This window comes from Kogia breviceps, chromosome 5 (genome assembly GCF_026419965.1).
Source record: "Kogia breviceps isolate mKogBre1 chromosome 5, mKogBre1 haplotype 1, whole genome shotgun sequence".
Taxonomy (NCBI): domain Eukaryota; kingdom Metazoa; phylum Chordata; class Mammalia; order Artiodactyla; family Physeteridae; genus Kogia; species Kogia breviceps.
The window spans coordinates 40,625,997-40,697,202 of record NC_081314.1 but is presented as its reverse complement, the minus strand read 5'-3'; the positions used below and the strand labels follow the sequence as shown (position 1 = coordinate 40,697,202).

General features: G+C 47.5%; 4 protein-coding genes across 4 annotated transcripts in view; all 4 read left to right on the top strand.

The window, feature by feature from the left end:
• Positions 1–41,583: 41,583 nt before the first annotated feature.
• On the top strand, positions 41,584–47,191 carry LOC131756795 (double homeobox protein 4-like protein 4). The gene is made up of 4 exons (XM_059063905.1): positions 41,584–41,664; positions 45,299–45,413; positions 45,827–45,981; positions 46,502–47,191. Exons 1-4 carry the CDS (start codon positions 41,584–41,586, stop codon positions 47,189–47,191), a joined length of 1,041 nt encoding a protein of 346 aa, XP_058919888.1.
• Positions 47,192–50,530: 3,339 nt separating this feature from the next.
• On the top strand, positions 50,531–55,773 carry LOC131756794 (double homeobox protein 4-like protein 4). Its single transcript, XM_059063904.1, has 5 exons — positions 50,531–50,573; positions 52,297–52,451; positions 53,875–53,995; positions 54,409–54,563; positions 55,084–55,773. The coding sequence occupies exons 1-5, from the start codon at positions 50,531–50,533 to the stop codon at positions 55,771–55,773; spliced, it is 1,164 nt and encodes a 387-aa protein (XP_058919887.1).
• Positions 55,774–59,112: 3,339 nt separating this feature from the next.
• On the top strand, positions 59,113–64,355 carry LOC131756793 (double homeobox protein 4-like protein 4). Its single transcript, XM_059063903.1, has 5 exons — positions 59,113–59,155; positions 60,879–61,033; positions 62,457–62,577; positions 62,991–63,145; positions 63,666–64,355. Exons 1-5 carry the CDS (start codon positions 59,113–59,115, stop codon positions 64,353–64,355), a joined length of 1,164 nt encoding a protein of 387 aa, XP_058919886.1.
• A 3,327-nt stretch (positions 64,356–67,682) lies between these two features.
• LOC131756792 (double homeobox protein 4-like protein 4) overlaps positions 67,683–71,206 on the top strand; it is a 5,243-nt gene continuing 1,719 nt past the window's right edge. Inside the window, exons 1-3 of the mRNA XM_059063902.1 lie at positions 67,683–67,725; positions 69,449–69,603; positions 71,027–71,147. Of these exons, the coding sequence (XP_058919885.1) occupies positions 67,683–67,725; positions 69,449–69,603; positions 71,027–71,147 (319 nt within the window). The remainder of the gene's footprint in view (positions 67,726–69,448; positions 69,604–71,026; positions 71,148–71,206) is intronic.

Sequence of the window (71,206 nt, the reverse complement as noted above, 5' to 3'; positions counted from 1 at the left end):
TATATCTATAAATACAAAAAAGAGGAATAAAACCTACCTCGAACTAAAAAAGAAAAAAAGCACAGAACCCACCAGTTATACAGAGGAAAACCCTATCAGGACACTTGCTCCAGTTGTAAACAATTCTGAAGTTGGTCAGAGGTGGGGAATCGTCTCCCATGCAGCCAGCAGCGCCCCCCTCAAGGAGCGTCCTCATTGCAAAGCTGGGGGACCGTGCCGAGGCATCCCTGAGTAAATGTGAGCTGACTCCCAAGCCAGCTGCTGCTGAACTGTTCCCACCCTTCCCAGCTAAAACACCTGAATGTGTGCAAGGACTTGAAAGCCTAGAGGAAGGGCCGTGGAGCCACACCAGCCACAGCACGCAGGCCAACTTGGTGCCTGCAGGCCAGCCAGGATGGTCCTGGCCCCAGGAGCGCTTCTGGAAGCTTTCCATTTCCCTGCCTGACGTACCCCTGCTGTCACGGCCCCCAATACTTTTTTCCTTCCTCACCTCTGCCTGGGGAGAAATTCCAGCGGCAGGTATGGGTGACACATCCTCTTCTTTAGCAGGTGGCAGCCCGGCAACTCCTGCAGAAAGTCCAGCAGAGCCCCACTCACACCGGGCCATGCACAGAGCCATGGGCCCTACTCCCTCCCGCCAGCCCAGCCCAGAGACTGCTGACGGGGCAGGGAATATGGCGTCAGGCACAGCTGCAGGGGCTCTTGCTGCCTGGAGCCATGTTTATATTGACCTCAGCCCAGGCACACCTGGGGAGATCTGGCCAGCCATGTCAGGCTGCCAAGGTCAGCCACTCCTCGCCCCTCAGGGGCTCATAGTTGCAGAAAATGGGCCTTGCTGCACTGGTCAGTTCCAAGGAACAGGTGTGCCATCCTGAGGGTCAGGATAGACAAGGGGCTGCAGCCCTGACTTGTTTTCTAATCACTTATTCTGGCCCATGAGTGGGGGACAACTTCAAGAAGACCCTCTCCTAATGAGAGGAATCCAGGAGTCAGGGAGAGGAGGGGTGGTGGGTGAAAACAGAGGCCTGGTGCCCCAGTTGCAGTGGAAGTCTCTGGAAGACCAGGCGGAGGGAGGTCACACAGAGTGATGTCCAGGGTCACAGACCTGTCGGAGCTGCTGTTTGTTAGTTCAAGTCCTGCTCTGAGGTGCTCTGTGTCAGCTCTGAGTGACAGGTGAGATGGGGGTGGTCTGCAATGAGGGCTACATGCACAGTTCCTGTGTGCCCAGCCCTGCCGTGGTACCTGCACAGGGGTGTTCCGTATCCAAGGAGGGGCCTGACCACAAGAGCCCCGTGGGCTGCTTGGTAGCTACACAGGTGAGCTCCATATCCTGGGAGGGGCCTGACCACGAGAGCCCCGTGGGCTGCTGGGTACCTGCCCAGGTGAGCTGTATATTGTGAGAGGGGCCTGACCACGGGAGCCCCGTGGGCTACTGGGTATCTGGTAAAGGACTTCAGGACAGTCACTGAAGCCACCGAGGATATACATCCAGTAGTTCCTAATTCCTACACCCTGCTGGTCATTCTACCATCCACCAGGACATGGTATTCTGTATTAGACTTAGATGATGCCTTTTTCTGTATTACATTAGTCCCAGAGTCACAGAAATTTTGGCTTGTGACTGGCAGGACTCAACATACAAGGAAGACAGTACTGCTGGGGCCGTCCTGCCCCAAGGGTTCAAAACTTCCCGCACCACCTTTGGGGAAACTTAACTAAAACCTAAAAGATCTACCTCTGGAGAAGGGAACCCTCCTTCAATATGCAGACGACATTCTGATCGCCAGCCCTACTAAGGAGGCCTCTGAACTACCTAGCCAATAAAGGATAGAAGGTGTCCAAGACAAAAGCTCAAATATCACAGACTAAGGTGACCTGCCTGGGCTTCATTCTCACAGAAGGTCGGAGAAGCCCAGCCCAGGAAAGGGAAGAAGCCATTTGCAGCCTTACCCCTTCTAAAACTAGAAGACAGCTTAAGGGTTCCTGGGGAGGTCGGGGTTTGCTGCATCTGGATCCCTAACTACAGTGTAATAGCTGGGCCTCTATATGAAACATTGAAAGGAAAAGATGATGATACTTTCGAATAGAATCCAGAAGCAGTCTTTCAAGAATGGAAAGAGCAGTTAATTCAGACCCTTGCCCTGGACCTCCCTAATTTAGCTAAACCCTTTGACCTTTACATCCCCGGTAGAAGGTGAATGGCCCTTGGAGTATTAGTGCAAAAACTGGGACCACTAAAATGGAACAATGCAAGAATGCCCTCCAGGTAGGAGAAAGTACGGTCACCAAGGGATTGGCCCGCCGCCCCATCTGGCCAAGATACTGGGCGTATCTAAAAACTTGGAAATCCGCAGTCCACAAGGCCAGCTCCCTCCTAAGAGAAAAGGACCCCACTTGGTGATCCTAACCACCCACCATGCCCTGAAGTTGCAGGGGTCGCTCCGTGGGCACACTGACCTCGACTGAGGAAACCCTCCAACTCCAACCTCCAGAGGGACAACCAGGGGCAACGGGTCCCCATGATGACTCGTGTGACCATCACTTGACGTGGATCTTCTCTCAGAAAACAACAAGAGCGTGCCCCCAAAGAGCAGACTACTGCTTGCAGGACTTACTGCACCCAGAGCGGAGCTAATAAGCTTGGAGGGGGAACCGTAAATAACGCTGTCACCATAGAAAAGCCTACAGACACCGCGGTGACGGTGGCCGATGAGACCGGCTGGACTCCTGGCTACTTGAAAAGGCCGTTGACTCAGTGGCCGTCATGGGTCTGGATCAACCCTGGCCCTGTACTGTGTGGGAGTTGAGCAGGCAGGGCTCTGACACCTGGTGCTGTTTGTACGTTAATTCAGGGGCCTAATTGAAGAAAGCGCAAACTACTGGTCAGAGCATCTAGGCTGGCAGAAACCACCTTCCTAAGGTGGCCGAACAAATGTGGGCGGGGTAAAACCGCCCCCCCCCCAGCTTCTCTGTGCATCTCTTTCCTGGACCCTTAAATGTCATTAGAATCTATAACACTTCAAATGCTGGGGCTCAGGCGGACGAGCAGTGAGGCAGGAGACCTGGGGACAATCAACCTCACCTGGAGGCTGCTGGGGAGAAGTCCTGCCCCTCCCCCCGGGTATGAGGACTCCCTACTCAGCACGAAGCAGTTACAGAAGAGGGGTCTGCACCCTCAGCGCCCCAACAATGAGGAATGGGACACAAGGCAGAGGAGGGGTTTGTCACCGGCAGAGCCCATGAAAAATTCCTGGGAGATAAAAATAGAATCTGGGCAATAAAATAAAGTCTAACCTTTATTCCTTTGTGCTTTGTCTAATTTCACTTGCTCCTAGGTTTCCACATGCAGAGGTTCCACACCCGGCACTTCAGAACCTATTTCCTGGTGCAAAATGGCTGGGCCGACACCTCAGCTCGTGGGGCCCCATGCAGACTCCGCGACATAGAGCCTGAGCTCCAGCCAACCCGGCCCTCGAGAGCTCCGCCCCTTCCGTCCCGCTGACTGACGCTGCTGGGATCCCTACACAGCAGCCCGGCCCACAGCGTGTGGGGGAGCGCACGCTCTCACCTCTCCCCGTTCTCTGATCAGAATATAAAGTTTCCTTTGCTTCTGAACCAAACTCAGTCTCGTTCTCTTGGCTCTAAGGACACGGGGCAGGGGACCCTTGTTGGGGCCCACTCTGCAGGATCAGTGACAGAAATTGAGAACATTGTAACTTCAATGAACAGATGTGTGAGACAAACTGTAATTAACCTAGAGCAGTGTATAAGGCTCGGGTAAAACAAGATGTTTCCAACACTTCCATTTGATATTTCCATCACTTTAGTATAAGCAAGTTCAGTGAAGGGGTTTGTCTTATTTGTCAGGTCAACATCAGAGAAATGAAGTGATTTCTTTCCAAGGATGTACATCTAATAATCTTGGCTGAAGCTTCGATATTGTTTTGAATGCTTTTCCATTGAAAATGATACCTCTCTTTCAGCTCCCCCATTTCTGAGAAGCATAAAACCTTATAATTTATTATTACCAAAGGGGAAAGGTGCAGGGAGGGATAAATTAACAGTTTGGGATTAACATATACACACTGCTATGTATAAAATAGATCATCAACACAGAACTACTGTATAGCACAGGGAACTACACTCAATATTTTGTAATAACCTATAAGGGGAAATAATCTGAAAATGAATAGATATTTTTATTGACATCATCTATCAATGACAGATACAATGTAACCTAAGGGAGGCCGATGGTCAACGCTTCTGACCCTAAAGACTTTAATCATCTTAAGTTCGGACTCTGCCTACTGCCCAAGGCCCTTAATGAACATACGTGTAGCCATAGCGTAAAATTCCCCAGTTTAGGGTTCAGGGAGACACTGATTTGGAAACATCCCTGGTGTTCTCTTACCATACACAGGACCCTTCCTACAGCTAAAACATGCCTGTGACACCCAGAAGGTGGTACACCGTTTGATCGGGAAGAGTTTGGAAAAGGCATCTCATCTCCTCATCTCCAGGTAGTCGGGTTCACCCCTCCAGCGTCTTTCCTAACAATCTCCCCACTTGGGGATGTCAGCAACTTCAACATCCTGTTGTGCAGAGTTTGGATTTGTCCAGAGGATGAAGCGGAAGGATGAGAAACAATGAGAGAAAAGTCCTAGGTGTTCGGACAGGCACATGTCACTCTAATTTCCAATCAGGAAGAAGAATTGACCAAAGGCTAGGACTGCCCATGGAAAAAGAATACAGCTTGAGGAAACCCCACTGTTTTGTGGTCAGTTCCCCAAAACACAAATTGTAAAATGGAACTCAGGGGCACTAAAATTCACGAAACTGCAGAGTTGAAAATATCTATCGTTGAAAAATGTCTTGAGGTAGGTCACGAAAAAGGACTTGTAAGCAAGGGAGAATGGCAGGAAAGGGATTTGAAGAGGTAGAAAGGACTCGCCATGAAAGCAAAAAACGGGGGCTGAACATCGCCAATGGTGCAGTTAGCCAAAAAGGGCGTATGCTTTTTTCCTGAATATATTCAAGAAAAGGGCATACACCCTTTTTAGCCAACCAAACAGGTGGGCATTGCAAATCAATACGACAAAAGGTATCACTTCGCATCAGTCAGAAGAGCCATCCTCATAAAGTGTAAACACCAGAAATGCAGGACAGGGCGAGGAGAGAAGGGAGCCCTGTGAGGCTGATAGTGGAAATGTAAATTGCCAACGGGCACACTGAAGAAGTGTACTGTGTTTACTAAAACATCTAAAACACAGAGCTACAGAGCATAGGGCACTTGCACTCATGGGCGAATATCTTGGGAAAAACAAATATCGTCAGGATACAGGCACCCCAATGTTTACCGCCTCTCTGTTTAAAAGAGCCTCGACTTGGATACAACCTAAATATACCTGGAAGGGAAAATGGATAAAAGAGATGTGGTACGTATGTAGAGTGGAATATAACTCAGCCAGGAAATCAATAAAATAAGGCCAGTTGCATCAACTCAGGAGGAGTTATGTACGATCATTCTAAGCAACATAAGTCAGAAAGAAAAAGACACATATCATAAGATATAACTTAAAGGTAGAATCAACAAGGGCTACACATGAAATAAATTACAAAACAGAAACAGTCAAATATGTAGAAAACACACATAAGGCTACTAAAGGGGAAAGGTGGGGAGAGGTGAGGCATTATCCAGGAGGTTGAAATTAGCAAAGATACCGTTCCAAATACCAAATTGATAATAGACAAGGCCTACACGGTACCTCAAAGAACTGCACTCAGCACACTCAAGTCACCGGAAAAAATTGTATATGACTGGTAAGAACCTGAAAAAGAATTTATTGATGTCTGTTTTTACGTGAATCAAGTGGATGTAGAACAGCGACAAACAGCATTGAAAAGCAGCTGTAACCAGTATAATAATAATAATAAAAAGACAGTGACAGACATAAAAACCCTTATAACTTTTGCTCAGGGGCTGTGATGCAACATGGATTGAACACATCTAGACACACAGCAGGATGAGACATAAGGCTGGACACTCTTGGGACTGAGAGGATGAGTGAGGTTGAGTGAGCAAATGAGCAAATGCAGACCCTTTAAAGTAATACTGCGTTCTACCCATTCCGTGGGTCTCAACGCTCCGGGTTCAACGGAATCTTCCTGCACCAAAAACACTCATGCGAAACCCATTGGATGGTACACTGTGTAATCTGGAAAGCTTTCTAAAACGCATCTCATTTTTCATCTACTGGTGCTCGTTTTCGCCATTCCAGACGCTTTACTAACATTCTCACCACATGGAGTATCAGCACCTTTAAACTCCTGTTTCGTACAGTCTGCAATTTATCCGGAGGATGAACTGAAGAGGGGGAACCAATGAGAGACTACCTGTAGGTGTTTGGACAGGCACGTGTCACTCTAATTTCCCAACACCAAGAATAATTAACCAAAGGCTCAGCCTGCCCCCCCTCCAACCACAATAGTGCCTGAAGCAATCCTGCGGTTTTTTTGGCCAACTCACAAAATAGTGAGTTGAAAAATGGAGCTCAGGGTCACTGCACTTCACAAACCTGCAGAGTTCTAAATGATGACTATCGTCCAAAAATATATTGAGGTAAGGCAACGAAGAGGATTTGAACGCAAGGCAGAATTGCACGAAACAGATTTCAAGAGATAGATCAGACTGGCCTTTACAGCACATGAAAAGTGGCAGAACTTCGACAATGGTCTTCCCTGCAAAATCTGTCAACCTAGACATAGACTTAATTACCACCCTCTAATTATCTCCTAGGTTACCCAGTTTTTAAAAAAGCCTCAGCAAGCTTTATGGAGTTTATTAAAAACTCTTTAAGATAACCCATGGGAGATAGCAGTACACCCACAGATATCTATTGAATACACCCTCAGAATAATTATTTTCTTTTTTTTATAAAGTCTCTTCTGGCCAATGAAGTCTCTCAGCTCTTCTTCTTCAACATATGCAGTGTCTCACCATTCTGATTACTCTCTGCTCTATCCCAGGTCCACTCCCTTTCCTCATACTACATTCTTTCCCAATTTTGTATGTTGGTAAAATGAATAACATAAAATATAACATGTTAATTATTATAAAGTGCACCGTTCAGTAATATTAAATACATTCATGTTATTGGGCAATCAACATCGCCATTTATCTTTCTATTTCTTTTCTATGTTTTAAAACTGTAACTCTATATCCTTTAAACATAACTTTCCTTTTTGTTCCATAACCACCTGAAAAGCATCATTACCCTCCCATTTTTTTTGGTTTTGACTACACTAAGTACCTCATATAATTGAAATAAGTAGTTGTATTGTTATGACTCACTAAAAGTCACAAAAATGGCATTTTTGGAAGATAAATTTCCTCAAGATTCATCCATGTTGTAGCATATTCCTAGATCTTTTCCTTCTTAACACTGAATAATATTATATTATATGGGTATGCTTATCCAGGAACTAGTGGATGAACACTTAGGTTGCTTTCATATTTTAGCTACTCTGATTATTTCTGCTCTAAACACTGGAGTACAAATATTTAAGACCCTGGTTTCAATTCCTTTTGGCATACCTCAGAGTAAGATTCCTGGATCATGTAGTAATTCTATTTTTCAATATCTGAAAAACTGCCATACTGTTTTGCAAAGCAGCTGTATCATTCTACATTCCCACTGACATAGCACAATGCTTCCTACTCCCTCATATCCTCACCAATACTTGTTTTCTGCTTGTGTATGTGTGTGTGTGTGCTTGTGTGTGTATATGCATGCACACAAATATATAAACATGCATTTAGTGATATGGAGCATCTATTCAAGTGCTTAGTCATTTGTACATCTTTTTGAAGAACCATCTATTCAAGTCTTTTATCCATTTTTAAATCAGGGTGTTTGCTTTTTGTTGAGTTGTAGAAGTTCTTGGTATATTCTGAATAGAAATCTCTTGTCAGATAGATGACTTTCAAATATTTTCTCCCATCTTGTGGGTTGCCATTTTATTCTGTTTACATTTCTTTGATACACATTATTTTTTAATTATGTACTGCCAATTGTTTATCTTTTTGGTGGCTATATCTTTGTTGTTCCTTCATTTCATACTGAGGAAAACACTGCCAAATCCAATGTCAAGAAGCTCTTGTCTTGTGTCTTTTTCTAAGACTTTTTATTTTATTAGGTCTTATACTTACTTTCTTGATACGTTTTCATTAATTTTTGCATATGATGTTAGGTAAGGGTCCATCTTCCTTATTTTGCACGTTGACAACAAGATTTCTCAGCACCATTTGTTGAAAATACTATCCTTTCTACTTTGAAAAGTCTTGGCAACTTGTCAAAAATCATTTGGCCATACATCAGGGTTTATTTGTAGGTGTTCTATTCTATTCTATTGGTCTTGAATAAGGGAGAAAATAGTATAACCTATCCAGTTTGATGAAGAACATAAAGAAAGACCAGAACTGAGAATTAGGAGGGCAATATAAAACAGCAGGGAGTAAAAGACAGTGTGAGAGAAGATCTTCTTTTGCGAGTTCAAGGAAATATGTTCATGCTAAAACCACTAAACGCCTGACTTTGAACAATACGGTAAATGTGCTGGCAAGAAACAACACTTAGCTATCTCTGGGAAATATAGTATGGGTCTAAAGATAAACTACACACAAATATATTTAAAAGGGAAGGGTTTTCATGGTGTGAGAATATTGTGGGATTTGAAATATAATTTACTTCTGTTCTAACGTTGTCTCTAAAATTTATCAAAGTGTATATACAAGCAATTCCAATTCTGGTAATGTGTTTGACAGGTTTATATATGAACTTCAGCAGACCAGTAAACGTACATTCATAGTAGGACTGTTCCCTAAACCAAAAATCAAAACACAAAAACTGGAAAGACTAGAGTTCACTTTGTCAACACACATACAGATGCAGTGATGGTTTACGGTCCAAAAACAGAAGGTGAGCATGGGTGCAAGAGGTTAATCCCCAGGCTGGGCTGGGTGCAGAATTTGAGGGTAACACAGGTAGAAAAGGCTTTTGTTCTATCCTTGATTTTTGAGGTATGGAAATTCACAGGTCACTACCTTCATTTCAAAATGAATGAATGCACTATTCAATTTTTTAAAACAGGTGAAGTAAACATGAGTGATAATAAACTTCAAACTGTAGCTAATCAAATAAGATACTAAGAAAAATTAAATAATATGATTTAAGAATGAAGTGGAGAGATTGTCCAAGATGGTAGCATTCAAAGCCCCAGAGCTTGATGCCTCTCATACGCACACCAAAGTCACAACTGTTTACAGAACAGCAATTGATGAAAAACGCCAGGACCCACCATGAAAGCTGTTTTACAGCTAAACACATAAGGAAGGCCCCTCGGCAAGGAAGGAAGGAAGGGCAACATCTCAAAAGATTCAAGACCCACACCACCAGGGGGTAGCCCACACATGGGAGAATAATTACAATTGCTGAGGTGCTCCCAGGTAGCAAGGGGTATGAACCCAACATCAGGCTCCCAAGCCCAGGGATCCCGTGCTGGAAAGAAGAGTTCCTAGAAAGTTGGGCTTTGAATACCAGTAGTGCTTATTTTCCAGAGAGCCAGAGGGTTGTGGGAAATAGAGATTGCACTCTTAAAAGATGCTCACCAAATTCCATATCATCTGAGAATCATAACAGAAGCAGTCATTTGAAAGGATCCTGGGTCACACCTACCTCCTGATCTTGGAGAGTCTCCTAGAGAGGCTAGAGTCAACTACAGCACAGCCTCAGGGACATGGACACTGGCAGCAGGCATCTGGGGGAGCTGCTTCTACCTTGTGGCCACTGGTACCAGCAAGCAAAATTTCAGAATCCTCCCTCTATCAGTTTAGCCTCAGGACCTAGCCCTACCCATTTCCACCACACTATAGACACAAGCACTAGGGGGTTGCAGGCCAAGCAACTAACTGAGGAGGGGCATAGCCCCATCCACCAGCCAACAGGCTGCCTTCAGACCTTCAGTGCACAGCTGCCCCTGGACATGGGCCCAGCCACAAAAAGCCCCAGGACCAGCCTCCACACCTCAGTGGACAGGCACCAGCCCCAGAGTCCCTGACCCCTCTGACCAGTGAGCCTCCTCTGGCCTTGGAGTCAGCTTCACCATCAGCAGGTGATTACTGCACAGAGAGTGGATGGAGCTTGGACCTACCCAACAGCAAACCTGGTCTAGCCTTGGGATCAGCCTCATATACCAACAGGCACACACCAGCTCTAGGAATACCACAGCCCAGCAGCCTGTGTGACCAGAACACTCCCTTGCAGGCCAAAAGCAGCCATGGTCTCAGCTGGATCATGACCCTGCCCGTCAGAATGCCAACACAAGATTAGGGATACCCCAGACCCTGCAGAGAGCTGTGTCAGGGACAGTGATCCAACACCAACTCTGCGACTCCTGGGGGCTGCAGCCAGAACTCAGGACCTGTGTCTTCCTCCCAGTAGCCAGCCTAGCCCCAGGACCAGTGACTGGGCACTAGCCCTGGTATCACCTGGACTGCAATTCTACCCATAAGTGAACCAGCACTAGATTTGGTGTCCCGCAGAGTGGTGCAGCCAGCTGCCTTATGATGTAGCCTCACCAAGCAGCACAGACAGCCTCCATACAAGGCAGAGTCTGGAAAACAAGCACTCTGGGGATATCCAAGCCTACCAGACCACCCACAGTAGTCAGGCCACCACAACAGAAGAGCCCAAGCAGCCCACATAGGGGATACACCTAGAACATATAGTTCTAGCAACCAGGGGACAGTGGGCTGCTGGGACACATAGGACCTCTCCTACAAAAGACCACTTCTCCAAGGTCAGGAAACATAATGAACCTACTACATACAGAGCAATAAAAACAGCAAGTTAAGAAAAATGAGGTGACACAGAAACATGATCCAAATGAAGGAACAAGATAAGGACCCAGAAGAAGATCTAAGTGAAGTGGAGATAGCCAATCTCCTCAACAAAGAGTTCAAGGTAATGAATGTAAGGATGATCAAAGAACTCAGGAGAAGAATGGACAACCAGAGCAAGAAGTTAGAATTTTTTTTAAAAGAGTTAGACCATTAAAGAACAACAAAACAGAGATGAGGAATACAATAACTGAAATGAAAAATACACTAAAAGGAAACTACTGTAGACTAAATGATAAAGAGGAATGAATCAGAAAACTGAAGGACAGAGTACCGGCAATCAGTGAAGATGAACGGTAAAACAATAGATTAAAATGAAATGAGGAAAGTTGAACAGACGTGTGAAACAACATCAAATGTACTAATATTTGCATTATACTGGTCCCAGAAGCAAAAGGGAAAGAGAAAGCAGTGTAGAACACACCTGAAGACATAAGAGCTGAAAACTTCCATAACCTGGGAAAGAAAACAGACATCGAAGTCCAGTAAACACAGTAAGGCCAAAATAGGATCAACCTAAAGAGGGCCACACCAAGACTCACTGTAATTAAAATGGCAAAAAAATAAAGATAAAACGACACTATTAAAAGGAGCAAAGGAAACGCAACAAGTTACAAACATGGGAACTTGCATAAAGTTATCAGCTGACTTTTCAGGATAACTCCTGAATGCCAGAAGGGAGTGGCATGGTATATTTAAGGTCATGAAAGGGAAAAGCCTATACCAAAAATACTCTACCCAGAAAGGCTCTCCTTCAGATTTGATGGTGAGATCTACAGTTTTACAGAGAAGCCAAACTAAAAGAGCACAGCATCGCCAAACCAGCTTTATGAGAAATCTTAAAGGGGTTTTTCTAAGTGAAAAAGAAAAGGCCACGACTGAAACATAAAAATTAGGAAAGGAAACTTACTAAAGGAAAAACCACATTGGATAACACAAATATTCAACAAAGGTAGTAAATCAACCATGTACACAGCTAATAGGAAGGATGAAAGAAAATACTAATAAAATCATCTATATTCACAATAAGAAGTTAAGGGACACACAAAACAAGTAGATGTAAAATATAAGGTCCAATTCAGTAACTATGGTAGAGCAGAGTAACAATGCAGGGTTGTTAGTGTCCACGTGAAATTAAGAGCTCAGCAACTTAAATAATCACACACACACAGAGAGAAAAAAAAACTGAAAGAAATCCAAACATAATATTAAAGATAGTCCTCACATCACAGATGAAGGGAATAAAAGGTGAAGAAAGGAACACTGAAGAAATTAAAGAGGGATTCTAAAAATACCCAAGACAAATGAAAATGAACACACAATGATCCAAAATCTATGGGACACAGCAAACGCAGTTCACAGGGGGAAGTTACAGTGATACAAGCTTATTGTTAGGAAACAAGAAAAATATCAAATAAACAACCTAACATTACACCTGAAGGATTAGAAAAAGAAGAAAGAACAAAACTCAAAGCTGTCAGAAAGAAAAAGATTAAGAAAACAATACCATATGCAATCACACCAAAAAAGAATAAGATACCTAGGAACAAACACACCTAAGCAGGTAAAAGACATGTACTCAGAAATCTATCAGCCATTGGTGAAAGAAGTTGAAGGCAACAGAAAAAGATGGGAAATTATAACATGTGCATGGACTGGAAGAATTAATACTGTTAAAATAACCATACTACCAAAGACAACCTACAGATTTAATGCAATCCATATCAGAATACCAAAGCATTTTCACAGAACTTGAAAAAGAAATTTTAAAATTTGTGTAGAAACACAAAGACCCCAAATAGCCAAACAATCTTGAGAAAGAACAGAGCTGGAGGCATCACGCACTTTGACTTCAGATTAGACTGCAAAGTGACAGTAATCAAAGAGAATCGTACAGGAGCAAAAATAGACACAAAGATCACTGGAATAGAATAGCTATCCCAGAAATAAGCCCACACACTTATATTTAATCGATTTATGACAAAGCAGGCAAAATGGAAAAAAAACTGTCTCTTCAATAAGTGGTACTGGGAAAACTGGTCAGCTACATGGAAAAGAATAAAATTAGATTATTTTAGCACACCATATATAAAATAAATGCAAAACTGAATAAAGAGCTAAATGTAGGACCAGAAACCATAAAACCCCTAGAGGAAAATATAGGACATTCTTGAACATAAATGATAGCAACAGTTTTAGGTTCAGTCTACTAAGGCAAATGAAACAAAAGCAAAAATAAACAAATGGGACTTCACTAAACGTAAAAGATTTTGCATAGCAAAGGAAACCAAAGACAAAATGAAAAGACAACCTGCTGAAGTAGTGACAATATTTGCACATGATAAGACGTTAACATCAAAAAGATGAGCAAGCAAGGGTTCATATCTAAACTACAGAAACAGCACATACAACTCAATATCAAAAAAACACCCAAAACCTTTTTTTAAAAAATGAGAAGACCTAAATAGACATTTTTCCAAGGAAAAAATACAGATAGACAGCCAGAACTCACAAAGATGCTAAACATAGCTAATCAGCAGTAAAATGCAAATCAAAACTATGAGATATATCACCTCAGTCTTGTTAGAATGGCTGTCATCAAAAAGATCACAAATAACAAAGGTTAGTGAGGATGTGGAGAAAGGGAAACACTTGTACACTCTTGATGTGAAGGTGAAGTAGTGCAGCTACTGTGGAAAGCAGAATAGAGGTTCTACAAAAAACTAAAAATAGAACTGCCATAATATCCAGGAATTTCACTCTTGCATATATCAGAAGAAAACAAAAACACTATTTCAAAAAAGTAACTGCACACCAATATTCATAACAGTGTTATTTGCTGTAGCCAAGATATAGAGTCAAACTAAGTGTTCATCAATAGGTTACGGGATAAAAAAGATTTTTTATGATGACTTCAGCAAAAAATGAAATTTTGCCATTTGCAAGAACATGGATGGACTTGGAGGGTATTATGCTTAGTAAAATAAGCCACAGAGAAAACAAGCATGGTAGGATATCACTTGCACGTGGCATCTAAAAAATTGAATACAACGAAAACAACAAGAAAAAAGAGCCTCACAGATTAAAGAAAAGACTAGTGGTTACAAGCAGGGAGAGATAGGGTGAAGGAGCAAAATAGTGGTAGGAGATTTTGAGGTATAATCACTATGTATAAAATCAATAATCTACAGTGATGTACTGTATAGCATGGGGAATATAGCCACTCTTTTATAATAAGTATAAATGGAGAAGAACCTAAACATTTATGAATCACTATGTTGTACCTCTGAAACTAATATAATAATGTATATTAACTATAGATCAATAAAATATAAAGTAAGAAACAATAAAGGGGAGACACAGATTATTACATAGAAATCAATTAAATAAACACAAGTTTTGAAAATCAAGGAATTAAAAACAACATGTAAGACACAACATTGGCATTTAAAGTATACAATCTATTTATTTAAAATAAATCATTTAAGTGGTGAAAAATGGTACCCATTCTCACAATTTTGTATATCTAGGGTAAATTATTATCTACAAAAAATATGTTACAAATATTCACTCAAAAAGAAATAGAAAATTTGGATTAACCCATTGTAGTATACAAATTTAATATCAAAGTCTCCATGTAAAATTGATTTGAATAAGTTCTGTTAGCCACTTGTAATTTCTTTGTGATGTAAAATCTTTTAAAGCATACAATCAGCCTTTCTGCATTATTCCATTAGACATACATAGAAGTTTAAAGAAAGGAGAAGACAGAACAATCAACCAGGAAGGTGAATTTACTGAGAAACAGCCATTTGTTCTCCCTCCTCCTTTTCTTTTCCTCCTTTTCCAGGTCTCTTTCGGTTCCAATCAAGAGAAGTCTTGAGAGTTCTGAGAATATTTCTTTGAGGGCTTCAAATCACCATACCTACATCCTCTGCCACAACTTCACACATGGGAACAAAAATAAATCTCTGCTATCTACTCATGTAGGAGGGATTCATGCAAAATAAACTCCTACATGGAGACCAATAGGTGAGTTTCCTACCTGTTCTTTATAATGTCCTTCCATTATAGTAAATCCCACACATGATGAGGCAGAAGCAGTTATGTGAGCTTTTCCTTGAAGTCAAAAATCTTGCATTCATTTCAAGTACTGGTGATCATAAGGTACAGCCAGAGAAGGTGCCATCCCCCTTGCGGGGCGGTGGTGGTGAATGGGCTCCCACAACCATGTACCTCATGGTGTACACATTCTGGAGAAACAAAGGGCGGTCACACCACAGTCAGCCTGTCAGGTCACTGGCAACCCGAGCAGCCTGGAAGTGCCCCATTAGTTGCTGAAAGCAAAACTCTGTCCCCCCTGTGAAGCCAGGCAATTTTGGCCAGAGAGTCAGAGGAGACTGGTAATCAACTCCTCCTCTCTGCTTACCTCCTTGGGGTTACAGCAACCCCATCTCCAAACCCAAATCTGACCCTGGAGTGCTGAACTGGAAATGGCAGGTGGGCTCTGCTGGTGCTTCAGTGCACTCTGAAGGTTGTCTGCTCTAATGGCAACTCTCAGCCTTTCCTCCTCCTCTTTCCCTAGTCCTGGGGGCTGCCTTGGCCTCCTGCAGCTGCTGGCCTGATTTCATTCTTCTTTTTTCTCCAATTACAATGAAGTGTCTTACAGAGGTATGGCATCTCTTGAAGAAGAAAGATCTTTTAGTCAATACTTCTTAACAGTGAGAAGTTGTTTTCAAGAATGAACCTGAAATACTATATTTTTCTCCTGATGATTCAAAGGAGAGACAGCTCAAGTTTTCTAAATCATAAGAAAAACCAAGGTAAATATGATATTCTGAGCCAGAGATGAAAAAGCAGTTTTTAGCACCCTCTCCTCATGTCATATGACTGGGATTTAAATCAATCAACTGCCACTGGTTTTTAAATCAATCAGCTGCTTCCCCGTAACTCAGGTGACTTGGCTTTGAATAGTAAGAAATGCAGAGGTGTAAAAAATGACGTTCTGAACAATAAATGGAAAAACAACATTTAGAAAGTTATTTTTCTTTTTGAATGGACCATTCATTAAATACAGAATAAAGGATTCTCTTGTGGATTTCTTGAACTGTAAGCATATACAATGTCTCCGTTTGCTTGATTGACTTAGTTTTTCGGGTTTTTGTTGTTGTTGTTAACATCTTTATTGGAGTACAATTGCTTTACCATGTTGTGTTAGCTTCTGCTGTATAACAAAGTGAATCAGCTATTCGTATACATATATCACCATATCCCCGCCCTCTTGCGTCTCCCTCCCACCCTTCCTATCCCACCCCTCTAGGTGGTCACAAACCATCGAGCTGATCTCCCTGTGCTGTATGCAGCAGCTTCCCACTAGCTATCTATTTCACCTTTGCTAGTGTATATATGACCATGCCACTCTCCCACTTCATCCCAGCTTACCCTTCCCCCTCCCTGTGTCCTCAAGTCCGTTCTCTACATCTGCGTCTTTATTCCTCTGCAGCGACTCCTGCTATGGATGGATACTTCCTTTTATGCTCAGGAATATCCCCTAGTTTAAATATGATTTGAGTTTGATCCTGTGAAACCATCAGAACTTCCCACCAGAGATAAATGAGGAGATTCTGGCCTTTATTAGTATGCACGGTGAACACGGGTGTCCTGGCTGTACTTGCCAACCCTCCTATTTTACCCACCTATTTTTATCCACCTTCCTCCCTGTGAGTACCTTTGACCAACCCTGAGCTCAGGCTCCTAACCTATTACAGTGACATTGTCAGTCTTTCTTTAAAAATGGACAGGTAATAAAATGAATTTAACCTAGAAGCAGCAGCTCAGTAAGGGAAATAAAATCACCAGAAGTTATTTAATCACAGCCACAGCCATCCAGGGCTCTGCCTTATCTGCTGGGTCATAAGAATGGGACCTTCCTAAATTTGAAGGGCATCCAATCAAATAAGTAAAGGTGTTGCTCACCTCTGCCTCTTGGAGGGATTGCTAGGCAGTCTACCCAGTGTATACTAACTGCAAAACACTGTCATGGTTTTGAAACACCTATTTTCCAGGAAAGCTTTTTGGAGTGCATGGGGAAGGTTTCCTTTTGACATCAAGCAAAAAAATAAATCACCAAGCTCTTTAAGCACAGGGGTTTTTAAGAGGGCAGTAGAAGGAAGGAATGGGCAGAAAAGATGATCTCCTCTGAAGTGAAGGTCGTTTTTCCAAAAGAGTAGGATTTAGTCTCAGTTTAAGGAAAACACTTTAAAATAGCTGGGACAGCTCTAAACTGCAGTTTAGGGAACTAGTGCTTCAAAAGAACAGTGCTTTAAAAGTCCTGGCAAGGCAGCAAGAGGATGAAGAGTTGGTTTTGCATAGTTTTGAACACAGGAGTAAAGAAGCAGAGGCATCTCTGACTAAAGGGCCCTGAGATCCTATGGCATCAGTGGGTCAGTTGCAGGGGGCAGGTGGGGTGGGGGGCGATATTTCTCCCTCAACGTCTCCCAGGGCAGCCACCCCTCCCTACCCCACTCCCCTACTCCCTTCACCCTTCCTGCCTCCACTGTTGGGTCCCCAGGGACAGCACTTCTTAAGCTGGAGCGCTCAGGCACCATCTCTGCAGTCTGGATTCTTCCTGGAGCCTGGCACGTTCTGGGACAGGAAGGCAGGTCTGCAAGGCTGCTGGGGTGCAGTCGGACCTGGAGACCTGGAGGGGAACTGGAGCCCTGAAGCCCACCCATGCCCTTGAAGCCAAAGGAGGAACACATCCTCCTAATAGTACTTTTCAGGGCTCAGCGGGCTTCCCACCCGACGGTGACCATACTCACTTGAGGCAGCAAGGACTGCCTCTAACTGGCCCCCACGATTCCGCTTTAAGGGTCCTCGCACATGTGTGATAGCGCAGGCCCCGGATCTCTTTAGTCAGCTGAGGCCAGTGCTGCCGGGGACCCTCCAGTGCCATCCCCCAGCCCCTCCCTCTGGGACTGTATCTAATAGAAGAAAGAGCACAGAGGAATTGGCTGAATCAAGGGACCTGGGAGCCTGGGTATGAGTTTGAAGACCGAGAACCTAAGGCGCAATTACATATTATTGGAAACTCTTGTGGGCTCTGTGGGGGGAGGTTAGGAGGCTGAGAGGCTGAGTGGACCTGGTGAGTCCAGCCCCAGGACACCACACTGCCCCACTCCCCTTTCCCTGCCATCAGACAAGGGGTGGCGCAACTCCAGCTGGGACTCTGCTCTTCCCCCTCCCTGATTCTCCTCCAGAAGAGCAGGTGGCCCCCCTCTGTGGGCAGGGTCAAGACAACGGACCAAGTCCCACTGCACTAAGGCGCTGCTGGAAGCTCTTCCTGAACAGCAGTGCTGGCTTGGAGCGAACCCATACACCGCCAAAGTTGGTCTCGTCCTGCAGCTGAGGGACACAGGCTTTAAGTCAGCTGCCTTGGCTTTAAATCAATCAGCCCCACCCCCCAGCATTAAGTCAGGTGACCTGACTTTAAATCATTGTGTGCCCCTCAAGCCTGCAACTTCAAAAATTAGGAACTTCACTTTGATCCCAGCACCTAACAAAGCTGAATGCACACTGTAGTCACCCCCAAGCCTGGCTTAGAGGCAGGATATAAGGTAAGGGGATGGGCGTGCACACATGGTGATGAGGGTGTACTTCATGTACCAGAAGGGTCTAGGCACTCTGGGGTACAGCCAGCAGTGGATGATACAGCAGCTCCCTGGCAAAGCTGGTGATGCACAGGTAGAGAAGGCACAGCCAGGCATGCAGAGGTTCCAGGACGGGAGCTGGGGCACAGCCAGCCGCGAGGCTGTGAAAGCGGAGGATCTGAGCCTTCCTGAGAAAGGCAGACACATAGGAAGGATGATAAACAAAGACCAGATGAAATATGGATTTGAAAAACACACCCTGCTCTTGAAATTGGGGTGGGGGCACCCCAGATTTGAGTCTTCTTACTCCCCAGTACCTAGTGCTTCAGAATTTGCCCAATTCCTTATAAAATTTACTGATAATATCTAACCCATAGAATACTGCATTTGTAGTGGTTTTGTGTGTTAATGTTTCTATAGTGGAATAACCTTTTCTACAAGAAAAATGTACACTATCTGAAATAAATTAAAACCCCTCTTTAAAACATACTATATTGTACTTCCCTGGTGGCGCAGTGGTTAAGAATCTGTCTGCCAAGGCAGGGGACATGGGTTCGAGCCCTGGTCAGGAAAGATTCCACATGCCACCAAGCAGCTAAGCCCATGCGCCACAACTACTTAGCCTGAAGGTCACAACTACTGAAGCCTGTGCGCCTAGAGCCGGTGCTCCACAACAAGCGCAGCAAGAAAAGCCACTGCAATGAGAAGCCCACACACCGCAACAAAGAGTAGCCCCCACTCGCTGCAACTAGAGAAAGCCCGCGCATAGCAACGAAGACCCAACGCATACAAAAATAAATTAATTAATTTTTTATAAAAAGTACTATATCCTTTGTCGCTGCCAGCACGACCGAGGGCTCGAATCCAGGCGGCAAGGGGATGAAGAGAAAGTTTAAGAGGAAAGAGCGAGGACGGGAGGGACACCAGGAGCCATTGCAAACAAGTGTCAATTTTATTGTTTATATGCACAGCTTTTATAAAATGCAGATACAGGGAGTTCAGGGAGTTAAAGCACACTAGATTCTGTTTAAGATTAGGTTAGTTTCTTCCTTGTGGGAACAGTCTGACCTTCATCCTGCTAACTTCTTGATAACAATATTTTTGCCTTCTCTGTTTGTACCCAAAGTTTCTGTTATGACTGGGCATATTGTTCTTGACCTTGTGATAAACATTAGCAAAAAGGGGTTTTCATCCGTCCAGAATGGGCTTCACCTGCACCTGTCGTGCACTGATCACCTCGGGGAAAACGTGGGTGGAGAAGTCCCAAGAGCGTAGGCTCAACCTTATTGAGGCATGCATGAATGCCTGCCTCTATTTTGGGAGCCTGTGCTCAATTGGTCATTCTCCTCCAGGCCGAATACCCTTAACGGGCATGGCGCGCTCCACATCTCCCCCTATAGTTTTCAAGCACAGCAGATGCATTTGAGCCCGAACCATGAATTGATAACGCTTCCAACAGCTCCAAAAGCAACAGCAAATAATTCCTAAACAAATAAGAAGCGCGAGTATTCCAATAAAAAAACACATAGAGTATTGCAAAAGATTAAAAGGATTGAATCCATTCAATTGGTCAAGAATCTTTTGTGCAATCTTAGCAGGGCTGATAAGGTCTAACCTAGATTTACCTATATTTTTAATATCTCTCTGCAAATCTTGTAAATCGAGACTTGCGTCAGTATGGTGCCAGATACCCTGGAGATGTCTTTGTACCTGATACCAGGAGGTTGTATTCTGAAATTCTAATGGGGTAACACAAATGTATTGAAACCCACCATGGCATATCAAAGACATCTAAGTTTTTAACAGTATAAGTTGTTTTCCCCAAAATTCTACAGCTTCTTCTAATCCTTCCAGTCTGCTAAATATTTTATGATCTATACGATCCTGTGTGGCTAATGCATGCGATACATTCTGCGCAAGATTATTAACATGTTCAGCAGTGTGAACAGTTTGAGATAAGGCTATGGTGGATACGGTAGCTGTAGCTATGAGAGATATAAGTGTAGCTATTCCAGCAATCAATAACCCTATAAATCTTCTAGTATGTGATAATAAGCCATGTAACTCTAAGGCAAATTGGTATCCGTAATCTGTATACCAAGGTCCTTCTACTTCCACAGGGACCATTACATATGGGGGTTGCATGGCAAGAAAAACAAGAGTCTGTTTGAATGTAGAAGAGGGGGCCTTAACAGGTAAGCAGTTAGTAAGTACACAATTATTACATACAATTTTATACATAGCTCCATTGGTGTCATGAATAGCATGAACCTCTCCCATCCCCACCACCAGAAAAAAGGGACGAGGCACACAAGCTTGAGAAAATATAAATCTGAGGGTACCTTCATACCAATGGGGAGAACCAGAATAATTGGTTTGCAAAGGAGCCATAGCGGCTACTAACTTCCACAATTCAGGATGATACATTCCCCCAGGGGTAGAGAATATACTCCCTGGAATGGAATAATTATGTTGATATGCTCCATATTGCTGTTGTAATAAATCAGGTCTTACAAATCTACTTTGTGCAGGCAATGGACTTTTAGACCAGTCTGATACTGCAAACGAAGGGATTCCATAGGGGGAAAACAACTGTGGAGTAGGGTGCATACATTCTCTCTAAATAGGCTCCCTTTCTGGGATAGGAGCATAATCATTATAACATGAAGGTAATGAAAGGGGGGTTACTCCCAATTGTGTCCGATTAGGTTGGGCTCCTGTTGAAACCTCCTGAATTGACCAAAAGTCCCATAAGTTCGATTCTTCCTCATCTTTGGGGTATACCCTTACTAAATGAGATGTTTGCGTGGTCATCATGCAACTATAAACTGAAGTCTTGGTATTTGATTGAGCTTGAAAACAAATAGGTGGCTGAGCAGCGAAAGATGTCCAATTAAAAGGGTGTTGTGCATGTTCAATATGCAGATCTTCTATTCCTCCGAACAATCCAGTCACATTAGTATGTACCCGAGGTGTAGAATCATCCCAGGTAACCACCCGTACAGTAGGAGGATCAGGAAGATAAGCCCAATAAACTTTTGTTTCAACCCGACGTGCCTGCAGGAGCGCCATCATCATTAGGAAGAGATGTATAGCGGTGAGGGGCTGATTATTGCTCACCAACTCTTGATGAGCAGCTCTGGTCAGTCGATGCATCTGGCCCATGGTGGGGATTCCCATTCACGGACGCCGTCGACGGCGGCGGCGTTCTGGTGAAGTCATTCTCATTTGAGCCATGCGGGACTGGAGTTGGGAAATCCCTGGTGTAACGCTCGGGGATCCACCGCGGCGTCTCCTCATCCTGGGGGAAAACACAAACATAACCTCGGCCTTTGCGAAGGACCGGGTCAGGTCCTCGCCATTGACCAGTCATTAAATCTTTCCATTTTATGAACAGATTGGAGGGCCATGAGGGATTCCACTGCCTTTCTGCGGCTGTGTCCCCTGATGGATTCACATTTAAAAAATTAAGTACATATAAGGCTATAGCTAATTGTGCATGTGGGGAATAGATAAGCTTCTTATGCATAATAATATTCCCCTCTTTTAATTTTTTAAGCATTGTTTTTAAGGAGGAATTAGCCCTTTCAACAATGGCCTGACCTTGAGAGTTATATGGGATACCTGTTCGGTGAGATATAAGATATATAGTACAAAAATTATGAAAGGCAGTGGAAGTATAAGCAGAGGCATTATCAGTTTTAATTTGCTTTGGAATATTAAGTACGGAGAAGGCAGCAAGTAAATGGTTAGCCACATGCTTAAAAGCTTCTCCAGTTTGGGCGGTGGCAAAAATGAAACCTGAGTAAGTATCAACAATAACATGTAAAAATTTTGAATGCCCAAAAGGCTGATAAAGAGTCACATCCATTTGCCAAATATCATTAGGGAGTAATCCCCTTGGATTGATTCCATGCATAGGAACATTATGATGTGTAGGACAAACTGGGCAGGTTTTAACTATTTGACGGACTTGTTCTCTAGTTACTTTAAACCTTTTGCATAAGGAGGCAGCATTTTCATGGAAGTGAGAATGACTTTGAGTGGCAAGTTCAAAAGGGGAGGCAAGAAAAATATGCGTGAGGGCATCAGCTAATGTATTTCCTTCGGCCAGACCTCTGGGGAGAGTACTGTGAGCCCGAATATGTTCTATAAATATAGGGGCTATACGAAGGTCTAATGTTTTTTGCACTTCCTTAAAAAGGTGAAACAATTCTTCATCAGCAGGCACAATATATGCTTGTGGCAAGGCTTTTACTGCTGATACTACATATTGACTGTCTGAATAGATATTTATGGGACAAGATATGTAGAAAGTGCTAAAGAGACAGCTTTCAATTCTGCTCTTTGAACAGACATTGTGTCATATTTATAGACAGTAGTGGTTTTGTGTTTAGAAGAGATGAATACAATAGCAATAGCAATAGCAATCCCAGTTTTGCTAGCGTCTAGAAAGACGGAGGGAGCTTTAAGAGGAATAGGGCTAATTTGAGAAAAAGAGGTTACAGGCACCTGCTGAAGAAACTGTAATAATTTATCAGCAGGCAGATGATATTTAATTTGTCCAGGAAAGGAAGCCAGGGCAATCTGTCATTCAAGAGAATTTTGCAACAAATTTTCTATTTTATTAGCAGTTAGCATAGGATACAATAAATAATCAGGTTCTTTACCCAGGAGCTGAATTACACGATGTCTTCCCTTGGTAGTTAAAATAGCTAAAAGGTCAATAACGGGATTAATAACATGTAAATGATGCAAAGCTAAATGAATCCATTCTAAAGGGCCATGAGACTGCCAAATCACAGCCAGAGGAAGTTTATTAGGAAGGCACATAATTAGATACAAAGGTTGAGAGATATCAACCCGGGTTACTTGGGCTTGAGAAAGGGCCCTGTCTAATCTTAGAAAGTTCCTCAGTTCTCATGCCTGAAGAAGGAAGTTTTTTCCAAGCACGTGTAGCATTCTCATTAATCTGACTATAAGCTACATTGGGATAATTTATCTGTGCTCCAACATCATAGTATTGTCCTGCTCCTACTAACATATCGTAATTTACAGGGATGTTGGCTCTTCTATTATACATGGCTACCTCACTACATCGATCATTATATTCAGCCTTCCATAGCAAATAATCACCCCCAGATAAACAAGCCTGTGCTATGACCTTCCAATCCCCAGGACATAAAGCCTCTCTACTTAAGTTATCCAATAAAGAAAGAGTGAAAGGAGCAGTAGCTCCATATTGAGCAGTGGCTGTTTTTATTTCCCTCAGAACCTTAAAATTTAATGAAGAATACACTCGTTGGCCAGCCTGTAAAGTTACTGGAAAAGTATGGAAAGAAGACACATCTTCCCCCAATGCTCGAGTTTGCTACAAAACAGCTTGAAGAGGGGATAAATCAGAAGTGGCTTTCCTATTCTGAATACTAGTTGGGACCAACAATGGAGTAGAAGGCCGACTAAGGGGAGGTGCAGGAGCAGAGGGAATAACCACGGGTGGAAAAGAGCGGGGAAGCTCAGCCCTAAGTTCTTGAGGCTTCCCTGAAATAACAGGATAAGCATCTAAATCATCATCTAAATAATTATTGGTGCCAATTTCCACCCCTTGGGAAGTAAGTATAGGAGGAGGAGGAAGAAGAGTATCAACACAAGGAGCATGAGAGGTTGTTTCCTCCTCTGGTTTCAGGACTTCGAAAGAAGACAACTGATCTTCCAATTCCTCCTTTGACTTAACCAAAACCACTTCTATCTTGTGCAGAGGATCAAGGATTTCTCGAATTTGAGTCCACAAGGTCATGGTTCCAGGAGGCAAAGCAGCCGCGCCTCTAACATACAATTGATTCTTAAATTCTTGCCCCATTTTGCGCCAAGCTTCAAGATTAAGAGTACCCTCCTCCGGAAACCATGGGCATAATTCTTGCACTGTTTTGAAAAACTGTTTCAAAGCAGATTTGGAAATTGAAACTCCCTTTTCTTTTAGCAAAGCCTGTAATGCAACTATAAAATAAGTACACTCAACAGACTGTTCTTGCCCCATTTTACTCCCGTTGTCCCTGTCCCCTCTCAAGACAGGGTCCCCTTACCTGAATGTAACTTGCACAACAGTTTGCCACGTCTTTCAGGTCCCTGTTCGGGCGCCACTTGTCGCTGCCAGCACGACCGAGGGCTCGAATCCAGGCGGCAAGGGGATGAAGAGAAAGTTTAAGAGGAAAGAGCGAGGACGGGAGGGACACCAGGAGCCATTGCAAACAAGTGTCAATTTTATTGTTTATATGCACAGCTTTTATAAAATGCAGATACAGGGAGTTCAGGGAGTTAAAGCACACTAGGTTCTGTTTAAGATTAGGTTAGTTTCTTCCTTGTGGCAACAGTCTGACCTTCATCCTGCTAACTTCTTGATAACAATATTTTTGCCTTCTCTGTTTGTACCCAAAGTTTCTGTTATGACTGGGCATATTGTTCTTGACCTTGTGATAAACATTAGCAAAAAGGGGTTTTCATCCATCCAGAATGGGCTTCACCTGCACCTGTCATGCACTGATCACCTCGGGGAAAACGTGGGTGGAGAAGTCCCAAGGGCGTAGGCTCAACCTTATTGAGGCATGCATGAATGCCTGCCTCTATTTTGGGAGCCTGTGCTCAATTGGTCATTCTCCTCCAGGCTGAATACCTTTAACGGGCATGGCGCGCTCCACAATCCTTCTGTACAACTTCTCTGGGAAGAACAGAGAGATGGCATGGGAGAGTGAGAAAGACCAATATTTAGTGCACATGTCTCATGCAGGTGCTCTGCTGGCTCAGATAGTTTTATCCCCACTTTTACAAAGGAAGAAATAAGCTCAGAGAGGTTTAGTAATTCTCCCAAAGCCAAACAGCTATTGAGTGGCAGAACCAGGATCTGAACCAAGTCTGTTACCTTCAAAGCCTAAGTCCTCATCACAACAAAACTCAATTAATAATTACATTTATCGAATTACATTGCAACCTGGGGAGTTCTTGGCACAATCCTGAATAAGAGTGAGAAAGAAAGAAATAGCATTGTTCCTAGAGTCAACCAAAACTTTTGGAGCAGCTGCTAGATGCCTGGCCCTTTTTGGGGTTCAGTAGTGATCATGACAGGAAGAGTCCTGCTTTCATGAACTGTGTAGTGGGGAGGAGAGACCGGTGCAATGTGGGCGAGGGATTTCAACTTGCTGGGCCTCTGTTTTCTCATCTGGAAAACGGGATGGGTGTTCCTCATTTCCTGGGATTGTCCAGCCCTCACATTCTCTGATTCCATAAGAAGTATTTGTTTTCCTGTTTCTTTAAAATTCATTCAGGCCGTGAGCTGTGATGAATGTTGTTAGCTGCTCCCCAAATCACTCTATTCCCACCCTTTTCCTGTGATCAGGTCTTTCCCGAAACATGACTCATAATCAATCAAGTCACAGAAACTAAGGGGCACCCAGCAGAATAATTCTAACCCCTGCTTCTCAGGAGCTCTGTGGTCTACCTGCGAGGTAAACTTAACACACCTGGCACAAGGTGGCCATCCCCGGTTCCACATCAACATGATCTCAGGCACAAACCTCCTTGTTTTTCCATTTTCTCTTTAAGTTACTTGTTGAAACAACTGCACAAATATGACAAAGATATAAAATCAGGCATCTTCTGCCCCCAGTGCCTACTCATAAATGATTTTCTACCACCTTAATGATAATGCTAGAATATTGCAACATCCTGCTACCCTTTTTGTCATTTTTGTTGATATTTCTATTGAATACATCTTTTAATATTTTAACAATGGAACATTTATTTAGGTTGTTCCAGACCCAGCCTTTAGTGGTAAAGGTTTTGTTGTTATATTTCTATTACGTTTCCCATAAAAATCATTATCCTATTTAAATGGATTAAGTCAATTCTATAGGCATTTATCTTATGATATTGATGAAATTAATACATAGAGGGCAGTAGTACAAGTTGATTGGACTTGAGAACCTCTATTAGCACAGATAAGCATAAATATTATCTATATGTAAACCAAAGTACATGCCAAGTGAGATTCTCCGACTCTTTTTCACTGTCTGCCCCTCAAGCCTGTGAGAAATGGAATATTTCTTGCCATCTCAGTAAACAATGGATGTCACAGTCATTAGCACTTGCAACCCTCCAATGTGAGCCGGCGGGCCCTGAGGAACTCAGGATATGCAAATACAGAATGCAGGCCCCAGAGAGCTGAGGTGCATATCAAAGGAAGGAATTCAGTGAGCCCGACTCCTTCATCTTCCCATACAAAGAAAAGCGCTGCATTCCTCACCTGGGAGAGCTGGTTTTCCTTAGCTGACAATCAACTTTTCACGTTCTCCATCACCTGCGCCAGCCCCCCCGCCCTGTTCCCTCCCTCCGGTACTTTAGCTCAGGGAGGAAGAGCGCAGAGGGGCTCGGCTGAATAAGGGGCCTGCGAACCTCGGAGGAGCTTTCGGCCGCTTTCCCCGCTGTCGGGAGGAGGGGCGCTGACGCTGCGGCCGGACCCTGCGCCTCCCTTGCCCCGTGTTCCCTCAGGACGCTCAGGCCAAGCCCCCCCCCCGACGACCCCAGGCCCCGCGAGCCAGGCTGAAGGCAGGGCCGAGAAGAGGGACCGAAGTTCCCCGGGACCAGAAGCCGGGGGCCGCTCGTTCTGCACAGCAGCGGCGGGTGGCAGCGAACCCCTGCCCCTCAGAAGCTGCTCTTGCGCTGCCGCCCGGGCACCGGACCCACTTACCCGGCCCGCTGTCCCCACGACTGTCGCGGCTTTGGCCGCCGGGGCGCTTCCGCAGCCGGCAGCCTCAGTGAGGCCGCCCTCCCCTCGGGCCCCGGGGCAGCTCCGTGACGGCGGAGGGAAGAGAACCTGAGCCGGGAGCTCCAGCTCTGCGGAAACGCGGGCTCCGTTCTGGGCGCAGCGTGTGGGTCCGCTCTGTCCCGAGGCCTTCCGGGAGGGAGGGGGGGCCGGGGGAGGAGCCGCCAGGAGCTCAGGGCCCTGTCGGGGGTCCTGGAGGGGCGGCCCGGCCTGGGGGCCCCGCCCACTGTGGCCGCAGCCCAGGCCTTTTTCCTGGAAACCTACACAAAAAGTCAGAAAGATACACAGTCTACAGTAAATATTCACAAATGATTGTTGCTGCTGTGCTTAGTATCCTATTAAACATGTAAAATCCATAAAACACTTTAAGTTCAAGGTTAAATATGAATTTTTACCTCTCTAATTATGTCTCTGCTATTCACAATTGTGGTTAATGAATCAGAGACTGTGGCATCACTAGTTAAAAATGAGCTTTTTAAAAAAATAGAACTCAGGCCCACCAGACCTATGGAATCACAATCTGCACTCTTACAATCTCCCCAGTGTACATGGGTACCCATGAATAGTTGAAAGGTACATTTCTACTTCGACATATCTTTTCTGTCTAATAAATACACATATTTTATCCAGTTTGATACAAATAAAACACTCAAAAATGTATATGCCTGTGTTGAAACCATAATTTTATCATTTCTTTTCCAGATAAGTATAGTCTCTATACTAGTTTTTTGGATCACATGCTATACTCTTTTCTTGTAGTTAGAAATAAGGTAGAGAAAGTTACTTTGTAAAAAACTATATATATATATATATATATATATATATATATATTAGTGGATAATTGAAAACACTCTTCTAAATTAAAACTAGTTCTCTTAACTTGCTGTTTTCTTCTTGGGTCACATTATGAACTCTTCCCGTGGCCACATGGCATGTGTACTTTTAATATCAGGGACTGCTGACATTCCAGGATGTGGCCATGGATTTCTCTCAAGAGGAGTGAGAATGCCTGGACCAAGATGAATGGGAATTGTACAGGGATGTGATGTTAGAGAAGTGTAGAAACCTGCTCTCCTTGGGTGAGGATACCTTCCTTCCAGAATTCCTTATCCAACCACAGGGTTTAGAGTCCTTCATTTGCAGAATGTCTCCTGGAATCTTCTGCTTCCTACAATAGGGTTTCAGATTGCAACGTTTCAGGAAAGATTGGGAGTTAGTGGGTATAATTTATCTTATTCTTTTAAAATTGCAGCCTCCCTTTTAATATGCTTTGTAACTGCTTGGGATATGTCTATATGAACTGTGTACTATATGCTTCTGTTATAGTCCTTACAATATTTTATTCGCTTATTTTCTGTAACAGTTTTCCATGGATTCATTGGGCTTAAGGTATATTAAAAGGGAGACTGTGATTCTGGGACTTCCCTGGTGATGCAGTGGTTAAGAATTCGCCAGCCAATGCAGGGGACACGGGTTCGATCCCCGGTCTCGGAAGATCCCACGTGCCACGAAGCAACTGAGCCAGTTGGCCACAACTACTGAAGCCAGTGTGCCTTGAGCCCGTGCACCATTTATATTTTGGAGAATAAAACCACCTCTGAGTGATAAAAATTTAGACCAGCTAGTCAAAATGCTTTATCACCTGTTCTTCTAAAACACTGATTAACGGAACAAGTTTTACCAGGAATAACAGTGTAATTGTATTCTAGAGTTCATATTGGCAATATGGTTTATGACCTTGATGCTGGATCACAACATTTCAATGGTATAACTGCTATTAATTGTCTCTTTGTTCAACGATGAAAGTCTCAAGTGATCTGAGTTCAGACTGGAGTCATCTTGGTTGGTTTCTGTCTATTGCAGGTTTCTCCCCGTATGAAAGCACAAGAGCAATATGGCTTACTTTACAAAATGTCTTCAAACTAAATGATGATATAATCTACATTCAATTAATGTATACATACCCTACTGTAGAACAAGGTTGGTTACAGTGGCAGAGCCCAGTACTTATGTAAAATTGAAACCTTTATCTGCATTGGTTCAAGTCCTCTTCCTAAGGATATGTTTATAATCAACATTCTTTCACAAATTACCCAATTTAATTCATCATAGCATTCCTCATATTAACTAAATGGAAAATCCTAGGCTATATATAAATCCAGAAAGGGCCAAAAATCATCAGCTCCCATGGATTATTACAACCCATTGTTGAGGCATTCAAATTACTTATTAAAGAACCACTAGGTCCATCAACATCATCAATTTATGTATTATTGCTCCAATGCTAGCCTTGACCCTGGCTCTCACAACATTAATTCCTCTTCCCATATCTTATCCGCTAATTAATATAAATGTAGGCATACTATTTATATTAGCCATATCACACCTAGCCATTTTTTCCATCCTCAAATCTCGATGAGCTTCAAATTCAAAATACTCACTCTCTGGAACTCTAGGGTTAGTAGCACAGACAATCTCATATGAAGTAATGTAGCAGTTATTCTATTCTCAGTCTTACAGATAAACGGATCATTTACACTTTCAACAGTAATTATTACACAAGAATACCTATGACTAATTTTCTCCTGACCCCTACCCAGAATTTGATTACTCCGCAGTAGCAGAAATCCAATGAAGCCCCACTTGATTTAACAGAAGTAGAATCAAAACCTGTATATGTCTTCAATGTAGAAAATGTAGCCGACCCATTGACCCTGTCCTTCCAAGAGAATATGTCAATTTCCTTATAATAATCATTTCCACAACAATCTATTTTTAGGAACGTTCGACAATCCCTAGGTGCCAAAATTTTATACATCCCAAGTCATCATTAAAACACATCTAACAATCTCCTTTCTATGAATTTGAACATCTTACCCACAATTTTTATATGATCAACGTATAAGTCTCTTATAAAAAGTTTTTTTACTACTAACATTAGCCCTATGTATATGAGAGTTTTCACTACCTGTCATCATACCAGGCAACCCACCACAAACTTAAGAAATATGTCTGACAAAACAGTTACTTTGATAGAGTAAATCATAGACGTTTCAATGCTCTTATTCCTGGAATTGAATTCTTCCTAAGAATTTTACATTCTCCATGCTACCACACTACACCACATGCTATAGAGTTAGGTTCTCTAAGTAAGCTTCAGGCCCATACTGCCAAAACGTTGTTGTACATCCTTCCTGTACTAATAAACTCTCATTGTTTTTACTATCATTCTACTGACCATTATCTCAGGAAATATAATTGTATCAAAAGCTCACACTGGTTAATGGTGTCCCCATTCTATTAAAAAACACGAACCCATAAGCTACAGAAACATCCAACAAATATTTTCTAAAACAATCCACCACATCAGTACTACTTATAATGGCTATTATCATTAATCTAATATACTCTGGTCAAAGAACCCAATGAATTAGAAAAATCTTTAATCCAGCAGCATCCACCCTCATGACAATTGCCCTTGTCACAAAAGTAGGACTTTCCCCATTTCTCTACTGAGTGCCTGAAGTCACACAAAGCACTCCATGAACAGCAGGTATGATGCTATCAACATGACAAACTTTCACCCCTATCAGTTTTATACCACATGTCACCATCCATCAAACTAAATATACTATTAATCATAGTGATATTATAAATCATAGGTGGAGGCTGAGGCAGACTTAGCCATACTCACCTGGAAAACATTACACCCTCCTCATCAATTGCCCATATATGATGAATAACATCTTTTATAATGTATATTCCAATTATCACAATCCTAAACATACTAATTTATATCATAAAAACACTATCTTCTTATTTATGCCCAGATCATGTACTACAAGAGTATCATTATCACACACATGAGGTAAAACACCTCCCATCACAATCATTTTCCTCACCATATTAGTATCATTAGGACAACGCCCATCACTATCAGTGTTTTTACCCAAATGAATAATTATCTGAGATAACAAAAATGATAACATCATTCTACCAACACTAATAGCCATCATAACAGCCCTCAGCATATATTTCTACTTGCAGCTAACATACTCCACATCACTAACTATATTCCCTTCATTAAACAACACAAAAATAAAACAATTTGAACATACAAAGAAATAACCTTCCAATCACTACCAATCATAATACCCACACGACTACTACACATAACACCCATTCTATCGGTGCTGCAGTAGGGATTTAGGTTAGTTCAGACCAAGAGCTTTCAAAACACTAAACAAGTAAAATTTACTTAATTCCTCAAAATAAGGATTGCAAGACTTCAACCTACATCAATTGAATGTAGAGCAAACATTGTAAATCAGCCAAATCTTTACGAGAATGATGAGTTTTAACCCCAGGAAACTTTAGTTAACAGGCAAATCCTCTAGTCAACTGACTTCAATCTACTTCTCCTTCATTTGAGAAAGGAAAAAGAAGGCAGGAAAATCACCAGCAAAATTGAAGCTGCTTCTCTGAAGTTACAATTCAATTTGTTGATTCACCACAGGGTTTATCAGAAAGGGGGCTCAATCTTGGTCTTTAGATTTACAGTCGAATGTTAACTCAGTCATTTTACCTCTATTCATACACTGCTGATTATTTTCAACAAATCACAAAGATATCGGCATTTTATATTTGCTGTTTGGTGCTTGAGTTGGAGTAGCAGGCAGCACCTTAAGTATATTAATCCAGGCTGAGCTATGCTAACCTAGAGCGCTACTTGGAGATGCCCAAATCTATAAGGTAGTCATAACACTTATTATTACACTTGTAATAATTTTCTTTATAGTTGTGCCCATTATGATTGCAGGGTTTGAAAACTGACTTGGGCCACTAATAACTGGGCCACCTGCGGTAGCATTTCCCCAAATAAATCATGTAAACTTTTGACTACTTTCCCCATCATTCTTACTCTTACTCATATCACCAATAGTAGAAGCTGGTTCTGGTACCAGTGGACCGTGTATTCAGTTCTAGCCTGCAATCTGGCCCACGTGGGAGCCTCTGTCAAACTAACCATTTTCTCCTTACATTTAGCAGGTGTCCCTTCAATTCTTGATGTTATTACTTTTATTAGTATAATCTTTCATAGAAAACCAGCAGTCATATCCCAATACCAAACACCTTTATTTGTTTAATCTTCCCCAACTATAGCCATATTACTATAATTACCAATGTCAGTCCGAGCAGCCAGAATTGCCATACTGTTAAGAGACAGAAATCTAAACACTACATTCTTTGACCATGCAGGAGAAGACCAAATCCTATACCAACACCTATTTTGATTCTTTGGTCACCCTGAAGTCTGTATTCATGGCCTACCAGGGTTTGTTACAAACTCACGTATCATTACATACTATTTAGGACGAAAAGTGCCTTTCATCTATTTGGAAGTAGTATGAGTCACGTCCACTGGCTTTTTAGGATTTATCTTGTGGACCCATCATATGTTTACCATAGGGATAGCTGTCCACTCAGGAACATACTTTGCATCAGCTACCGTAATTACTTCTATCCCTACAAGAGTAAAAGTATCTAGCTGATTAGCAACTCTTTTTTAACTTTTTTTTTCTTGGCTGCATTTTGTCTTCGTTGCTGCACGCAGGCTTTCTCTATTTCCGGTGAGCGGGAGCTAATCTTCATTGCGATGTGTGGCCTTTTCATTGCAGTGGCTTCTCTTGCTGCAGAGCACAGCCTCTAGGCGCGTGGGCTTCAGTAGTTGTGGCTTGCAGGCTCTAGAGAGCTGGCTCAGTAGCTGTGGCGCACAGGCTTTGTTGCTCCACAGCATGTGGGTTCTTCCCAGAAGAGGGCTCGAACTTATGTCCCCTGCATTGGCAGGAGAATTCTTAACCACTGCGTCACCAGGGAAGTCCATGTTTAGCAACTCTTCACAGAGGTAATATTATATGGCCTCCTAATATATTACGAGTTTTAGGTTTGATTTTTCTTTTTACACTAGGTGGTTTGAAAGGAATCATCTTAGCCAACTCATCCCCAGACATTGTCCTCCAGGATACATACTATGTAGTAGCACACTTCCATGACCTAATGTCCATGGGAGCAGTCTTCAGTATTGTAGGAGGCTTCCTACACTGATTCCCACTATTCTCAGATTATACACTTAACTAAGCATGAGCAAAAATTCACTTCACAAGTATATTTGTAGTAGTAAATATGACTTCCTGCAGCACTTCCTTGGCCTCTCAGTGATGTCACTACATTACGCTGAGTACTCTCATGCACACACAACACGAAATATTTTGTCTTTAGGCTCATTCATCTCAATAGCAGCAGTAATGCTAATAATCTTTATACTTTGAAAAGCTTTTGCATCCAAACAAGAAGTCTCAGAAATGGAAACTGCTACTACTAACCTAGAATGGTTACACGGATGCCCTCCACAATATCCTATGTTTGAAGATCCTACTTATGTAAATGTAAAATAAGGAAGGACTCAAGTCCTTTTCAACCAGTTTCAAGCCAACACCATAACAATTATATCTTTCTCAATAAATGAGATAAAAGTGAAAAGTAATGTAACTTTTTAAAACTTAAATCATAGGCTAAAATCCTGTATATCTCTAAGGCATATCAATTTCATCTAGGCTCTTAAGATGCAACATCGCCGATTATGGAAGAACTTTTACACTTTCATCATCACACATTAATAGTTATTTTTAAAATAAGTTCTCTAGACTCTATATTATTTCACTAATATTGACAACTAAACTAACTCATATACATACAATAGATGCACAGGTAGAGAAAATTTGAACAATTTACCAGCCATTATTGTAATCTTAATTGCCCTATCATCATTGTGAATCCTTTACATGATACATGAAATCAATAACTCTTCCCAAACCATAAAAACAATGGGTCAGTAATGATACTGAAACTACAAATACACAGATTATGAAGATTTAAATGTTGACTCCTCTGTAATCCCCACATCAGAGCTAAAACCAGGAGAATAATGACTAATAGACGTCAACAACCGAGTAGTATACAGATAGTCATTGAATATTAGTTTCATCTGAAAATGTTTTACACTCCTGAGCTATTCTATCTTAGGCCTAAAGAGAGGTGCTATCCCAGGACGCCTAAATTAAAGAATCCTAATACCGACAGGACCAGGGCTATGTTGTGGACAATGATCAGTAGAGGTTGTTTTCCTGAGTTCAAAGACAGGTCTGAGAGATATGGCTGAGATATGGGTGAATCGGGAGCCAATGGAGATGCACTCTCCAAGCTCCAGGATAGGAATGGGGCCTTTGGGGTCCCAGGCCACCCAACACACCCTCCCGAGCAGGATCTTGACAACATTCCCTGTCAGTGCTGAGGCAGCCCTAGCACTTGTCATGCCCCAATGCTGTCTCCTATGTGGGGCCCATGCTCGTGGGACCACACCCCACGCTCAGCAGGTCCATGCTACAGTGTCTTTCGTGCCTCAGGAGTAGAGACCACACAGCAAGCAGTTCCTTCCCAACCAGCAGGAGGAGGGGAGGAGAGCAGGGGCACCAGGGGAATCTCAATCAGACAACAGCACCCAGGGGTGCCAGCGGGGACAGTGATAATGCAGATGAGGCTCAGACCAAGAGATGTGACCAGAGGGCCCAAAAGGCAGCTGGTCAGATCCTGGATCGTCTGCACCCTGGACACCTTTGTCCCTCATACACCCCTTCCTCATACACCCCCTCCTTAAGTGCAGATTCTTCAGATGCAAACAGGCAGAGCTTCAGACTGAAAGTCAGCTCTTCCAAAATGACCCATCAGCAAACACTGTAGGATTCCACTCCAGTGGGTGCCCTGGAGTTGACATGTCAGGGACTGAAGGGGACATCGGTGCCAGGGGCAGTGTGAGGGAATGAGGAGGGAGGCTTTCCTGGTTGTGGAATTTTGGTTTTGCAAGATGAAAAGTTCTAGGGATGTTGGTGATGGGTCCACGAGAAAGTGAATAGATCTGATGCCTCAGAAACGTGCACTTAAAATGGTGACGATGGTAAAGGGTATGTGAGGTGTGTTTTATTTCGCTTAAAATAAATTCTTAAAATAATGTCTGGTTAAAATGAGATTCCATTTCAACTCCCCTTCATCACAGATGTCAGAGGACCACATACAGCCCCCCACCTGAGGGGTCACCATGGTACCCTCACATGGTACATGAGGTCCATTCTTAGCAGGGGCTAGTCTGTGCTCACCTGACCTCTGTCCAGGGACACCCACGCAGTGGTGACCCCCATAGATTAGATATATAATGCTATGATATTAATATGATACCACCAAGCATTGTCCCTCAACAGACTACAATGCAGCAAGCCACACAAACATGTCTGACCTCATATGAATGTGACAAGATTAAGAGAAGAAAAGGAACCACAGGTTAATCAGGGCAACACACTTGATGCAGAGGTTGGAAATCTCAAAGGGGACAAGACACACTGCAGGCAAAGAGCACATATGCGGTCTCCCCGTACCTGTGATCCTGACCCATGCAGATGTGGTGAAACCCACACAATCTCCACACTCTATACCTGGGGTCACACATCCAAACTCACCACAGTGACCCCTCATCCCCAGATCCTGCACCTGGGGTCACATGTACCCTTGGTCAGGACACCATTGCTCTGCTGTTGGCTCCCCTAACGTGGAAATAAGCTGGGTTCCTGGGACCTCCTGGGATGGGAAAAAAGGTAAGGTGGGTCTCCTCTCCCGACACTTGTCCCAGAGAACTCCTCCTCTTCTCACCTTGGTTCTGTGTGATTTTAACTCTTTTTAAAGCTTTCATGCTAGAGTTGAACACACGATCTTTGTTCTGGCAGTCTTATTCCTTTCTTGTCTCACTTATATGTTGAGAAAACTCACAGGACAGCAGGGCTGAAAACCGAGGGGCAGCTCTGGATGCTGCTGACTAGGGATGGTGGACAGGAAGGAGAGCTCAGCAGCAGCCTCAGCTGTTACCCTTTGGCCTTTTGCCCTCTCTGCGTGCCCTGCAATCAATTCACCAGCTAAACCTGCCTCCCTATGCACCATGCACATGCTGGTAAATTCAAATTATTGGCAGGTAGCCCTCCTGAGGATTCTCCATGAGCCCCAGGAAAGGTGAACTTTGAAGGGATTAAAACTAAGGCCCCGACCATAGCAATGACCCTTGGGAGGAGCAGGTGACCACACTCAGAAGAGAGGCTGTTACCTAGACAAGCCCACCTCAGCTCCAGACCCCAGACGTCTACGCACTGACCTTCAGATGCAGGCATGCAACTTCCCAGTACTGAGGCCTGGCCGGCTCTCTACCCAGGTCCCCATACTCCTAGCGTACACAGAACATGGTCAGGTCTAAATCTTATTATAGACAACACATGGTCAGCTCTAAACATAACCAGTAGACTGGACATGCAGAGGTTTAAATTTACCATATAGACAACTTGATCATGTTTAAACTAGCTTAGGGCTGATCTCATAGGAGGTACAGATCACACACATGGATCTCTCATGTTTGGACGCCCACATCAGGAAACTGAACAAAATCTTTGTCATTAAACATTTCAACAGGCAAAACAAAAATGTTGCCAATTTCTCTGCCCACCTTATAGTCAGGATCCACGAGTGAGCCACGAACGTCTTGTAGTGCAGCCTAGTCTCCTGCAAGGACAGAGAAGAAGTGGCCTGATTCCAGACTGTGAGGCTTCCAGAAGGAGGCGGCCACACTGGAAGCCCAGGCAGGACAGTCCTGCATGGTCCGGGTCAGGAGATCCGGTCTGTCCATTCCGCTGGCCGATTCTGGGCGGGGTGCTCAGGGCCTCTGAGAGCCCTGCACTCAGGTCCTGCATCCCTGCAGCGTGTGCGAGGGGCGGGTGGATGGCGGGGATTGGCTGACAGCTCCTATGGCTCCCGGTCAGATGACCTCATGCTCTGGGGCTGATAACCAGCACGGGCACCGAGCTGTCTTCGAGGGGAGGCACGGGGAGAGGTAGGGACACAGAAGCCGTTAGAGAGGAGAACCCAACACGGAACTCCTTGCACAGTGGCTCTTCCCCACCCGAGGACCCACCTGCAAATCGTGGGCCCCATGTCACCCCTCATCCCACCAACTCCGAGGGCAGGGCACCTGCAATTTCAAAAGCACAGGGTCTCACCTGAAGGAGACCCAGTGGGGGCTGTTCCCCCCCTCCCCCACTGCTGATGCTGAGTTTGGGAGAATGCACTCCCTTGACTGGGTCATGGGACCTGTGAGGAAAGAGGTGGCGACCCCATCCGAGTCGGGGCCTGGCTGAGAGATGGGAAACGAGGAGCCACGTACAGGGCCTGGAGGCCAGGCTAACAGGAGGAATACACCCAACCCCCGCCAGGCTCTCCAACTGTGACATTGTAGCTTTAGGGGACCTGGGGCAAGTGACTGAATGTAATGGGGGTCTAAACTGGACCCTGAATGGGGCTTTAAGAAGGTGTGAAGGACATTACTGAGACAGTGACAGTCATTGGAAGACAGACTCTGTGTCAGGACATCCTGCTCCATCCATTTAAATCCCTGAGACCTCTGACCTTTATGTGGCTACACAGGATTGTTAGAGCAGGTGTGTGTGGACATATCTGAGGCACAATTCAGTCTGCAACCAACTTGCAAGTGGTTCCAGAAAACACACAGTTGTGTGCACAGGCAAGCACAGCACACACCCAAACATATGCACGTGCACAACACAAATATATTCACACACTAGCATATGAACACAGATGCATGCATATGTCCATGCACACACTAACGTGTACAAGTGCACATACCTATGCACATGCACAGCACATGTATACAAACAGGCACATGCACATGCATAGCACACACACAGGGACTAAAGTGAATACTGTAAAACATTAATTCCTGAACACAAGTGAAGCTGACATGCATTCTTCCCTTTTTCTTAGCTTTGATGTTTTTCACAATTAAAAGTTTAAGAAAAAAGTTAATGGCAAATGACCTTTGATTCATAGGACTTTCTGACGTTATTCCACAAATATTATGACATTAGAAATGAATGTAGATATTACATGTGTCCACTAATGGATGAATGGAGAAGCAAAACATGATCCATCCATACAAGAGAATGTTATTCAGCCTAAAAAGGAAGGCAATTCTGACACAGGCTGCAGCAGGGATGAACCTTCAGGGCATTATATTCAGTGATATAAGCTAGACACAAAACAACACACAGTGCTGGATCCACTCATACAAGGCCCCTAGAGCAGTCGGAAACATAGAGACAGAAAGTAGGATGTTGAGTGCCAGGGGCTGAGGGAGGGAGAATGGGTAGTGAGTGTTTAATGGGCACTGTTTCAATTTTGCAAGATGAGAAAGTTCTGGAGGACGATGGAGGTCAGGTTTGCACAGCAGTGCGAATTACTTCTTGACCCTGAGATGTGCACTTAAAAATGGTTAAGATGGTAAATTTTATGTTATGTGTATTTGACCGCAATTTTTTAAAGTTTTTTAAAAACAACAGGAAATGCTCCATGAATACAACAAGGTGCACAACTTCATAAACAACTGAGGGATTAAATCCATAAGAAAAATACTGTGCATACACCTACCAGAATGGCAGACATGAAAGACATAGTATCACATATCAGCAGGATGTGGGACAATGGAACGCCAAGTATGCAGCGGGCGGATGCAACCACTTCTCAGACAATCGGGCCTCAGAGAGCAAAGTCCGTGCACACAGACCAGCAGGGCTCCTCCAGGCTGAACACCAACCCTCCGGCCCTGCACCAGGACACATGGACATGGACTCTGCACCCACAGGAGCCAAACCTGAAAGAACCTGAAGGCCATCACAAGCGGATGCAGAAATGAACAATGCACGCTCCTATGAAGGAATATTCCACAGCAATGGAGTACATTTTGTTTAAAGGTAGTAAAACTATAAAAATTACTTAAAAAAACCTATATTCACAAAATGAAAGAATCTCATGGACACAATGCTGAGCCATCAAGGGCAATAAAGCAGCATGCACGGTACACGCATTTACAGACTTTGGAACTAGGCAAAGCTGGCCTGCGTTGTTTAAGGATGCGTGCTTGGGTGTAAACTCTGAGGACAAGTCACTGACACAAAATCAGGAGAACAGCTCCCTCACGGTGGGCAGGAGGCTGTGATGAGGGAAGGGCACTCCTGGGTGTCCACTCATCATGTTCTGTTTCTTGATGTTTATGATTATTCTTTACATGTATATAACATAATCCTTAATAGGTACTTACAGCTTATCATTTTTCTTTATTAAAAAGGGTGTCTCCCCCAAAAAGGAGAAAGAGACCTGCTCCTCCCAGGGAAGAAAAGGAAGAGTTTCTACCAGTGAAATCTCGATACCATGGCTGCTTCAACCATCAAGACTGACAACAGCTCCCGTGAGAGGGGCACCGGGGCCACGACACTCAGAAGGACGCTCGGGGGCCTCAGTCCTGGGTCCCTGCCTCTGAGGAGTCCAAGTCATCTGGTCAAAGTTCTCAGTCATTCTGTGCAGGACGCTTTTGCCTTGGTTGCTCTGGCACAGTTGGGCCAGCACCATCGCTGGGAGAGAAAGAAGAAATGTGCAGAAGAGGGAACCGGGCTTCAAGCTCACCCACCTCCTTCTACGGAGATGATGCCACAGTCCCTAAGAGAGGACAGCAAGGCCACGGAATCCAGTCTCTCTGCCTGAGGCCTGGCCACACTAGAGCCGCACGCTTCTGATGCCACAGGGAGAATTTCACGAGGTGCCCTCAGATCACCTGGTTGGACACACAGGGCGTTCAGACACGCAGGTCCTGTCCGACTCCGCACCTCTGCTGTCACATTATGGAGATGGCCCTGGAAGTCTCCAGGGTTCAATTTTGATAACATTTTTATTGACGTTGTATTTCTTTACCACATACCTGGGACATAACTGGTGCCTGGCAAACCTCCCCGATCTCTTCCGCCGGGTCTCCCCTGGGTTAGCCCTCGGCCCTGAGCTACTCACCCATCAGCACCTCTTCCGCGGGGTGTCCCTTGGGTTCACACGTGGGCCCTGGCTGCTCGTCCAACACTCCTCTGAGACCCTGGCGGGAGACCGAAACCATCCCCCGGGACATCACTAGTTCCTGTCACACCTCCTGGATCTCTTCCCCAGGGTCTCCTCTGGCCTCACCCGTAGTCTCAGGCTCCTCGTCCCGGTGGGGGGCTGAATCGAACCCCCTGGGCACCAGTAAAGCGTGGCAGAACTCCCCCATCTCTTCCACTGCATCTCCCCTGGGCTCACCCACAGCCCCCTGGACTGTCTCGTGGCCCCCAGCTCCTCTCCCACCACCCCCAAATTTCTGCCCGAGTCGGCTCGTCCCAGAACGGAAAGCCCTGTCAGCTCACACACCTCAGAGCTTTACTCCCCTTCGTTTCCCCTTTATCCAGCAGTGACTCCTCGATATTTTCAGGGCTTCCCATCCTAACCTGGTTTCACACTGGGATACACCCATGGCCTCACTGACACTCTCCCTTGTGGTTTCTTGACCCCAGCCGTGGGCCAAAGGCCGGGCCCACACAAGCCTGGGTCCTGCCTGTTTCTCCACAGTGCCAGTCACTGCCACACGCCTCCCCGTGGAAGAGACCTTCGTGCAGCCCGCTGGCGCACACACCCTTGCCCTTCACCTTGCTATTGTCACCCACTGGCTCTCATGAGAGAACGGTCTCAAGGCCGTCCTCAGCACCGCTGAGCTTATCGGCGGGACCCTTGCACCCCCAGGGCCATCCGGCCGGCACCCCCAGCCTGCTGGCGTCCTTGTGGGCAACAGTGCAGACGGCAAGGACCACGGCCCCGACCCCGCCACCGCACGCGGCCACCCGCATGGACCCGTTTCCTGGCTGGAATCATCTCCTGGCTTCTAGGGGACCTCGTGGGGGCGGGGAACGTGGTGTGAGCAGTGGGGACAGGACAGTCCTTGTTTTCTATCACCCTCTCCCCTGCCTCCACACTCCCTCTCCCGCCCTGCCTTCCCATAGACCGTCATCACCCTTTCCAACCAGCAGGAAGCTGCTCAGAGGAACCCTGTCTCTTTTCAGAAGGAGAGGGACACGGTTCCGCCTGGAAGGGACCCCCGCTCACCCACACTTGGGTCGTTGGAGAATTCTAAAGGATGCTTTCGGTTGGTGATGGCGAATAACCCAGGGAGTTCCATGACGGAGGGCCTTCTGGGAGTCCATCCCGACATAGATGTGGCGGTGAAATCATGTGTGAGATGAAGAGTGTTCCACTGTCCTCCCCAAGTACTATGGAGTGTGAACTAGTCCCATGAGAAGGAAAGACAGAATTCGAGCCCTCCCCCTAGGGAGAATCCATCTTGTTAATCAACATCCCCGGACGGGACACACACGAGGTTTGTATTTCCCTGCTGACGTCCTGTCCAGTTTTCTCCCCGCCGAGTACTTTGTGAATGACCAAGAGCAGAAGAGCCACTTGACAGAGGAGAAACCTGGGGGGCAGGCACCCCAAGGTCAATTGCATTCGAGGTAGTGGAGGCCACATGTAACACACTTCAATAGAGGTCCGCAGGAAGTATCACGTTATGGATATATTTACCATGATGAAGTTAGGGAATTCAAAAAAAAGAAAAAAAGGAAAAAAAGGCGTATGGTAAAGTTATTAAGTGGCTCTTTCCGGAGATAAACCTACGGGTTCAAAGACACACAGTAGTCCACCAAAGCCTAAAGGTTGTGAAAAACACTGCCACACAAAATGCAGTCCCATTCTTTGATGTTAATGTGTGCAAAAAGGTGAGAGATAAGGTTCCTTGGATGAGAAATTCTCCACGAGATCGGAGATCACCTGACCGTAAAGCCCTGTAAAAGTCAGTGGGGTGAGGAGCTCCTCCTCCAGTCCCGTGGGTTCTGCTCCGTGTACAGTGGAGTTTGTCCAGCACTCACATTTCTTCCCCTTGTTCCAGAGGAAAATAGAACAATACTCAAAGTATGGAGTGGGATGTGAGGTGTGAGATTGTCCTCAGGCAATGGAGTAAACGCCCTTTGATTTACAGAGGAATCGCTGGAATAGTAGTCTGGAAGTTTCATTTCTACAACAGCACTGTATTTGAATTTCTCTTTTTCGCCCAAAGCCGAAAGGAAAGCAAACAAAGAATCAAATGAACAAACTCACACCCAACAACGTTCCTTCGGGTATCATCCTGTTATCCTCCATTTCTCATGGGGCACTTCCTTTGAGAACACTCCCAGTAGGAATGCAGAATTCAGCCCTGTGACTCGTTAAAATTGTTTTTTGGTAATTTGATTTCTTTCATGAAACGTTCAATCTACTTTTATTTTTTTCATTTTCTCTTGTTTTATGGGCCCATTACCCTCTAAGTAATAGAGACCTCTCTCTCTGCTTCCTGACTTATCTTGTGAGCCAGAAACAAAGATACTGAAGAACGCGAAATTTCAGTATACTTAGAAATTTTGGAAAGGAAGGGGATGCCATTTGGACTAATGTTAAATTTATTTGACCTTACCGAAAGGAGAGTGAGCTAGAACCCATGAACTGTAGGGGATGAAGAAAAAAGAAATCAGGGAGTTCGATAGATACATGTATGCATACAAAAATAGATAGAGGTAAGACATCCATACTCACATACCAATTATATACACATACAAAAATGATGGCTATTATTAGATGGATATTTTACAATCTGTTATTTTATAACAATTCTCCCCGCCCACACCTCCAACCCATTTTATGGCCAAGGTCGTGCTCCTACTGGGTGCAAGGGCACTGAGCTCAAAGAAGAGTCTCTGCCTCCTGAAGCATGGGCAATAGAAATGAAAACTGACATGTGAGGGCTTCCGTGGGGGAAACTGCACATTCTGCCTAGGCATTATCATCCATTCTTCATGATGCCCTGATCCACGGATTGGGAAGGATAGGAAGCATTGTGTATATAGCCGGTCTTTTCCTCTAGAAATAGTACCACGTCTGACTCTGTGTTCCACTGCCGGAATTTCTTGAGTTGAATTTGAGTGAGCATGCAAGATTGTGATGGGACACATCCTTTATATATCAAGGGAATTATGAAACAGAGAGGGATTAATGTACATCGTTCTGCAGGCGATGTAGTTCACGAGATGGCCACGCAATGGGGCAACGTGACTTTGACATCATCACTGGGATTCATGATCAATCACACACCCACATACAAGATGAAATACATGAAAGAGTTCGAATACCCAGCCACGAAGTTTCTCAGTCTAGTGGAGGAGGAATAGAACTCATCTCTTCTCACAGGAGAAAGCCTGCTTTTCAGAAGTGGCTATACACTCTTTGAGGTTCCAATGCCTGTACGAAAAATATTACATGAAGGAATCTCGTCGTTGTATTATGACCCCACCCCCAGCCCTTCTTTTCCTTCCCAATTCCATTGTTTTCTCTGCTCTCTGTGGAGAAGAGGTGTGGCTGCGGACCTCGACATGTTGCTGTTTGCACCAATATACAGAGAGAAGGGAGGCACTAGGAAACACACCCCAAGGAATGTTTCTTAAATAGTAAATATTACTATGTTCTGCATACTTTTCCACATTACGTTCTGTTTGCTTTTCCAAGATAAACCTTTTGGAATTCAGAGGAAAAAAATTAACTTGCTCTTTCTGAAAATAAATATAGTGCTAAAAATATGTCCACAGAAGGCTGAAGTGCTTGGAAACACTACATCACAAGTTGCAGTCGCATCCTTTGATGTAAGGATGTAGGGAGGTGTGGCAAAAAAAGGTGAGAGATAAAATTCCCAGGGTGAGAAAGACTCAGGGAGATCACTTGACCTTAAAGCCCTTTAGAAGTCAGGGGAGTTTTCCAGCACCTGTCTTTTTTAGAACCCAATAAGAGGTGGCAGAATCAGAGCTGAATTTCAGGTTGGATTCCTATACATTTGCTGTTCACCTTATGCCCTCAATTTATTTCCTGACCTGTGTAGGGTAGGGGTAACGGTCTACTGGATGTCTATACATGTTTTTAAAGTCTCACGGAGGCATACAATTAAAACAGAAGAATGACATCACATACCCAACAGTCTACCTTTACCTCTCTCTTCCATACACACGCTCTACCCATAATTCTACCAGCTTGTCGGCGTCCAGACCTCTTTCCCAGGACACTAGACGTGGTTGCCAAATCTTGACTCTTGGCAATCAGTAGTGCGATGTACATGGCAGAGCTGAGATCTCTTCGAGGTGTTACCTCTTTTCAAGTCTTTGGGAGGAAATCCATGACCTGTGCCTGACCGGGTAATCATGCGGTGCTTCCACTCCTCATTAGGTTGCAAAAATTGACCGAATGTTTTGCAGGCAGGCATTCTGGTGGGCAGCCTCCTGGGTGGCAACAGAGACAGACATCCACAGGTAGATGCGGAGAATCAAAGACAGAGACCAAAAGTCCCACAGAGAAACTGGTAACTTTGATGAGAACAGGTGGGGTGGGGGAGAGATAGAGAGACAGGTAGCTCTCCATTCCATTCTGACCGTGGGAAAAGAAGCATTGTCTCTTGGGTCACGAGTCATTACTCCGGACACCAGGAAGGTGATTCGAAGAGGAAAGTATTACTTTCACGGACACAGACTGTATATTTGGAATCTGGTGCCCTTCCTCCGAGGTGAAAGCCGGGGGCTACATTCTACCTGCTAGTGAGAGTTCAGTCCCTTTGAATCGTAAATATTTCTACTGCGGGCAGACAGGCATACTGAGTCTCCATTAGCCGGCTTGTTGCTGGTTGGCTGCCTGGCTGGCACATTTGTGCGCTTGTTCTACGGTGCAACCCTGCAATAGATCTTGGAAGTATGTGCATAAGCATTGAAAGACAAGGCTATATTACTTTGTACCCACGTTTAGTTTCAAAACCAACGAAGAAGACGCCTAAAGCAGAGCCGATTGCTGTCAGAGAATGCTTTCAAAGGAGGGCAGACGCAGCCGCTGCGGCCACCACCACCTCAGGGTTTGACTCGAGGTAAGTACCCAGCATTCCAAAGGTATTTTCCCAGAGCATCTCCTTGAGACAGAATCATCTCTGAACGCGGATGACCATGGGAGGCCAAGAACGCTTCAGAGAGGAAACCATGATATCTTGGGTTCTTGCCCCATTCCTGTTCCACACAGGAGCATCACGCCCCTGTTGGAGGGTGGGGAGATGCATGGCCAGGCATGTTTGTGCTTGGAATGTTTGTGTCCGGAACCTGCCCGGATGTGCAGAAAGCTCTTCTTCCGTCCTATGGGCCATTTTCACATAGCGCTGAATAAGATGTATCGATGTATCGATCTTGATCTATGACATACCACTTCCTACACACCACACACTGGATCTGCTGTGAATGTGCTGAAATTGTCCTGAATGTCCTCTCTTCTCTGTGTGTTCTTCTTTAGAAAGCTTGGGAAGAGAGGCCAGGCGAAAGAGGACGTTCATCTCTCCTTCTCAAACAAGGGTCCTTGTGCAAGCCTTTGAGAGGGATCGATTTCCGTCTATTGCTGCCAGGGAAGAATTGGCTCAGCAGACAGGAATTCCCGAACCTCGAATCCAGGTAAGTTCTCCAGCAGTGGGTGGAACTTGGCTTCTCCCACGAGAAAGGTGTGTTAAGCCTTGCGACGGGTGGCTGCTGGATATATGTAGGCTTGGCGAGGGGGGATTGGGAGGACGTTCCCTACGTCTTACGAATACGCTAAGGGGGCTGATCTGAAGGCATCCATTTCCAGAAGAGGAGAGGGCAATGGAAGTCCTGGGCAGCCAGGGAGGGGCCTGAGGTTGTAGCTGGTCAATGACGGCTCTCCTCAAGGCCAGGGGTGGGGAGGGGTGGGGAGGGGTGGAGTGGGTCCTGTGTTGCCCTGACGTCCTCCCGCATTTTCAAGAGCCAAGGCGAACGCTCTAGGTAAAATGGCCCTTAGATGAGGCCCACCAGTACTTGCCATGGACCTGACAGATTGGAGGGCAGGGCAGGGCAGGGCAGGGCGGGGTGGGGCAGGGCGGGCCGGAGATGGGGCGGCGGCAAGTCGATCTGGATTGTCGCGCTGCTAATGATCCTGTCGCCCCCTATGCTTCCCTAGGTATGGTTCCAGAACCGAAGAGCTCGGCACCCAAAGCAGAGCGCTAGTGGGCCTGTGAATGCCCTGGCCGAACGCCCAGATGCCACATCAGCCATGACTGCCCTGTGGGACCAAAGCCCCGCGCCCACTGTCCATAGCAGCTCTCATCGTTATCCTCCCTCTCATGCACCTGAGAGCATGCAGTCCTTTGCTACGGCCACTCCTGTTTTCTCCCCGACCTTTCTTGTGCCAGGGGCTGCCTCTGGGTGGTGTGTGGGCCAGCCGTTGATGTTCATCGTGGTCCAGCCCAGTCAGGCAGCACTTCAGGGATGCCAGAACCCGCAGCCTCTTCCGGCCACAGTTCCGTGCGGCGAAGGGACACATACTCTCATCGCCAGTGGGCAGCCTGCCCAGGGGGCCATCTTTCCACCCGCACCGCCAGAGACACACTTCTGGCAGCAGCAGGCAACCTCAGGGGAAGAGACATCTCCCCAGCTGGAGAAACAGCCCCAGCACTCAGCCCTTCCAGGCTCCTCAAGCCTCCTGGACGAACTCTTGTCAGACGCGGACATTCTGGACAAGGCAGGCCCTTTTCTGAATGCGGACGCAGAGGAAGAGCAACTTGCAGCAACCCTCGAAGGCCCCCTCAGCGAGGAAGAATTCCAGGCCCTGCTCGACATGCTGCCAGCCTCCCCAGCGCCACAGGCTTAGGGGGAGGAAGGAAGGCCTTTCCCCGAGCCGCTTTCAAGCCTCCTTTCCTGGGAGGCCGAGCCATGGCGGAGAGAAAGAAGAAGGAACAAGCAACGCTCATGATAGTGTCTGGCAGGGAGACCAAGGCAAGAAGGCTGTCGAGGGCAACTGCTTTGTGCCCACGAGCGATGCCATGCTGTACACGGACTGTCACGGTGCATGGGCACCAGGAGGGACAGCCTCTCGGCAGCCTCAAGGAATTCTAGCCTCCCAATGACCATGAGGAGCACCCAACGCGGAACTCGATTTCCCTGTTGTATGTGACATTCCATTGATCCAATCAATAAATCTTGGCACTCAGTTCAAGTTCTTGGTTGTGCTTTGGTCGCTTTGTATTCTCCCGCATTTCCTCGGGGAGGTGAAATCCCTCTCTTCGCCTGCGACAGCATGGGAAGGTGGTCCAGATGCCCCTGTCTAGTCCCGTAGCTTGTAGCCACAAACACACCCTAGAGGAATCAAGGAAACAATCTCGGGTTTCCCTGATGGCGCTCTGGTTGAGAGTCTGACTGCCGATGCAGGGGACACGGGTTCGTGCACCGTTCCGGGAGGGTCTCACACGCCTCGGAGCGGCTGGGCTAGTGAGCCATGGCCTCTGAGCCTGTGTGTCCGGAGCCTGTGCTCCTCAACGGGAGAGGTCACAACAGTGAGAGGCCCGAATAACACACACACACACACACACACACACACACACACACACACACACACACACAAGAAAACAGTCTCTTAGTGACAACCTTCAATTGCTTTCTCGGTGCGTGGTGTGCAAGGGTTCGTCGAGTTCATCGGCATTGCGCACAAGGACAGATCTATGCAAACACTTTCATTGCCATGGTTCCTAGTAACAACTGTGCCCGGTATATTATTCAGGCAAATAATCTCTCTCCGTCCCTCTCTCTCTCTCATTGTCTGTCCACGGCCACACACTACACGCACACACCTCTCAAAAGATAAGCCGAGTTACAACTAAAGCGATGCACAAATGAACTGAAAAACCAAATGCCTGTGTCAATTTAACGTCGTGGCAGGTGATCCGTTCCACTGCTTCTTTCAAAAATATTTTCCAACACATGTGCCTCGTACACTGTGTTGAGTCATTCTCGGCTGGCTCAATCTGTGCGCCCCATGTCCAGTATGCGTGTGTCAGTGGCACCAAGTAGGAAAATAATCTGAGACTTGACACTTGAATGTGTATATACCGATGTATCTGAGTCTCTAGCTACAACTGCACCCGGGTCTCTAGCTCTATAGGGTGTATATCTCTGCAGATACAAAGAGTCCTTAGCTCCCTCCCAGTCACTCCCCTGTCTTAGGCTCCCCTTTCTCCAGAGCTCTAGAGTAATATACAGCTCTCTCCCTGTCTTTCTCTGTGTGTGTGTGTGTGTGTGTGTCTCCCTCTATTTCTCTTTCTCTCTCTCTCCTTCTTTGCTCTGGGCAGAAAAGAAACGTCAGTTTCAATGGCCACACGGGTGGCATAGGGCTTCTGGGAAAAGAATCTGGCCACGGTAGCTTCAGGATAAGTAGCACTGGAGATGTGGAACGAGACAGCTTATGGAAAAATGGTGCTTTCAAGAGGGCGGGAGGAACACTGGGTCACAGTGTGGCGGGAAACACTGAGATGCTTGTGGGTGGCAGGCCTTGCACAGACTCTAGCTAGAGCTAGGAGCTGTGGCTTTAGCACCTTGGGGGTCCAATGCTGGCCGCTCCAGAGAAACCTCAGAGCCCAGGGACGGGCAGCGGTACCTACACAGGGAGGCCACCGGTGGGCTGTGCATAAACGCACCTGCAACCTCTCAGGCTTCCCTGGCTGCCATGCACATCACAGCTTCTGCTCTCCCAAGCAACCTTATCCCACCTGGATTGTCCAGGAGGGAGGCGGTCCAGGTCTGGCAGCCAGTGGCTTCTGGGAGGAGCCAGCAAATCCCATGTTTCAGTGATTATCTCAGCCAAAACTTCCACCTTCTCGGGAAAAACCACCCTGATCCAACAAGATGGTCACGCCACCCTCTGATCTCTGGCACTTCACGACAAGGGACCAGGAACTGCACCTCCTCTGGACATCCTCTTGGGCCTCCTGGGACTTGCAGACCCCTACTGATCCCGGTGACATCCGTCCACGGGTACCAGCTGAAAACCGTCCTTAGTGGGTGCAGAAAAACAAACACACAGATCACACAATCCCCCACCCCCCACCCCACAGACACACCAGCCATACTGTAACGAATTGCTGGTGTAATTACTCCGATTCCCAGCTGTTGTTAATTAAACTCACTGTCCACATGTTAATCCACGGGGTGGCCAAAGAACCTTGGTGGCAAAAGAACACATTAGAGATGGTTCTGTGTTTTGTGTGGGGTTTTGTTGTTGTTGTTGCTTTGTTTTTATTTTTTCAATTCTCTGCAGCCCAAACGCACTGAGAATGTTGGGATGATTGTGTTACGAATCCAAAGCATTCCTTTCAAATCCAGCTGCGTCATCATCCATCATCTAACTTGCTTCATATCCTCCTCCTTCACCCCCTGCTCCTCCTCCTCCTCCTCCTCCTTCTCCTCTTCCTTCTTCTTTTTCTTCTTCTTCTTTGCACAGGTGACAGTTGACCAGTGAATGTGAAACCGACTTCGTCTTAGGGACGCCAAGGACAAGTACTGAAAATCAGTTCCTTGGCTTGTGAAACCTACACGTGTGACGTGCCCCTTTTTCTGGTCTCTCCATAGCATGTGAACAAGAGGGTGGGTTTCAGGGTACCTCTGAAAAAGTCCCGAACTGTTGCAGAACATGGGTAGGCCTTAGATAATCCCTCAAGCTTAGTATGTGAATTATCGGGAACTCAAACCCCAGACAAGGAAATGCTCTAGCAGTGGGAGGCAATGACGTCCTGGGGGTGATGAGGGACGTGGGAAACATACTCGAGGCAAGCTAGACTCTAGGTTCTCTCTCCATTTGGGAAAGTACAGAGTCACACCTAAGCGTGAAGGACTCAGAGTTGGGGATTTCCAGGGAGAGCAAAAGAATGTGTGGAATGTGAAAAGGTGTGAAAACGAAAGAGCACTGGGCCCCAAGCATTCTGGGAGAGGTTGATGAGGGCGGCAGCTTCAAAGGGACCTGGGAGCCTCCGAACAGGCCTTCCATTACAATGCCCGCGGGATTCCTTCCATGTTCTCAATTTGCAAGGAAGGTTTCCCCAGCATCCGTGGCTATTTACATAAATAGGGGCGGGGCATCCTCATCCATTATAAATACCGAGCTTCTGGGTCCTGAACAGTTGGCCAGCCGTTTTCATGCCATCCGTGTGGGTCTCCCACCATGGATTCGTCCAGCTCGTGCGGACCATACAGCACCTCCAGAGGTACGTTGCCCTCAGTATCTGAGCTCTGGGGTTGGATCATCCAAATACACTCATGCACCTCCCCACCCCAACGGTTGATCACCACGAAGATGCAGTTTCCCCAATGACCACCAAATGGCACGAACATTTATGCTGGGACATGTTTGTGGAATCAGTTGGGCAAAAGTATGCACGTTGGTTTGGGCATTTCACGTCCATATTTCTGGTTTGCTGGTTCGTTTCTTTTCCTTTCTGAAATCGACATGGAAGTTGGTAGCCCTGTTGCCTGACAATGGCTTCTCTACCAAAACCCCCAGCCTGTGGTGGCAGTGAACGGAACACGAGTGTTTGAAAACGTTCCCAACTAAACTGACACTCTTTTCCAGTTGACGGTGTTTGGGATTTTGAGTTGGTTTTGCATGTTGTGTTCTTGAATGTTACAGATTGGCTCTCTTTGGTTGCGTGTTCCATTTGAACGGGTTAACTTCTATGGTGTCCATGGAAAGAATCCATATCCAGTAAGTATTAAGAATAAAAGAAAAAGAGAGTTTTTCTTTGAGCACAGCTGAAAGCTAGAGCCTGGGAAACAGAGATTCCAGGAGCACTCGAAGTGCCTCTCATTGGACTCCAAGTTAGGCAGTGCAGGAGGCTCTGGAATGGCAAAATCCGCAGTGCGGCACGTTCGTTCCCTGAGTGCTTTCCAAAGATTTTCCTTGGAGCTGGCAGGAAGGAGGGGAGCTTTTCAAGGAAGTCCCCGTTGGGGGTGGGAAACCCTTGGCTTGCCTTGCCTCCTTCCAGGAGGAGCCCTGGAGACGACCCTACGTCACCAGGTGCCAGCTGCTAGAGCAGGTAGCCCTTGCGGTAGGGTTGGTGTTGTCCTACAGTTGGAGAGAGTTCAGGAAACTCGAGATCTCAGGGATGTGCCTGAAAACCCACCCACCCTGGCCATCAAACCCGGCTCCCACCTGAGAAGGCAGGAAACAAACACCCATCTATTCCTTGGGCCAGAAAGAAGCAACATCAAATGGGACAGGGGTGAGGGGCAGCCCTTCAAGGCTGACCAACTGAAAGAATAGCACGCACACACGGCAAGTCAGCATGACCTTGGTGCCTAGAAAGGTAAACTCCTCTTCCGAGGAGTACCGGTCTCATGTGGGTGTGTGTGTGGGTGGGCACCATCAGACGGGGCCCCACGTTGGTCCTTATCTCGAAAAAGGGGGTCTCCTAAACAATCTCACAGGGCGTTCTGTGTTGGGGCTTGGCTTGTGTGTTTGTCTGGCTTCGTTTGGCTTTCGTCTGGTTTCCTTTCAAATAGTGCAGGCGCAGGTGCGCTGTGCGAATGACAGGCCAGAGGACGGGCTCCTCTCATTAGCATAGATTTCGAGGTAAATCTGGTGGAAGCCATGAAGGCTTCGCCAGGCCTCCCCAGTTGGAAAATCCTTCCACCCATTTTGGTCACGTTAGCCTGTGTTTCTAGGGCTTTCCCCTTCAGTTTGCATGGCGTCCTGTGGATCCTTGGCGGGTGGTGGGGAGATCCCCATAGCCTTGACCCTCAGCTTTGCATGAACTCCCAGGGTCCCAGTCAGCGTGGCTTTCGCGGTGTACCCACGGTTGTTCCAAATGCAGCGTCTTCCCCTGGCTTAGAGATCTTTCATGTGGCCCAAGGACCAGCGCTGGGCCGTTACCATTGGTTTGCACCTCCATGGATGCGCCCCTGACACATTCCTCCTTTTCTCTCCCGCAGGCCGACCCTCAAGACCATCGCGAAGGAGGAGGCTTGTTCTGAGGCTGAGTCAGAAGGACACCCTGCAAGCATTCTTTCAACAGAACCCCTACCCCGGGATAACGACCAGAGAACGGCTGGCGCGAGAACTGGGCATTCCAGAAAGCAGAATTCAGGTACGTCCGAGTCTCTCGATCCATTCTCCCTCTCGGGGTCCATGTCCAGACGCAAGTCGCCCTACTCCAGTTGCAGTCCTTGCTCTTGGCGCTTGCTCTTCGGGGTGCTCCAGACAGCAGGGACTCGAATCTTGGCAAGGAACGTGGCTCCCTTTCGTAAACGTGGGCACACTGAACTGTGTGGCGAGAGGTCCACTCAAAGGGGTGGTCAAGAATAAAGGGCGAGGTGCCAAGGAAGCAGGAGCGCCGGGTGGTGCCAGGGAGGTGTTCCCTTGACGGCTGGCTTCCGAGGAACTAGTTGTGCTGAAGACTTCCCTCTCTGGGCAGGTTGGAGAGGAGTCACCAAAGTTAAGAATACCCCGCCTGAGACCTTACAAAGCGTCGCCAAAGACAGATTGACTTTCCCTACGAACACTCTTTCTCAGGGTACAAATTTTCCACACACCACCATCAGAAACATCTCAAAACATGCACACACACACACACACGCACACAAGCACAGGTGCACACTGCCGTTCGGACTCGGGGAATGAGGTGGCATGCACACTGCTTCACTGTTGAAGACAAGGACACATATTCTGAAGATGGGGAGCGGGTGCATAAGAGCCCCCTGACCTAAGAGTGATGGACGCCTGTAGTCCCTGAGAAGTAACTGTCAATGAGTAGTTGCCAGGCATCATGAGAAGAGTGGTTTCCATGGGGGCACTGGCTAGTGGATAGGATTGCGTGTTATGAGACAGTACTGCCTGTGGGGACATAAGAGAGGCAGGGAAACATGAATCGGGCATGGACCATGCCAAAGGGGAGGCAAAGAGACCAAATGAGGGAAGGGAGATTGAGCCTGAGAGCCTGGGACAGAGACAGATAGAGGGGAAGGCAGGCAGGCAGTCAGCTGGGCAGGCGGGAGGGTGGCAACAGAGACAGGCGTCAACAGGTAGATGCGGAGAATCGTAGACAGAGACCAAAAGACCCACAGAGGAACTGGTAGTTTTGATGAGAACGGGTGGGGTGGGGGAGAGACAGAGAGACAGAGAGGTAGCTATCCAATCCATTCTGACCGTGGGAAAGCGAGCACTGTCTCCTCCTGTGTCACAAGTCATTACTCTGGACACCAGTGAGGTAAATCGAAGAGGAAGGATTATCTTCACGGACACAGACTGTGTAGTCTGGAATCTGGTGCCCTTCCTCCGAGGTGAAAGCCGGAGTCTACATGCTACCTGCTAGTGAGAGTTCAGTCCCTTTGAATCGTAAATTTTCCCACTGGGGGCAGACGGGCCATATTGGGTCTCCATTAGTCGGCTTGTTGCTGGCTAGGAGACTGGCTGACACCTTTGTGCGTTTGTCCTATGCTGCATCCCTGCAATAGATCTTGGAAGTATGTGCATAAGCATTGAAAGGCAAGGTTTTCTTTCTTTGTACCCAGGTTTGGTTTCAAAACCAACGGAGAAGACGCCTAAAGCAGAGCCGATTGCTGTCAGAGAATGCCTTCAAAGGAGGGCAGACGCAGCCGCTGCGGCCACCACCACCTCAGGGTTTGACTCGAGGTAAGTACCCAGCATTCCAAAGGCATTTCCCCAGAGCATCTCCTTGAGACAGAATCATCTCTGAACGCGGATGACCATGGGAGGCCAAGAACGCTTCAGAGAGGAAACCATGATATCTTGGGTTCTTGCCCCATTCCTGTTCCACACAGGAGCATCACGCCCCTGTTGGAGGGTGGGGAGATGCATGGCCAGGCATGTTTGTGCTTGGAATGTTTGTGTCCGGAACCTGCCCGGATGTGCAGAAAGCTCTTCTTCCGTCCTATGGGCCATTTTCACATAGCGCTGAATAAGATGTATCGATGTATCGATCTTGATCTATGACATACCACTTCCTACACACCACACACTGGATCTGCTGTGAATGTGCTGAAATTGTCCTGAATGTCCTCTCTTCTCTGTGTGTTCTTCTTTAGAAAGCTTGGGAAGAGAGGCCAGGCGAAAGAGGACGTTCATCTCTCCTTCTCAAACAAGGGTCCTTGTGCAAGCCTTTGAGAGGGATCGATTTCCATCTATTGCTGCCAGGGAAGAATTGGCTCAGCAGACAGGAATTCCCGAACCTCGAATCCAGGTAAGTTCTCCAGCAGTGGGTGGAACTTGGCTTCTCCCACGAGAAAGGTGTGTTAAGCCTTGCGACGGGTGGCTGCTGGATATATGTAGGCTTGGCGAGGGGGGATTGGGAGGACGTTCCCTACGTCTTACGAATACGCTAAGGGGGCTGATCTGAAGGCATCCATTTCCAGAAGAGGAGAGGGCAATGGAAGTCCTGGGCAGCCAGGGAGGGGCCTGAGGTTGTAGCTGGTCAATGACGGCTCTCCTCAAGGCCAGGGGTGGGGAGGGGTGGGGAGGGGTGGAGTGGGTCCTGTGTTGCCCTGACGTCCTCCCGCATTTTCAAGAGCCAAGGCGAACGCTCTAGGTAAAATGGCCCTTAGATGAGGCCCACCAGTACTTGCCATGGACCTGACAGATTGGAGGGCAGGGCAGGGCAGGGCAGGGCGGGGTGGGGCAGGGCGGGCCGGAGATGGGGCGGCGGCAAGTCGATCTGGATTGTCGCGCTGCTAATGATCCTGTCGCCCCCTATGCTTCCCTAGGTATGGTTCCAGAACCGAAGAGCTCGGCACCCAAAGCAGAGCGCTAGTGGGCCTGTGAATGCCCTGGCCGAACGCCCAGATGCCACATCAGCCATGACTGCCCTGTGGGACCAAAGCCCCGCGCCCACTGTCCATAGCAGCTCTCATCGTTATCCTCCCTCTCATGCACCTGAGAGCATGCAGTCCTTTGCTACGGCCACTCCTGTTTTCTCCCCGACCTTTCTTGTGCCAGGGGCTGCCTCTGGGTGGTGTGTGGGCCAGCCGTTGATGTTCATCGTGGTCCAGCCCAGTCAGGCAGCACTTCAGGGATGCCAGAACCCGCAGCCTCTTCCGGCCACAGTTCCGTGCGGCGAAGGGACACATACTCTCATCGCCAGTGGGCAGCCTGCCCAGGGGGCCATCTTTCCACCCGCACCGCCAGAGACACACTTCTGGCAGCAGCAGGCAACCTCAGGGGAAGAGACATCTCCCCAGCTGGAGAAACAGCCCCAGCACTCAGCCCTTCCAGGCTCCTCAAGCCTCCTGGACGAACTCTTGTCAGACGCGGACATTCTGGACAAGGCAGGCCCTTTTCTGAATGCGGACGCAGAGGAAGAGCAACTTGCAGCAACCCTCGAAGGCCCCCTCAGCGAGGAAGAATTCCAGGCCCTGCTCGACATGCTGCCAGCCTCCCCAGCGCCACAGGCTTAGGGGGAGGAAGGAAGGCCTTTCCCCGAGCCGCTTTCAAGCCTCCTTTCCTGGGAGGCCGAGCCATGGCGGAGAGAAAGAAGAAGGAACAAGCAACGCTCATGATAGTGTCTGGCAGGGAGACCAAGGCAAGAAGGCTGTCGAGGGCAACTGCTTTGTGCCCACGAGCGATGCCATGCTGTACACGGACTGTCACGGTGCATGGGCACCAGGAGGGACAGCCTCTCGGCAGCCTCAAGGAATTCTAGCCTCCCAATGACCATGAGGAGCACCCAACGCGGAACTCGATTTCCCTGTTGTATGTGACATTCCATTGATCCAATCAATAAATCTTGGCACTCAGTTCAAGTTCTTGGTTGTGCTTTGGTCGCTTTGTATTCTCCCGCATTTCCTCGGGGAGGTGAAATCCCTCTCTTCGCCTGCGACAGCATGGGAAGGTGGTCCAGATGCCCCTGTCTAGTCCCGTAGCTTGTAGCCACAAACACACCCTAGAGGAATCAAGGAAACAATCTCGGGTTTCCCTGATGGCGCTCTGGTTGAGAGTCTGACTGCCGATGCAGGGGACACGGGTTCGTGCACCGTTCCGGGAGGGTCTCACACGCCTCGGAGCGGCTGGGCTAGTGAGCCATGGCCTCTGAGCCTGTGTGTCCGGAGCCTGTGCTCCTCAACGGGAGAGGTCACAACAGTGAGAGGCCCGAATAACACACACACACACACACACACACACACACACACACACACACACACACACAAGAAAACAGTCTCTTAGTGACAACCTTCAATTGCTTTCTCGGTGCGTGGTGTGCAAGGGTTCGTCGAGTTCATCGGCATTGCGCACAAGGACAGATCTATGCAAACACTTTCATTGCCATGGTTCCTAGTAACAACTGTGCCCGGTATATTATTCAGGCAAATAATCTCTCTCCGTCCCTCTCTCTCTCTCATTGTCTGTCCACGGCCACACACTACACGCACACACCTCTCAAAAGATAAGCCGAGTTACAACTAAAGCGATGCACAAATGAACTGAAAAACCAAATGCCTGTGTCAATTTAACGTCGTGGCAGGTGATCCGTTCCACTGCTTCTTTCAAAAATATTTTCCAACACATGTGCCTCGTACACTGTGTTGAGTCATTCTCGGCTGGCTCAATCTGTGCGCCCCATGTCCAGTATGCGTGTGTCAGTGGCACCAAGTAGGAAAATAATCTGAGACTTGACACTTGAATGTGTATATACCGATGTATCTGAGTCTCTAGCTACAACTGCACCCGGGTCTCTAGCTCTATAGGGTGTATATCTCTGCAGATACAAAGAGTCCTTAGCTCCCTCCCAGTCACTCCCCTGTCTTAGGCTCCCCTTTCTCCAGAGCTCTAGAGTAATATACAGCTCTCTCCCTGTCTTTCTCTGTGTGTGTGTGTGTGTGTGTGTCTCCCTCTATTTCTCTTTCTCTCTCTCTCCTTCTTTGCTCTGGGCAGAAAAGAAACGTCAGTTTCAATGGCCACACGGGTGGCATAGGGCTTCTGGGAAAAGAATCTGGCCACGGTAGCTTCAGGATAAGTAGCACTGGAGATGTGGAACGAGACAGCTTATGGAAAAATGGTGCTTTCAAGAGGGCGGGAGGAACACTGGGTCACAGTGTGGCGGGAAACACTGAGATGCTTGTGGGTGGCAGGCCTTGCACAGACTCTAGCTAGAGCTAGGAGCTGTGGCTTTAGCACCTTGGGGGTCCAATGCTGGCCGCTCCAGAGAAACCTCAGAGCCCAGGGACGGGCAGCGGTACCTACACAGGGAGGCCACCGGTGGGCTGTGCATAAACGCACCTGCAACCTCTCAGGCTTCCCTGGCTGCCATGCACATCACAGCTTCTGCTCTCCCAAGCAACCTTATCCCACCTGGATTGTCCAGGAGGGAGGCGGTCCAGGTCTGGCAGCCAGTGGCTTCTGGGAGGAGCCAGCAAATCCCATGTTTCAGTGATTATCTCAGCCAAAACTTCCACCTTCTCGGGAAAAACCACCCTGATCCAACAAGATGGTCACGCCACCCTCTGATCTCTGGCACTTCACGACAAGGGACCAGGAACTGCACCTCCTCTGGACATCCTCTTGGGCCTCCTGGGACTTGCAGACCCCTACTGATCCCGGTGACATCCGTCCACGGGTACCAGCTGAAAACCGTCCTTAGTGGGTGCAGAAAAACAAACACACAGATCACACAATCCCCCACCCCCCACCCCACAGACACACCAGCCATACTGTAACGAATTGCTGGTGTAATTACTCCGATTCCCAGCTGTTGTTAATTAAACTCACTGTCCACATGTTAATCCACGGGGTGGCCAAAGAACCTTGGTGGCAAAAGAACACATTAGAGATGGTTCTGTGTTTTGTGTGGGGTTTTGTTGTTGTTGTTGCTTTGTTTTTATTTTTTCAATTCTCTGCAGCCCAAACGCACTGAGAATGTTGGGATGATTGTGTTACGAATCCAAAGCATTCCTTTCAAATCCAGCTGCGTCATCATCCATCATCTAACTTGCTTCATATCCTCCTCCTTCACCCCCTGCTCCTCCTCCTCCTCCTCCTCCTTCTCCTCTTCCTTCTTCTTTTTCTTCTTCTTCTTTGCACAGGTGACAGTTGACCAGTGAATGTGAAACCGACTTCGTCTTAGGGACGCCAAGGACAAGTACTGAAAATCAGTTCCTTGGCTTGTGAAACCTACACGTGTGACGTGCCCCTTTTTCTGGTCTCTCCATAGCATGTGAACAAGAGGGTGGGTTTCAGGGTACCTCTGAAAAAGTCCCGAACTGTTGCAGAACATGGGTAGGCCTTAGATAATCCCTCAAGCTTAGTATGTGAATTATCGGGAACTCAAACCCCAGACAAGGAAATGCTCTAGCAGTGGGAGGCAATGACGTCCTGGGGGTGATGAGGGACGTGGGAAACATACTCGAGGCAAGCTAGACTCTAGGTTCTCTCTCCATTTGGGAAAGTACAGAGTCACACCTAAGCGTGAAGGACTCAGAGTTGGGGATTTCCAGGGAGAGCAAAAGAATGTGTGGAATGTGAAAAGGTGTGAAAACGAAAGAGCACTGGGCCCCAAGCATTCTGGGAGAGGTTGATGAGGGCGGCAGCTTCAAAGGGACCTGGGAGCCTCCGAACAGGCCTTCCATTACAATGCCCGCGGGATTCCTTCCATGTTCTCAATTTGCAAGGAAGGTTTCCCCAGCATCCGTGGCTATTTACATAAATAGGGGCGGGGCATCCTCATCCATTATAAATACCGAGCTTCTGGGTCCTGAACAGTTGGCCAGCCGTTTTCATGCCATCCGTGTGGGTCTCCCACCATGGATTCGTCCAGCTCGTGCGGACCATACAGCACCTCCAGAGGTACGTTGCCCTCAGTATCTGAGCTCTGGGGTTGGATCATCCAAATACACTCATGCACCTCCCCACCCCAACGGTTGATCACCACGAAGATTGCAGTTTCCCAATGACCACCAAATGGCACGAACATTTATGCTGGGACATGTTTGTGGAATCAGTTGGGCAAAAGTATGCACGTTGGTTTGGGCATTTCACGTCCATATTTCTGGTTTGCTGGTTCGTTTCTTTTCCTTTCTGAAATCGACATGGAAGTTGGTAGCCCTGTTGCCTGACAATGGCTTCTCTACCAAAACCCCCAGCCTGTGGTGGCAGTGAACGGAACACGAGTGTTTGAAAACGTTCCCAACTAAACTGACACTCTTTTCCAGTTGACGGTGTTTGGGATTTTGAGTTGGTTTTGCATGTTGTGTTCTTGAATGTTACAGATTGGCTCTCTTTGGTTGCGTGTTCCATTTGAACGGGTTAACTTCTATGGTGTCCATGGAAAGAATCCATATCCAGTAAGTATTAAGAATAAAAGAAAAAGAGAGTTTTTCTTTGAGCACAGCTGAAAGCTAGAGCCTGGGAAACAGAGATTCCAGGAGCACTCGAAGTGCCTCTCATTGGACTCCAAGTTAGGCAGTGCAGGAGGCTCTGGAATGGCAAAATCCGCAGTGCGGCACGTTCGTTCCCTGAGTGCTTTCCAAAGATTTTCCTTGGAGCTGGCAGGAAGGAGGGGAGCTTTTCAAGGAAGTCCCCGTTGGGGGTGGGAAACCCTTGGCTTGCCTTGCCTCCTTCCAGGAGGAGCCCTGGAGACGACCCTACGTCACCAGGTGCCAGCTGCTAGAGCAGGTAGCCCTTGCGGTAGGGTTGGTGTTGTCCTACAGTTGGAGAGAGTTCAGGAAACTCGAGATCTCAGGGATGTGCCTGAAAACCCACCCACCCTGGCCATCAAACCCGGCTCCCACCTGAGAAGGCAGGAAACAAACACCCATCTATTCCTTGGGCCAGAAAGAAGCAACATCAAATGGGACAGGGGTGAGGGGCAGCCCTTCAAGGCTGACCAACTGAAAGAATAGCACGCACACACGGCAAGTCAGCATGACCTTGGTGCCTAGAAAGGTAAACTCCTCTTCCGAGGAGTACCGGTCTCATGTGGGTGTGTGTGTGGGTGGGCACCATCAGACGGGGCCCCACGTTGGTCCTTATCTCGAAAAAGGGGGTCTCCTAAACAATCTCACAGGGCGTTCTGTGTTGGGGCTTGGCTTGTGTGTTTGTCTGGCTTCGTTTGGCTTTCGTCTGGTTTCCTTTCAAATAGTGCAGGCGCAGGTGCGCTGTGCGAATGACAGGCCAGAGGACGGGCTCCTCTCATTAGCATAGATTTCGAGGTAAATCTGGTGGAAGCCATGAAGGCTTCGCCAGGCCTCCCCAGTTGGAAAATCCTTCCACCCATTTTGGTCACGTTAGCCTGTGTTTCTAGGGCTTTCCCCTTCAGTTTGCATGGCGTCCTGTGGATCCTTGGCGGGTGGTGGGGAGATCCCCATAGCCTTGACCCTCAGCTTTGCATGAACTCCCAGGGTCCCAGTCAGCGTGGCTTTCGCGGTGTACCCACGGTTGTTCCAAATGCAGCGTCTTCCCCTGGCTTAGAGATCTTTCATGTGGCCCAAGGACCAGCGCTGGGCCGTTACCATTGGTTTGCACCTCCATGGATGCGCCCCTGACACATTCCTCCTTTTCTCTCCCGCAGGCCGACCCTCAAGACCATCGCGAAGGAGGAGGCTTGTTCTGAGGCTGAGTCAGAAGGACACCCTGCAAGCATTCTTTCAACAGAACCCCTACCCCGGGATAACGACCAGAGAACGGCTGGCGCGAGAACTGGGCATTCCAGAAAGCAGAATTCAGGTACGTCCGAGTCTCTCGATCCATTCTCCCTCTCGGGGTCCATGTCCAGACGCAAGTCGCCCTACTCCAGTTGCAGTCCTTGCTCTTGGCGCTTGCTCTTCGGGGTGCTCCAGACAGCAGGGACTCGAATCTTGGCAAGGAACGTGGCTCCCTTTCGTAAACGTGGGCACACTGAACTGTGTGGCGAGAGGTCCACTCAAAGGGGTGGTCAAGAATAAAGGGCGAGGTGCCAAGGAAGCAGGAGCGCCGGGTGGTGCCAGGGAGGTGTTCCCTTGACGGCTGGCTTCCGAGGAACTAGTTGTGCTGAAGACTTCCCTCTCTGGGCAGGTTGGAGAGGAGTCACCAAAGTTAAGAATACCCCGCCTGAGACCTTACAAAGCGTCGCCAAAGACAGATTGACTTTCCCTACGAACACTCTTTCTCAGGGTACAAATTTTCCACACACCACCATCAGAAACATCTCAAAACATGCACACACACACACACACGCACACAAGCACAGGTGCACACTGCCGTTCGGACTCGGGGAATGAGGTGGCATGCACACTGCTTCACTGTTGAAGACAAGGACACATATTCTGAAGATGGGGAGCGGGTGCATAAGAGCCCCCTGACCTAAGAGTGATGGACGCCTGTAGTCCCTGAGAAGTAACTGTCAATGAGTAGTTGCCAGGCATCATGAGAAGAGTGGTTTCCATGGGGGCACTGGCTAGTGGATAGGATTGCGTGTTATGAGACAGTACTGCCTGTGGGGACATAAGAGAGGCAGGGAAACATGAATCGGGCATGGACCATGCCAAAGGGGAGGCAAAGAGACCAAATGAGGGAAGGGAGATTGAGCCTGAGAGCCTGGGACAGAGACAGATAGAGGGGAAGGCAGGCAGGCAGTCAGCTGGGCAGGCGGGAGGGTGGCAACAGAGACAGGCGTCAACAGGTAGATGCGGAGAATCGTAGACAGAGACCAAAAGACCCACAGAGGAACTGGTAGTTTTGATGAGAACGGGTGGGGTGGGGGAGAGACAGAGAGACAGAGAGGTAGCTATCCAATCCATTCTGACCGTGGGAAAGCGAGCACTGTCTCCTCCTGTGTCACAAGTCATTACTCTGGACACCAGTGAGGTAAATCGAAGAGGAAGGATTATCTTCACGGACACAGACTGTGTAGTCTGGAATCTGGTGCCCTTCCTCCGAGGTGAAAGCCGGAGTCTACATGCTACCTGCTAGTGAGAGTTCAGTCCCTTTGAATCGTAAATTTTCCCACTGGGGGCAGACGGGCCATATTGGGTCTCCATTAGTCGGCTTGTTGCTGGCTAGGAGACTGGCTGACACCTTTGTGCGTTTGTCCTATGCTGCATCCCTGCAATAGATCTTGGAAGTATGTGCATAAGCATTGAAAGGCAAGGTTTTCTTTCTTTGTACCCAGGTTTGGTTTCAAAACCAACGGAGAAGACGCCTAAAGCAGAGCCGATTGCTGTCAGAGAATGCCTTCAAAGGAGGGCAGACGCAGCCGCTGCGGCCACCACCACCTCAGGGTTTGACTCGAGGTAAGTACCCAGCATTCCAAAGGCATTTCCCCAGAGCATCTCCTTGAGACAGAATCATCTCTGAACGCGGATGACCATGGGAGGCCAAGAACGCTTCAGAGAGGAAACCATGATATCTTGGGTTCTTGCCCCATTCCTGTTCCACACAGGAGCATCACGCCCCTGTTGGAGGGTGGGGAGATGCATGGCCAGGCATGTTTGTGCTTGGAATGTTTGTGTCCGGAACCTGCCCGGATGTGCAGAAAGCTCTTCTTCCGTCCTATGGGCCATTTTCACATAGCGCTGAATAAGATGTATCGATGTATCGATCTTGATCTATGACATACCACTTCCTACACACCACACACTGGATCTGCTGTGAATGTGCTGAAATTGTCCTGAATGTCCTCTCTTCTCTGTGTGTTCTTCTTTAGAAAGCTTGGGAAGAGAGGCCAGGCGAAAGAGGACGTTCATCTCTCCTTCTCAAACAAGGGTCCTTGTGCAAGCCTTTGAGAGGGATCGATTTCCATCTATTGCTGCCAGGGAAGAATTGGCTCAGCAGACAGGAATTCCCGAACCTCGAATCCAGGTAAGTTCTCCAGCAGTGGGTGGAACTTGGCTTCTCCCACGAGAAAGGTGTGTTAAGCCTTGCGACGGGTGGCTGCTGGATATATGTAGGCTTGGCGAGGGGGGATTGGGAGGACGTTCCCTACGTCTTACGAATACGCTAAGGGGGCTGATCTGAAGGCATCCATTTCCAGAAGAGGAGAGGGCAATGGAAGTCCTGGGCAGCCAGGGAGGGGCCTGAGGTTGTAGCTGGTCAATGACGGCTCTCCTCAAGGCCAGGGGTGGGGAGGGGTGGGGAGGGGTGGAGTGGGTCCTGTGTTGCCCTGACGTCCTCCCGCATTTTCAAGAGCCAAGGCGAACGCTCTAGGTAAAATGGCCCTTAGATGAGGCCCACCAGTACTTGCCATGGACCTGACAGATTGGAGGGCAGGGCAGGGCAGGGCAGGGCGGGGTGGGGCAGGGCGGGCCGGAGATGGGGCGGCGGCAAGTCGATCTGGATTGTCGCGCTGCTAATGATCCTGTCGCCCCCTATGCTTCCCTAGGTATGGTTCCAGAACCGAAGAGCTCGGCACCCAAAGCAGAGCGCTAGTGGGCCTGTGAATGCCCTGGCCGAACGCCCAGATGCCACATCAGCCATGACTGCCCTGTGGGACCAAAGCCCCGCGCCCACTGTCCATAGCAGCTCTCATCGTTATCCTCCCTCTCATGCACCTGAGAGCATGCAGTCCTTTGCTACGGCCACTCCTGTTTTCTCCCCGACCTTTCTTGTGCCAGGGGCTGCCTCTGGGTGGTGTGTGGGCCAGCCGTTGATGTTCATCGTGGTCCAGCCCAGTCAGGCAGCACTTCAGGGATGCCAGAACCCGCAGCCTCTTCCGGCCACAGTTCCGTGCGGCGAAGGGACACATACTCTCATCGCCAGTGGGCAGCCTGCCCAGGGGGCCATCTTTCCACCCGCACCGCCAGAGACACACTTCTGGCAGCAGCAGGCAACCTCAGGGGAAGAGACATCTCCCCAGCTGGAGAAACAGCCCCAGCACTCAGCCCTTCCAGGCTCCTCAAGCCTCCTGGACGAACTCTTGTCAGACGCGGACATTCTGGACAAGGCAGGCCCTTTTCTGAATGCGGACGCAGAGGAAGAGCAACTTGCAGCAACCCTCGAAGGCCCCCTCAGCGAGGAAGAATTCCAGGCCCTGCTCGACATGCTGCCAGCCTCCCCAGCGCCACAGGCTTAGGGGGAGGAAGGAAGGCCTTTCCCCGAGCCGCTTTCAAGCCTCCTTTCCTGGGAGGCCGAGCCATGGCGGAGAGAAAGAAGAAGGAACAAGCAACGCTCATGATAGTGTCTGGCAGGGAGACCAAGGCAAGAAGGCTGTCGAGGGCAACTGCTTTGTGCCCACGAGCGATGCCATGCTGTACACGGACTGTCACGGTGCATGGGCACCAGGAGGGACAGCCTCTCGGCAGCCTCAAGGAATTCTAGCCTCCCAATGACCATGAGGAGCACCCAACGCGGAACTCGATTTCCCTGTTGTATGTGACATTCCATTGATCCAATCAATAAATCTTGGCACTCAGTTCAAGTTCTTGGTTGTGCTTTGGTCGCTTTGTATTCTCCCGCATTTCCTCGGGGAGGTGAAATCCCTCTCTTCGCCTGCGACAGCATGGGAAGGTGGTCCAGATGCCCCTGTCTAGTCCCGTAGCTTGTAGCCACAAACACACCCTAGAGGAATCAAGGAAACAATCTCGGGTTTCCCTGATGGCGCTCTGGTTGAGAGTCTGACTGCCGATGCAGGGGACACGGGTTCGTGCACCGTTCCGGGAGGGTCTCACACGCCTCGGAGCGGCTGGGCTAGTGAGCCATGGCCTCTGAGCCTGTGTGTCCGGAGCCTGTGCTCCTCAACGGGAGAGGTCACAACAGTGAGAGGCCCGAATAACACACACACACACACACACACACACACACACACACACACACACAAGAAAACAGTCTCTTAGTGACAACCTTCAATTGCTTTCTCGGTGCGTGGTGTGCAAGGGTTCGTCGAGTTCATCGGCATTGCGCACAAGGACAGATCTATGCAAACACTTTCATTGCCATGGTTCCTAGTAACAACTGTGCCCGGTATATTATTCAGGCAAATAATCTCTCTCCGTCCCTCTCTCTCTCTCATTGTCTGTCCACGGCCACACACTACACGCACACACCTCTCAAAAGATAAGCCGAGTTACAACTAAAGCGATGCACAAATGAACTGAAAAACCAAATGCCTGTGTCAATTTAACGTCGTGGCAGGTGATCCGTTCCACTGCTTCTTTCAAAAATATTTTCCAACACATGTGCCTCGTACACTGTGTTGAGTCATTCTCGGCTGGCTCAATCTGTGCGCCCCATGTCCAGTATGCGTGTGTCAGTGGCACCAAGTAGGAAAATAATCTGAGACTTGACACTTGAATGTGTATATACCGATGTATCTGAGTCTCTAGCTACAACTGCACCCGGGTCTCTAGCTCTATAGGGTGTATATCTCTGCAGATACAAAGAGTCCTTAGCTCCCTCCCAGTCACTCCCCTGTCTTAGGCTCCCCTTTCTCCAGAGCTCTAGAGTAATATACAGCTCTCTCCCTGTCTTTCTCTGTGTGTGTGTGTGTGTCTCCCTCTCTTTCTCTTTCTCTCTCTCTCCTTCTTTGCTCTGGGCAGAAAAGAAACGTCAGTTTCAATGGCCACACGGGTGGCATAGGGCTTCTGGGAAAAGAATCTGGCCACGGTAGCTTCAGGATAAGTAGCACTGGAGATGTGGAACGAGACAGCTTATGGAAAAATGGTGCTTTCAAGAGGGCGGGAGGAACACTGGGTCACAGTGTGGCGGGAAACACTGAGATGCTTGTGGGTGGCAGGCCTTGCACAGACTCTAGCTAGAGCTAGGAGCTGTGGCTTTAGCACCTTGGGGGTCCAATGCTGGCCTCTCCAGAGAAACCTCAGAGCCCAGGGACGGGCAGCGGTACCTACACAGGGAGGCCACCGGTGGGCTGTGCATAAACGCACCTGCAACCTCTCAGGCTTCCCTGGCTGCCATGCACATCACAGCTTCTGCTCTCCCAAGCAACCTTATCCCACCTGGATTGTCCAGGAGGGAAGCGGTCCAGGTCTGGCAGCCAGTGGCTTCTGGGAGGAGCCAGCAAATCCCATGTTTCAGTGATTATCTCAGCCAAAACTTCCACCTTCTCGGGAAAAACCACCCTGATCCAACAAGATGGTCACGCCACCCTCTGATCTCTGGCACTTCACGACAAGGGACCAGGAACTGCACCTCCTCTGGACATCCTCTTGGGCCTCCTGGGACTTGCAGACCCCTACTGATCCCGGTGACATCCATCCACGGGTACCAGCTGAAAACCGTCCTTAGTGGGTGCAGAAAAACAAACACACAGATCACACAATCCCCCACCCCCCACCCCACAGACACACCAGCCATACTGTAACGAATTGCTGGTGTAATTACTCCGATTCCCAGCTGTTGTTAATTAAACTCACTGTCCACATGTTAATCCACGGGGTGGCCAAAGAACCTTGGTGGCAAAAGAACACATTAGAGATGGTTCTGTGTTTTGTGTGGGGTTTTGTTGTTGTTGTTGCTTTGTTTTTATTTTTTCAATTCTCTGCAGCCCAAACGCACTGAGAATGTTGGGATGATTGTGTTACAAATCCAAAGCATTCCTTTCAAATCCAGCTGCGTCATCATCCATCATCTAACTTGCTTCATATCCTCCTCCTTCACCCCCTGCTCCTCCTCCTCCTCCTCCTCCTTCTCCTCTTCCTTCTTCTTTTTCTTCTTCTTCTTTGCACAGGTGACAGTTGACCAGTGAATGTGAAACCGACTTCGTCTTAGGGACGCCAAGGACAAGTACTGAAAATCAGTTCCTTGGCTTGTGAAACCTACACGTGTGACGTGCCCCTTTTTCTGGTCTCTCCATAGCATGTGAACAAGAGGGTGGGTTTCAGGGTACCTCTGAAAAAGTCCCGAACTGTTGCAGAACATGGGTAGGCCTTAGATAATCCCTCAAGCTTAGTATGTGAATTATCGGGAACTCAAACCCCAGACAAGGAAATGCTCTAGCAGTGGGAGGCAATGACGTCCTGGGGGTGATGAGGGACGTGGGAAACATACTCGAGGCAAGCTAGACTCTAGGTTCTCTCTCCATTTGGGAAAGTACAGAGTCACACCTAAGCGTGAAGGACTCAGAGTTGGGGATTTCCAGGGAGAGCAAAAGAATGTGTGGAATGTGAAAAGGTGTGAAAACGAAAGAGCACTGGGCCCCAAGCATTCTGGGAGAGGTTGATGAGGGCGGCAGCTTCAAAGGGACCTGGGAGCCTCCGAACAGGCCTTCCATTACAATGCCCGCGGGATTCCTTCCATGTTCTCAATTTGCAAGGAAGGTTTCCCCAGCATCCGTGGCTATTTACATAAATAGGGGCGGGGCATCCTCATCCATTATAAATACCGAGCTTCTGGGTCCTGAACAGTTGGCCAGCCGTTTTCATGCCATCCGTGTGGGTCTCCCACCATGGATTCGTCCAGCTCGTGCGGACCATACAGCACCTCCAGAGGTACGTTGCCCTCAGTATCTGAGCTCTGGGGTTGGATCATCCAAATACACTCATGCACCTCCCCACCCCAACGGTTGATCACCACGAAGATTGCAGTTTCCCAATGACCACCAAATGGCACGAACATTTATGCTGGGACATGTTTGTGGAATCAGTTGGGCAAAAGTATGCACGTTGGTTTGGGCATTTCACGTCCATATTTCTGGTTTGCTGGTTCATTTCTTTTCCTTTCTGAAATCGACATGGAAGTTGGTAGCCCTGTTGCCTGACAATGGCTTCTCTACCAAAACCCCCAGCCTGTGGTGGCAGTGAACGGAACACGAGTGTTTGAAAACGTTCCCAACTAAACTGACACTCTTTTCCAGTTGACGGTGTTTGGGATTTTGAGTTGGTTTTGCATGTTGTGTTCTTGAATGTTACAGATTGGCTCTCTTTGGTTGCGTGTTCCATTTGAACGGGTTAACTTCTATGGTGTCCATGGAAAGAATCCATATCCAGTAAGTATTAAGAATAAAAGAAAAAGAGAGTTTTTCTTTGAGCACAGCTGAAAGCTAGAGCCTGGGAAACAGAGATTCCAGGAGCACTCGAAGTGCCTCTCATTGGACTCCAAGTTAGGCAGTGCAGGAGGCTCTGGAATGGCAAAATCCGCAGTGCGGCACGTTCGTTCCCTGAGTGCTTTCCAAAGATTTTCCTTGGAGCTGGCAGGAAGGAGGGGAGCTTTTCAAGGAAGTCCCCGTTGGGGGTGGGAAACCCTTGGCTTGCCTTGCCTCCTTCCAGGAGGAGCCCTGGAGACGACCCTACGTCACCAGGTGCCAGCTGCTAGAGCAGGTAGCCCTTGCGGTAGGGTTGGTGTTGTCCTACAGTTGGAGAGAGTTCAGGAAACTCGAGATCTCAGGGATGTGCCTGAAAACCCACCCACCCTGGCCATCAAACCCGGCTCCCACCTGAGAAGGCAGGAAACAAACACCCATCTATTCCTTGGGCCAGAAAGAAGCAACATCAAATGGGACAGGGGTGAGGGGCAGCCCTTCAAGGCTGACCAACTGAAAGAATAGCACGCACACACGGCAAGTCAGCATGACCTTGGTGCCTAGAAAGGTAAACTCCTCTTCCGAGGAGTACCGGTCTCATGTGGGTGTGTGTGTGGGTGGGCACCATCAGACGGGGCCCCACGTTGGTCCTTATCTCGAAAAAGGGGGTCTCCTAAACAATCTCACAGGGCGTTCTGTGTTGGGGCTTGGCTTGTGTGTTTGTCTGGCTTCGTTTGGCTTTCGTCTGGTTTCCTTTCAAATAGTGCAGGCGCAGGTGCGCTGTGCGAATGACAGGCCAGAGGACGGGCTCCTCTCATTAGCATAGATTTCGAGGTAAATCTGGTGGAAGCCATGAAGGCTTCGCCAGGCCTCCCCAGTTGGAAAATCCTTCCACCCATTTTGGTCACGTTAGCCTGTGTTTCTAGGGCTTTCCCCTTCAGTTTGCATGGCGTCCTGTGGATCCTTGGCGGGTGGTGGGGAGATCCCCATAGCCTTGACCCTCAGCTTTGCATGAACTCCCAGGGTCCCAGTCAGCGTGGCTTTCGCGGTGTACCCACGGTTGTTCCAAATGCAGCGTCTTCCCCTGGCTTAGAGATCTTTCATGTGGCCCAAGGACCAGCGCTGGGCCGTTACCATTGGTTTGCACCTCCATGGATGCGCCCCTGACACATTCCTCCTTTTCTCTCCCGCAGGCCGACCCTCAAGACCATCGCGAAGGAGGAGGCTTGTTCTGAGGCTGAGTCAGAAGGACACCCTGCAAGCATTCTTTCAACAGAACCCCTACCCCGGGATAACGACCAGAGAACGGCTGGCGCGAGAACTGGGCATTCCAGAAAGCAGAATTCAGGTACGTCCGAGTCTCTCGATCCATTCTCCCTCTCGGGGTCCATGTCCAGACGCAAGTCGCCCTACTCCAGTTGCAGTCCTTGCTCTTGGCGCTTGCTCTTCGGGGTGCTCCAGACAGCAGGGACTCGAATCTTGGCAAGGAACGTGGCTCCCTTTCGTAAACGTGGGCACACTGAACTGTGTGGCGAGAGGTCCACTCAAAGGGGTGGTCAAGAATAAAGGGCGAGGTGCCAAGGAAGCAGGAGCGCCGGGTGGTGCCAGGGAGGTGTTCCCTTGACGGCTGGCTTCCGAGGAACTAGTTGTGCTGAAGACTTCCCTCTCTGGGCAGGTTGGAGAGGAGTCACCAAAGTTAAGAATACCCCGCCTGAGACCTTACAAAGCGTCGCCAAAGACAGATTGACTTTCCCTACGAACACTCTTTCTCAGGGTACAAATTTTCCACACACCACCATCAGAAACATCTCAAAACATGCACACACACACACACACGCACACAAGCACAGGTGCACACTGCCGTTCGGACTCGGGGAATGAGGTGGCATGCACACTGCTTCACTGTTGAAGACAAGGACACATATTCTGAAGATGGGGAGCGGGTGCATAAGAGCCCCCTGACCTAAGAGTGATGGACGCCTGTAGTCCCTGAGAAGTAACTGTCAATGAGTAGTTGCCAGGCATCATGAGAAGAGTGGTTTCCATGGGGGCACTGGCTAGTGGATAGGATTGCGTGTTATGAGACAGTACTGCCTGTGGGGACATAAGAGAGGCAGGGAAACATGAATCGGGCATGGACCATGCCAAAGGGGAGGCAAAGAGACCAAATGAGGGAAGGGAGATTGAGCCTGAGAGCCTGGGACAGAGACAGATAGAGGGGAAGGCAGGCAGGCAGTCAGCTGGGCAGGCGGGAGGGTGGCAACAGAGACAGGCGTCAACAGGTAGATGCGGAGAATCGTAGACAGAGACCAAAAGACCCACAGAGGAACTGGTAGTTTTGATGAGAACGGGTGGGGTGGGGGAGAGACAGAGAGACAGAGAGGTAGCTATCCAATCCATTCTGACCGTGGGAAAGCGAGCACTGTCTCCTCCTGTGTCACAAGTCATTACTCTGGACACCAGTGAGGTAAATCGAAGAGGAAGGATTATCTTCACGGACACAGACTGTGTAGTCTGGAATCTGGTGCCCTTCCTCCGAGGTGAAAGCCGGAGTCTACATGCTACCTGCTAGTGAGAGTTCAGTCCCTTTGAATCGTAAATTTTCCCACTGGGGGCAGACGGGCCATATTGGGTCTCCATTAGTCGGCTTGTTGCTGGCTAGGAGACTGGCTGACACCTTTGTGCGTTTGTCCTATGCTGCATCCCTGCAATAGATCTTGGAAGTATGTGCATAAGCATTGAAAGGCAAGGTTTTCTTTCTTTGTACCCAGGTTTGGTTTCAAAACCAACGGAGAAGACGCCTAAAGCAGAGCCGATTGCTGTCAGAGAATGCCTTCAAAGGAGGGCAGACGCAGCCGCTGCGGCCACCACCACCTCAGGGTTTGACTCGAGGTAAGTACCCAGCATTCCAAAGGCGTTTCCCCAGAGCATCTCCTTGAGACAGAATCATC

Bases quoted from the DNA above. Each gene is read 5' to 3' on its own strand.
- LOC131756794 (XM_059063904.1), top strand. From the start codon at position 50,531: ATGGATTCGTCCAGCTCGTGCGGACCATACAGCACCTCCAGAG. The intron at 50,574-52,296 runs GTACGTTGCCCT...TCTCTCCCGCAG, and splicing joins ACCATACAGCACCTCCAGAG to GCCGACCCTCAAGACCATCG. The intron at 52,452-53,874 runs GTACGTCCGAGT...CTTTGTACCCAG, and splicing joins TTCCAGAAAGCAGAATTCAG to GTTTGGTTTCAAAACCAACG.
- LOC131756795 (XM_059063905.1), top strand. From the start codon at position 41,584: ATGGCGAATAACCCAGGGAGTTCCATGACGGAGGGCCTTCTGGGAGTC. The intron at 41,665-45,298 runs GTGAGATGAAGA...ACCCACGTTTAG, and splicing joins ATGTGGCGGTGAAATCATGT to TTTCAAAACCAACGAAGAAG. The intron at 45,414-45,826 runs GTAAGTACCCAG...GTTCTTCTTTAG, and splicing joins ACCTCAGGGTTTGACTCGAG to AAAGCTTGGGAAGAGAGGCC.
- LOC131756793 (XM_059063903.1), top strand. From the start codon at position 59,113: ATGGATTCGTCCAGCTCGTGCGGACCATACAGCACCTCCAGAG. The intron at 61,034-62,456 runs GTACGTCCGAGT...CTTTGTACCCAG, and splicing joins TTCCAGAAAGCAGAATTCAG to GTTTGGTTTCAAAACCAACG. The intron at 62,578-62,990 runs GTAAGTACCCAG...GTTCTTCTTTAG, and splicing joins ACCTCAGGGTTTGACTCGAG to AAAGCTTGGGAAGAGAGGCC.